Source organism: Tursiops truncatus, chromosome 1, assembly GCF_011762595.2.
Source record: "Tursiops truncatus isolate mTurTru1 chromosome 1, mTurTru1.mat.Y, whole genome shotgun sequence".
NCBI lineage: Eukaryota > Metazoa > Chordata > Mammalia > Artiodactyla > Delphinidae > Tursiops > Tursiops truncatus.
This window is the reverse complement of record NC_047034.1, coordinates 174,845,288-174,912,805: the sequence shown is the minus strand read 5'-3', so window position 1 is coordinate 174,912,805 and position 67,518 is coordinate 174,845,288. Positions and strand designations below refer to the sequence as shown.

General features: G+C 54.2%; 4 protein-coding genes and 1 non-coding gene across 15 annotated transcripts; 3 read left to right on the top strand and 2 right to left on the bottom strand.

Annotated features, from left to right (window-relative positions):
• Positions 1–19,656: 19,656 nt before the first annotated feature.
• On the bottom strand, positions 19,657–25,156 carry FBXO2 (F-box protein 2). The gene is made up of 6 exons (XM_004316720.4): positions 25,019–25,156; positions 21,646–22,020; positions 21,057–21,186; positions 20,889–20,984; positions 20,300–20,438; positions 19,657–20,084 (listed from the first exon to the last, which is right to left on the bottom strand). Exons 1-6 carry the CDS (start codon positions 25,038–25,040, stop codon positions 19,950–19,952), a joined length of 897 nt encoding a protein of 298 aa, XP_004316768.3. The 5' UTR covers positions 25,041–25,156; the 3' UTR covers positions 19,657–19,949.
• Positions 25,157–25,191: 35 nt separating this feature from the next.
• FBXO44 (F-box protein 44) lies at positions 25,192–31,193 on the top strand. Of its 5 annotated transcripts, none has more exons than XM_073796043.1 (6): positions 25,192–25,321; positions 26,672–26,943; positions 28,381–28,507; positions 28,655–28,750; positions 28,858–28,993; positions 30,062–31,193. In XM_073796043.1, exons 2-6 carry the CDS (start codon positions 26,679–26,681, stop codon positions 30,203–30,205), a joined length of 768 nt encoding a protein of 255 aa, XP_073652144.1. In that variant the 5' UTR covers positions 25,192–25,321; positions 26,672–26,678; the 3' UTR covers positions 30,206–31,193. The 5 variants fall into 5 exon arrangements, with proteins under 5 accessions (XP_073652144.1, XP_073652138.1, XP_073652128.1 ...); XM_073796027.1 differs by lacking the exon at positions 25,192–25,321 and adding an exon at positions 25,453–25,510; XM_033843314.2 differs by lacking the exon at positions 25,192–25,321 and adding an exon at positions 25,597–25,707.
• Positions 31,194–32,667: 1,474 nt separating this feature from the next.
• Positions 32,668–47,816, top strand: FBXO6 (F-box protein 6). Of its 4 annotated transcripts, XM_033843264.2 has the most exons (8): positions 32,740–32,876; positions 34,256–34,389; positions 39,972–40,224; positions 43,001–43,296; positions 45,415–45,541; positions 46,022–46,117; positions 47,001–47,136; positions 47,377–47,816. In XM_033843264.2, exons 4-8 carry the CDS (start codon positions 43,032–43,034, stop codon positions 47,548–47,550), a joined length of 798 nt encoding a protein of 265 aa, XP_033699155.1. In that variant the 5' UTR covers positions 32,740–32,876; positions 34,256–34,389; positions 39,972–40,224; positions 43,001–43,031; the 3' UTR covers positions 47,551–47,816. The 4 variants fall into 4 exon arrangements, with proteins under 4 accessions (XP_033699157.1, XP_033699156.1, XP_033699155.1 ...); XM_033843266.2 differs by lacking the exon at positions 39,972–40,224 and having other exon boundaries at positions 32,668–32,808; XM_033843265.2 differs by lacking the exon at positions 39,972–40,224 and having other exon boundaries at positions 32,736–32,861.
• An 82-nt stretch (positions 47,817–47,898) lies between these two features.
• Positions 47,899–53,381, bottom strand: MAD2L2 (mitotic arrest deficient 2 like 2). 4 transcript variants are annotated; one of them, XM_033843284.2, is made up of 10 exons: positions 53,196–53,381; positions 52,963–53,064; positions 52,778–52,829; positions 52,565–52,683; positions 51,055–51,126; positions 50,360–50,460; positions 49,458–49,552; positions 49,061–49,134; positions 48,471–48,563; positions 47,899–48,230 (listed from the first exon to the last, which is right to left on the bottom strand). In XM_033843284.2, exons 3-10 carry the CDS (start codon positions 52,815–52,817, stop codon positions 48,189–48,191), a joined length of 636 nt encoding a protein of 211 aa, XP_033699175.1. In that variant the 5' UTR covers positions 52,818–52,829; positions 52,963–53,064; positions 53,196–53,381; the 3' UTR covers positions 47,899–48,188. The 4 variants fall into 4 exon arrangements, with proteins under 4 accessions (XP_033699175.1, XP_073652157.1, XP_033699169.1 ...); XM_073796056.1 differs by having other exon boundaries at positions 52,778–53,064; XM_033843278.2 differs by lacking the exon at positions 52,963–53,064.
• A 3,659-nt stretch (positions 53,382–57,040) lies between these two features.
• On the top strand, positions 57,041–57,142 carry LOC117309749 (U6 spliceosomal RNA). The gene has a single exon (XR_004524054.1). It is a non-coding gene; the product is annotated as a U6 spliceosomal RNA (small nuclear RNA).
• Positions 57,143–67,518: the final 10,376 nt, after the last annotated feature.

Here is a 67,518-nt window from a genome sequence, read left to right as displayed (position 1 = left end):
GGGAGGGTTGGAGGGAGGGAGATGCAAGAGGGAAGAGATATGGGGACATATGTATATGTATAACTGATTCACTTTGTTATAAAGCAGAAACTAACACACCATTGTAAAGCAATTATACTCCAATAAAGATGTTAAAAAAAAAGAGAGAGGGGCAGTTTTAAGATTACTTATAATTGCTGGAGGAGGTGGGGTCTTGGGCTCAAGTGGGTGGGGCTAGTTCAGGAAAGGAAGGGAATAAAGCTGACACAATTCCCTTATCCAAAAGATGACTTTTCCTTTGTCTTAATATTCTGCATTTTCCAAATTTTCTCCAGTGGAACGCATATTTTTATCATATCAAAAGTAAAAAAGAAAAAGATTAAGGCAGGGAAGGTCTTAGAGTGTCTAGGAAAATTGTACCTGGGAGAATCAAGCCACAGAGTGCTGGGCTGGGGGCCAGAGGGCGGTGGGCTTCCGCTGCTCCCAGAGCTTCTGTTCCAGGCTGTCCTTTCCGTTCCTTCCCCATGAGCCCACAGCTAGTCAGCCCCAAAACCGGGGTGCAAAATCAAGGCTCTGCCACCAAGCCCAGGGGCCTAACGCGGATCCAAGCTAAGTTATGAAAACAGCTGGGAGCGATGTCCGCCCCAGATCAGGAATCAGGAGGCCACAGTGAGGAAATGCAGAATAAAAGCATCCAATACCGGGCTTCCCTGGTGGTGCAGTGGTTGAGAGTCCGCCTGCCGATGCAGGGGACACGGGTTCGTGTCCCGGTACGGGAAGATCCCACATGCCGCAGAGCGGCTGGGCCCGTGAGCCATGGCCGCTGAGCCTGCGCGTCCGGAACCTGTGCTCTGCAACGGGAGAGGCCACAACAGTGAGAGGCCCGCGTACCGCAAAAAAAAAAAAAAAAAGAAATAAAAAGCATCCAAAACCACTTGCCTCGGTTTCCCATCTTCACAGAGCTTGCATTCTAGTGAAAGAAACAAAGAAAGAAGTAAACAGAAAATAAACTAAAAGAGAAGATTGTGGAGGCAGAGAAACATACTGTAGGTAGGATGGTCGGGGTCTCCTTGAGGAGAGGCCATTTAAGATTCAATCAAAAGGATAAAAGGCGGGGGAAAACCCAGCCATTAAAAAGGGTCTTCTAGAGGATGTGTCTGTGTTTATCTCTGAGGAGGGTCCTCAGTGCACTCCCCCCACCAGATTCCTGCTTTGTCCTCAGAGCCCTGCAAAAAGCTATCACTCACACCAATAAAAGTACCAGTTAACCTTGAGTCAGACCTCAATTAGCCGCAAGGTCTTAACTCCATCAGTAGCCGGGGGGGTTGGAGGGGAAGGTAGCGGGAACCACATCTGATTCCCAAAACGACCTGTGATGTTGCAAAGCGGCCAGGGGCTGACAACTCCTTTCTCCTCAATGGGAACGCATTTTGCGCTCCCTCAGTTCTCCCAGGACGAAGCAGCCGCTTACCGGCAGGGGGAACATCCTTGTCTGCTCCAATATGACCCCCATCCTTTGCTGCTGCTGCAGAGGACAGTGTTGGGCAAAGCGCTTAGGTGCAGTGGTGTGCTTAACAACCAGCTCTCCAAGGGGGCTGGTTACCAACCAGCTCTCCAAGAGGGAAAAGCCCTGATTTGCAGCATCTGCCAGCTTCCATGCTATAAATACCCCCACCCTGGGCAACCTGACGCAAACTAGCAAACTAACGCAAACTAACCTGGGCAAACTAGCAACCTGACGTCACTGAAGGCTGAGTTGAGAAGAGATGCAGGCTGGAGTGAGTCTGCCCAGCACACCATTGCTTTAGGTGTGACCCTGTGCAAGTTTCCCCATCTGCACAGTGAAGATTAAATGAGATCAGGTAGGTAACATCACCATCGGGAAGGGCCTGACAGAGGTTAGTGCTGATAAAGTAAGGGTGTCCTGGGCTTCCCTGGTGGCGCAGTGGTTGAGAGTCCACCTGCCGATGCAGGGGACACGGGTTCGTGCCCCGGTCTGGGAGGATCCCACATGCCGCGGAGCGGCTGGGCCCGTGAGCCATGGCCGCTGAGCCTGCGCATCTGGAGCCTGTGCTCTTCAACGGGAGAGGCCACAGCAGTGAGAGGCCCATGTACCGCAAAAAAAAAAGGTAAGGGTGTCCTTCTCCCACCCAAGGAAAGCAGAGGAGTCCTGGCACAAAGCTGAGAAACGTTACTGGAGCATTTAGGGACCGAATATCTAGTTTAACCATCTGAGCAGAGATGAGGTGGGGTGGGTTTGAAGGGGAGGGGGCAGGAAAGAGAACGGATAATCAATTCCCAACCCCAGCCAGCCTCAGTACAGAGTCTTGCTTACTGGGTGGTAGCAGAGGGATGGAAAATATAGCACTACTTAGGGTCCCCAGGACAGGCACCAAGCTTGTCTGTTTCACCCTGTATGCCCAGCCCCCAGTCCAGGGCACAGCAGGAAACACAGATGTTCAATAAATGTTTGCCAAATGAGTGAATGAATGCATCACAGAGTCCTCTCCAAGTGGAGGATGGTAGACTCCTCCCTCTCTCCGTCCACGCATGAGCACAATAGGCAGTCTGAATCCTGGATGGGGCTCCGGAACGGATCACCGGGCAAGACCCCCCGGGACTCGAGGGCCTGCGGATGGGCCTGTGGTGCCGTATGAGAGGAGGTTAGAGACAACCCTCTGATTCCTTGCAGCAAATGCCCCAGAAATAAATATCATACTGCCCTAGCCTTCCCATTGCAGCCTCTAATATCCTTTCCGTGGGAAGAGGCCTTATTATTCAGTGCCCGTGGTGACAGCCAACGAGTAAATCAGCGGCCTGGAGATTGCTTCCTGGGGAAGCTGGATGTGGCTTCTGGTGATAACTGCTCTGCAGGTGCTTCGTGGGAGGAGGAGGGGTCACTCTGGGGCAGGACTGGGGGCAGGTGTTGGGAATGGAGAGAAACTCCCTGCCCATCTTCCTGCTTCCCATGAAGCTCACCTGATTGGGAATACCACCCCACCCCCATGCTGTCACTTCCCAGGTTCTCACTGGATTGGAAGTACCCCCAACCCACCCCCGCGCTGTCACTTGCCTTCCTGGGACAGAACCAGCTCACAGGAAATAGAGGCACAATTCAAAGAAGCATCATATGGTCTTCTGGGCACTAGTCCTTCCCAGAGCCTGCCCCCCCAGGCCCTAAATCCTATCCCGGTATCCACCCTTCTAGGCTGGAGTGGGTGGGAACCCAATCCACCAGGTACAGTGGTAAGAGATCACATCTGTTTTCCCAGCATTGACACCTAATTCTTTACTATTTGTCTGGTACATAATAGCCCCTCAATAAATATATGTTGAACGAATAGATGAATAAATGAAGGCGTGAAGAAATGGTTACAGAATAGAACAGGCACGTGTGTGCATTTTTCTTCTATTTCTCTGCCTCGTTATGTTCCTAATCTTTTCAAGGACGCACCACCACACTTCATCACGGCAGCCATATAATTCACTGAGTCACACTAATTTCTAGGCTCTGACCTTAAGCGCTGCTTAGTTTTTCTTCCTTTCTTCCAGCTGTCAAAATGACAGTGCCCTGAAGTCCTCTTCCCCCCTCCTGGCGGGCATCATAAGCAAACTGGCCCCTGTGTCCACTGACCTCCTGGCCAGCAGCATGTCTCTCTACATCTAAGCAGGCCCCCATGGGATAGCCTTCATGGTCAGTCAGGATTCCAGATGCTACGCCAGGCAAGGAGCTACTTTGATGGCAGAGGGCTTTCCTGTTGCCTTGAAACTTCATGGGGAAGTAAAGTTCTGGGTACAGTGCCCGTGGAGCCAGGAAGTTGGTGAGGATTAAAGGCCCAGTTCCAAACTCTCCCTGGGGTCAGCAGGATACAGTAGCACCAGCCCTGCTACCCGCCACTCTGGCAAGTCTTTCTCCTAATTATATCTGAATTATGCAAATCAATACCAATGTCGATATACGATTTCCTCTGACAAGTCAAGAACATGCAAGAAGTGAAGACCTGGGGAGACGGAAACGCATCGAATTAGGAGTGAGTTTCTCTGTTTTTCTCTCGGCTGAGGGAATAAATGGTCGCAAGACAACACCAGAGAAGAGGTCAGGGCATAGAGCAGGGCAGAGGGCAGACAGAATGTGAAGGTGGGGTGGGGGCCGGAGGGGATCGGGAGACTGGGGTCACGCTGAGAGCATGATGGAGGTAGCATCCGTCACAGAACAAAAATGTGATCTTGGAGACTCTCTTTCCACTAAGCAGCTTAAAATCCCCCAAAGCTGGAAGTTGGGGGCCCAGGAACACAGATCGGGCATTGTCTCTTACCCCTGGACATGGACTGAGAGAGAGAGGGAGGGAGGGAGGGAGGGAGGGAGGGAGGAAGGAAGGAAGGAAGGAAGGAAAGAAGGGAAAAAGATAGGGAGGGAGGGAGGGCTATCATACATTGGACCTCTGCTACCTGCCTCTGAGAAGCATTGTACCTCCAGGCTCTCATTTAATCCTCAACAATCTGAGTTAGGTACTGTTATGGCCCCATTTCACAGATGAAGACAGTGAGGTGAGAGACGTGAAATGTCCTGCCAATTTCTCTGGCTGTGAACAGAAGGCTGGGACATCAACTCTGGTTGTCACACGGCACTTACTGCTTTGTTAAATGCAACTGGGGGTCATAGGCAGAGCGTGGGCTGGCAGAGAGTTGCTTTTGGAGGGGTCGAAGAGGGGACAAGGACACCCACCTGGAAGCCATAAGAGCCTCAGGCCCAAGGACCCCTTCCTGCAGGTCCCTCCTGCACGGAGGAAGCACCAGGGCTTGAGCTTATCACAAGGGCTGGCTTAACTCCCTTTGCACTTCATGCTCAACCATTTTATTATGGCTTGTCCTCCCCAGGTAGACTGGAACATACCTGATGAGCAATTTATGTACCCCGTGATCAAACATGTTCCAAGCTGAGGGCCTGGCATGAGGCACCAGGGCATAGTGGCTAAAATCTTGGCCTCTGGAAGCAGACGGCCTCCATCCAAGTCCCAGCTCTGCCACTGGTAGCTGTCTGGCTTATAACAAATGACTCTCCATGCCTTAGTTTTGCCATCTGTAAAATGGGACCGATAACAGTGCTCGATACATGGTAGGAGCCGAATAATGTTGGCTGTTGTGATTGCTCAGGGCAGGGCACCAGGTCTCAAGATGAACAAGGCACCGTCTCTGTCCTTGAGGAGCTCATGGTACAAGGAGAATGGGGAAAAGACAGCACCGTGGTAAGTCTTTATTTTTTTTTTTGGCCGTGCCGCGTGGAATGCAGGATCTTAGTTCCCTGACCAGGGATCTAACCCGTGCCCCTGCAGTGGCAGCATGGAGTCCTAACCACTGGACTGCCAGAGAAGTCCCCATGGTAAGTTAGTTACAGAGGTGAGCAAAGGGGCCATGGGAGACCAGGAAGGAAGTCCTTAACCTTGACTGGCTTGGTGCTTTGGGGAAGCATGGTATAGTCGGGGAAGGCTTCCTGGGGGTGGTGACACTAGGGCTGAGTCATGCATGCTAAGTGGTGCTCACCAGGTAGACAAGGGAAGCCACGGTTTTGCAGGCAGAGGGCTCAGCTTGTGCAAAGGCCTGGAGGCATTCAGAATGTCTGCAGCAAGCACTGGTAGGAGCTAAAGCTGGAGAAGTGGGCAGGGCCTTGCCTTCCAGAGGCCATGAATGCCAGGCTAAGAGGTTGGGATTTCATCCAAAAGTGCCAGGGAGACCCTGAAGAGGGACAAGAAGAGTCTTGCACTTTGGAAATACCCTGCATTTGAGTGGAGGCTGGAGCAGAGGAGGCGAGGCAGGAGGTTGAGTCCTAGAGCCCAAGCCCCCAGTCCCCAGACCCCAACCCCAGCCCCCAGCCCCAAGCTCCCAGACCCCAACCCCAGCCCCCAGCTCCCAGCCCCCAGCCCCCAGCCCCAAGCTCCCAGACCCCAACCCCAGCCCCAAGCTCCCAGACCCCAACCCCCAGCCCCCAGCTCCCAGTCCCCAGCCCCCAGCCCCAAGCTCCCAGACCCCAACCCCAGCCCCCAGCTCCCAGCCCCCAGCCCCCAACCCCCAGCCCCCAGGTTCCAGCTCCCAGCCCCCAGTTTCCAGCTCCCAGCCCCCAGCCCCCAGCCCCCAGCTCCCAGCCCCCAGTTTCCAGCTCCCAGCCCCCAGCCCCCAGCTCCCAGCTCCCAGCTCCCAGCCCCCAGCCCCCAGCCCCCAGCTCCCAGCCCCCAGTTTTTCAGCTCCCAGCCCTCAGCCCCCAGCCCCCAGCTCCCAGCTCCCAGCCCCCAGTTCCCAGCCCCCAGCCCCCAGCTCCCAGCCCCCTGTTCCCAGTCCCCAGCTCCCAGCTCCCAGTCCCCAGCTCCCAGCCCCCAGTCCCCAGCTTCCAGCCCCCAGTCCCCAGCCCCCAGCTCCCAGCTCCCAGCCCCCAGTTCCCAGCCCCCAGCCCCCAGCTTCCAGCCCCCAGCCCCCAGCTCCCAGCCCCCTGTTCCCAGTCCCCAGCTCCCAGCCCCCAGCCCCCAGCCCCCAGTTCCCAGCTCCCAGCCCCCAGCCCCCAGTTCCCAGCCCCCAGCCCCCAGCTCCCAGCCCCCTGTTCCCAGTCCCCAGCTCCCAGCCCCCAGTCCCCAGCTTCCAGCCCCCAGTCCCCAGCCCCCAGCCCCCAGCTCCCAGCCCCCTGTTCCCAGTCCCCAGCTCCCAGCCCCCAGTCCCCAGCTTCCAGCCCCCAGTCCCCAGCCCCCAGCCCCCAGTCCCCAGCCCTCAGCCCCCAGCTCCCAGTTCCCAGCCCCCAGCCCCCAGCCCCCAGTTCCCAGCCTCCAGCCCCCAGCTCCCAGCCCCCAGCTCCCAGCCCCCAGTTCCCAGCCCCCAGCTCCCAGTTCCCACCTCCCAGCTCCCAGCCCCCAGCTCCCAGCTCCCAGCCCCCAGCCCCCAGCCCCCAGCCCCCAGCTCCCAGCCAGTTTTCCCTCTGTAGGGACCCCTGTGGGAGCCAGATCTCAGCGAGACTAGGGAAGCTATTAATCGCTCCAAGATGCCACAGGCCACGGTCCATTTGCTGCTTTTCTTGGTCTGTTTTGAAACTGTGAAATGAGCCCCAGTCTTCAAGGCGGCCATAACAACCATCCTGATTCTGACATTTCAATTACAGATGGCATTTTCAATTAAACAGGCACTCTCAGCAGGTTTAATTTAGCTATCAGTTCTGGTCTGTTCTTTAAGTGCTTTAAAAAAAAAAAAAAAAAAAAGCCCGCAGTGAATTCTAGGTCTCCTTCCCAGGAGGAGGGAGTGTCTCTGAAATATGACACAACTCTCATCTTCTAGCTCCCATGGGGACTCATGCAGCCTCCTGCAAACAGTCACACCCCACTGAATAATTCACCCTCATGTACTCCCACAGGCACTCACAAAGCTACACGTACATACACAGACCCAGACTCCCAGCTACAAATCCAGTGGCTTTGGGGTCATCATTGCCACAAGTGTGCAGAAGCCTGTGGCCTCTCCCACCTGATCAAAGAAACAGTAAGAGATCCTGGAACCATACAGGCTTGGACTGAGGTCTGTGTTCTACGACTAACTCACTATGTGACCTGGAGCATCTTACTTAACTTTGCTGAGTCTCAGTTTTCTCAGCTGTAAAATGAGAATAAAGATGAGACCAAGCTGGAATTAGGTATTAAAGCGTCCAGCACTGGTGCTGGCTGATATAAGTGCCCAATAATCCTTGTGCCTCCCCTCTCTCCTTCCCTTACTTAGACTGTCACCCGTCAACTTGGAGCTCTCCCGAGTCAGTTCCTTGGGTCTCCAGGCCTAGATGGTGGTGAGGCGCTGTCCACGGTGCTGAACCACACCTAACACTTCCTTTCAGTTCCAGGTGAGTTACCTCCTTCCTCCAGCCTGGTCGGCTTGCTCTGAGAATCTCCCCCCACCCAAGGTCGCTACCACAAGTGACCTGAGTGGCAAAGGTCCACATCTTCTCCTAAGGTTCTGCCTCCCCATATCCCAAAGTGGCTAAAATCCAGGTTGGGGAGCAGAGGCTCTCAAAGGAACAACATGTCTGGTCCCTGCCCTCCAGCCCCCATTGACGCAGAAAATCTTCAACTTCAGCCAAGAAAAAGTCCAGCTGCTGGGCTCCATCACGTTGTAGCTGAGGCTTTCATGGTCCCAGGTTGACCCCTGCTCTCCTTTTGGGTTCCGGACAGGGTGTAGACAGGCTGCCTTCTCTGGCCACAATGTGTGCCGGTTCCAGTATCGGGGGAAGCTGGCTTTGGAGAAGCTGCAAGTGGCCGATCACTGTGTATTTGCATGCACTGCCTGTTCCCTCGCCCTAGAACAGCTTCTGATCAGGTGGAATTAGGGCCGAGGGGAGGATAAAACAGAGAGTATCACCCCTACTGTACAGTCCAGCTAACACAGGCCCAGAGAAAACCAGAAATCTACCCACTGTGTCAGGTCAGGTCTAATTCCCCAGTCAACACCAGGCCAGCAGAGCAGGTGAATGTTCTCCCAAAGAATGAGAGATTGGGCGGGGAGGAGGGGGCTCATGAGGCTGCAGCCTAGAATCTGCTTAAAACAGTGTCCCCAAGGCTATGTGTTTGGGGCGTGGCTGGATCTCCAAGGGAAGGTTTTATAAGAGAGAAAACTTTTTGGCCCTGGCAGGAATTTGTTTGCAGAGCAGTTAAAGTTCACAAAGCACTTTCTCAACCACTCACCTCCTTAGCTCTGGCAGCAGGCCCATGTGCCAAGGACTATTCTCCCATTTCACAGGGAAGGAAGCTGAGGTTCAGTGAGGTGAAGTAACTTGCCCAAGGCCACCCTGGGAGAAAGCAGCAGCAGATGAACTTGAACTCTGGATATGGGAAGCCCCATTCTCCTTATTCTCATGCCCCAGGCCACCTTACTCAGAAGGGGAGGGGAGCTGGCAGAAGACAGGGGGGCCAGAGGCCCTCTCGGTGCAAAAATGTGGGGGCCTGAGACTGAAGCTATAGGGATTCAGGGCCAGACTCAAAGAAGGGAGATGGGTGTGTATACCCACACGCACACACCCCTAAGCCCTGCACACCTGCAATCGGTACTTTCAAGACTGGCATATCTGGCCTTAGGTAAGGCAGCAGCACCATCTTCGCAGGCAGTGCACCAACTCTTACCCTCTTGCTGTCCTTTCTACCATTTCTAACCGAAGCCTCTGCCCTCTGTCCTCCAAGCCTTCAGGGGCAGCTGTGACCAGCAAGGCCCCATATACAGGGAGACACCTATCTACTATATGCTGAATCCAGTAGGGAATTTGAATCCTTCCCTGTGCACCTCAAAACCACATCAATACGTGGGGTACTGAGTACCTGTGGTGTGTCCGGTGCCTGACACAGAATAAACTTAACTCTATGGAGTGGGCATTATTATGTCAATTTAAGGAAAAAAAATTTTATCAAGATTCAGAGAGGTAAATAACTTGCCCAAGGCCACTCAGCTTGCCAGTGGTAGAAACAGGTTTAAACTCAGATTCTGCCTGTACTTTTTCCAACCATGCCCACTGCTCCAGGCTGGTAGCTGTGAGATGGGGGTGGCCAGAGAGGACTGAAGGGATTCTGGAAAGGTACCCTGGAGGCAGAGCACTTCTGAATTGCCCTGGACCCAGCCTCTGCTCTGCCTCAGTTACCCCACCCTTCCTTAGGTCCATAAGCCCTGCAGGTGCTCCCAACTCCCACATGCCTGCTGCCCCTTCCCCAAACCCCTGTGAGCCTCTCACCCTGACCCCTCTTCCAGAGGCCTGGAGTACCTTTTATGTATCAGGGGAAAATACTAATAAAATCTAATATTTCTTTTGAGTACTAACTGCCCAGAGCTGCACTGAGCGCTTTACATACAGCAACCGATTTCATTCTCATGACTGCCCAACACGCTGGCCCAGAGTTTCTTCCTATTTGACAAATGAGGCAACAAGTTCAATGAGGTCTGGAGCCTGGCTCAGCATCATAGAGCAAAGAAGGGATGGAGCTGGTCACTCTGTACCCAGGCCTGAGCTGCAGACCTTGGTGCTCTGCTGTCTCTCAGAACCCAACTCCAAGTCCATTGCTCTGTGTCTATCATCACCTCTCCTTCTGACTCCTGAGATCCCATGTCCCTGGTGGACAGGGGCCAGGCAGTCCAATCAGGCACTTGAGGACCCCTAGAACCCAGGTCTCTGTCAGCTCTGCCCACTTCCTACCTCATTTCCTTCCTGGCTCCAGAGCCTTCCCACTGTTTCCACACTCCCTTCCCGGCCTAGGCCCTCTCCTTTCAGCCCTTCCTTTCCACCCAAAGGCAACAGGGCGGGGATGCTGACGTCCCTTCCCACACCTGTGCACACAGCTGATCCCAGAACCGAGGTGGCAGGACCCAGGAGGCTGACCCTCGAGAGAAGCACATCATCCCCTCCCCCAACATGGCCTCAGTTTCCTCATCTGTAACTGGAAAATTGTGAAGTGTGGGGGCGGGGGTGACCTGAGTGCAAATCCCTAAGACAGAACGAGCCAACACTGAGGGGGGTGTGAAACAGGACTCTCCTCCTCTCCCTCCTCTACCTCCTCCTTTCTTGATCCCCAGGGCTGATGTTTGGTTGACAGAGTAGATCTCTCTGGATGAGCTTGGGGGTGGGGTTGTAATATAAAAAGGCAGCTGCAATATTATAACATGACTTTACATTGGGGGGAAATAAAACAGATACCCAGTGTTCTCACAACACAGGCTAGAGAGAATCGAGCTTGGCAAAATTGTCTCGGCCATTGGTGGATCAGACTGTGGTGGGGCATGAGGCGGGTAGGGTTACCCGGGGAGTGGGCAGAGCTACTGTGGGGTGAGAGCCCCCATCGGCCCCCTCCCCAGGGCCCCACTTCCCTCTCCCCGGCCAGGCCTCCAGCCCCTGCAGAACCGCAGCCTGGACCAGACATGGCCCCATCCTGGCAGCTCCCCTGGCCCCAGCTCATTAGCCCTGAAAAACCTGCTCAAATCCAGGGGGAGGGTTTTTCAGCTAAAATAGCTCCATCTCAGCTGGCTTTTCCCTCCCTTCCCCACATCATTAGCGAAAGTGCAGCCTCTGCAGCTCCCGAGCTGTGTGGGGTAAGGAATGATCCCTCCACTGCTCCCTGGGGACCCCTGGCCGGGCTGAGGACTAAAGGCTGGGATCTGGCCTGGGGGTGGGCTGGAAGAGCAGACAGAGCTGAAGACCATGAGGAAGCCAGAGAGAGTCCCTGCAGGGCCCCTCCTATCCTGCCCCAAAGGACACTGGGTCCCCCTCAATGAAAATTGGAAGCAATTGCTGTCAGCAGGGCCGTGGTCAGCTGAGAGCTTGCCCTGCACCAGACACTGAGCCAGACACCCACTTGTCCCTGCCCGAGGCTGTTCGGGGTGGGACTCCAAGCTAGACTTTCATCCCAGCGCCCAGGCCCCCTTCTTCGAGCCCCACAGCATCTGCCCCCTCCTCTCGGCCCTGTGGTTCTCAATGGGTGACTCCACTCCAGGCCTTTCCCATCAGGATGCCATGGTAACTAGCTCAGAGGCGGACATGTGAACCCACTGGACTTAATGCTGGAAATACATAGGCCTGGCAGGTGCCCAGCCCCTTTCGGGGTGAGCCTGCCTGGGATGAAGCCACATACAGCTGAGAGACAGAGAGAACAACCGAGTTCTGAATATACTGGTGGAGCTTCTGCATCCAGCTTTACCTGAAAGAAACCTATCCTGGGCTTTTCTGTTAGGTGAGCCCCCAAGTCTGCTTTTTAATTAACCACTTTGAGTTGCATTTCTGTGATTTATAGCTGAGAGAGTAGCAACAAGCGCACGGATTTTAGCACGCCTCATTTTTTGGATCAGGAAACTAGGCCCAGAGAGGTTAAGCTACTTGCCCCAGGTCACACAGCTATGGATGGGCCAAACCAGTACTCCAGAGTGAAAAGCTCCCAACCGGAACTTGATCCCCCTGAAGTTCCTGGAGGAAGGGGACTGGGGGAGTCTCTGAAGCCATTTTCAGCAGGACAAGGTACAGAAAGGTAACAGGTTGCCATGGTTACCAGCTCACTGTGTGATCCCAGACAAGCAACCTCACCTCTCTGAGCCTCAGACTGGGAACAAAATGTCTCAACCCTGCAGACCGCAGGTGGCCCTCAGGCAGGCAGGATGGCTGCCTCTTGCCCCCAACCCCAGAGGTCTGTAAGCAGGGGGCTTCCCCAGCCAGGCAACAGAGGCCTCCCACAGCTGTCGGACACTCCCCACCACACACACTCCACCTGGTTTTAAATGTCTCTCAAATACCAAATTCAATTTCGTGTATCCCGCAGCTCTGCAGTGCAGAATTCATCAGATGAGGAGCCTGCTTTTCGGGGAATAATTCATTTTTCCGGTGTTGGAGAGGAGAGTAATTGACCCACGGGGCTGATGCCTCCCTCCCTTTCTCCTTCCTCAGGACCATCTGATTCCAAATGCAGCCCTGAGACTGTTAGGTCAAAGTCACAGCAATAAATAGGACGGAGGGCTTCTGCTTTAATATATTGGATTATTCCACTCGGTGGTGACGAAAAACAAGATTTAATTCCCCGAGAAACGCCAGCGGAGAAAATCATTTCCCTGCCTGCTTCTCCCCTCCTTTCTTTTTTTCCTTTTTATTTTTTTCAGGAACAAAATCTTTGTCTTTGTGCAGGTTTTCAGCCTCGCCACACCCTAGGCGACCAGAGACTTCCCCGCACCTGCCCACCCCATCTAGGATCCCTTCTCCCTCGCTGCCCAACTCCCCCTCAATCATGGGTCCCTGAGGACAGAGGTTTCTCTTTGAATTTAGATGACATTATGGTGCTTAGCACATTGATCAATTACAACAATAAGCCCGGGGAAAAGACCAGTTAGTACCACAGCTCCAACTGATGGGACAGGAAGCTAAGCGCTGGCTAAGAAAGTAATTTACCTTCCTACTACTCCTCAGATCAAGAGTCCACTCACTGCTTCCTCCAGGAAGCCTCCCCTGATTAAGGTCCAAGTTAGCCGCCCCTCCTCTGGGTTCCCAAAATACAGTGGGCTTCCCCCTCACAGACCTTTTATTATTAGATGGTAGTCGACAGACCTGTGCATTTTATTTATTTAACAAACTTGTCATAGCACTTGCTATGTGCAGGCCCTGATCCAAGTGCTTTCCAAATATTAATTCATTTGATCCTCATAACAACCCTATGGTAGAAACCCTATGACTGGCCCCATTTTACATGCAAAGAAACTGAAGCACTGACTGGTTATGTGATTGGCCAAGGTCACACGGGTAGGGATGGCCAGAACTTGGAATCCAGGTGTCTCGTCCTTTAGTCTGTGAGCTCCCAAGGGACAAGGACCCCATTGGTTCACTAAACCCAGAGGCCCCAAACCCTCCAACAATCCCACCACTTACAGGACTGAAATCCCCGTGAAAGTCACGTGGGAAAGCCCCTGGGTGTGGAGAGAATTCCAGCTCTGGAGTGAGACAGATGTCAGCTGGATTCCAGCTGTGTGACCTTGGGCGAGACTGCGCTGCTCTGAGCCCCAATTCTGTCACCGTCTCTCAAATAGGAATGAAAATAGTACACAGGCGTGCTAGGAGGATTAAATAAAGCCATGCACCAACGGCGCTTTGAACACATAGTGAACACTCAGTAGGTGTGAAAGATCATGGACTATCAAATGAGGGCTTTGGGGATACTTTTGCCACACTCAGAAAAAGAACAAATCCTTATCAATCCAAGTAAATGAAGCAAGCTCTGAGATCTGGATGGAAGGGTGGATTTTTCTTAATAGTAGTAGTAAGATGGGTGAGTTGCCAAGAATTACCGAGAAGAATTTTGCAAAGCACACGCAATCCATTTGCTTCTGGGAGTTACCGAGATGTGGGAGAGTCTGAAACAGGGACTTACTGCACCTGAAACAGCACGTGATGGGTGTTTCAGTCATTCAGCAAGTGTGTATCGAACGCCTTTCAAGTGCGTTGAAGGCTCATGGTGGGGGGAGGGGCACGAGCCTTGGGGGCCCTTGGACCCAGGCTTCATCTCAGCTAGCTCTGCAGCTTACAGCTTTGTGACCTTGACCATGAGCTCCACCTCTCAGAGCCTTGGCTTCCTCGTCTATAAATTGGGATGACAAAATGGAGCTTTGCTGGGGGAGCCAATAACGTAGCCAGTGTAGGAGATGCAGAGGGAGCTGTTCCCTCCTGCTTCTCAATAACAGCAGCCCCAGCCGCAGCAGTCAGCCTCATCCCATCGGCCTCCCACCCTGTGCAGGCAACCTCGGCAGCACCGGGAGCTGGGCCTGGAACCTAGCTCCTTGGAGCAGCAAAGCAGGTAGGCAGGTGTGGTTGCAAGTCCCACTTTGCAGATAAGGATTAGGGGCAAAGTCAGGTGAAATCCAAATGTTTCTGCCTCCAAATCCATGCTCTTAACTGTGGACAAGCAGCCTCCCTGATTCCTGGGAGAGGAAGGGAGGAAGGAAAGCAGGGTGGGAAGGAGGCTGGAGACCCCTGCATGCAGGTTCATTTATCAAAGGCGACCCCAGAATGGAGCCCACACGGCTGAGACAGGTCACAGAGAGATCCCCTGTGGGAGGAAAAGTAGGGGAGGGTGCCAGGCGGCCTGGGATGGAGATGGGGGAGTGATGAGAGAGCACTGGGACCTCAGGGAGCAAATGCCTGGTGTGTGTAGGGGGTCAGGAATTCCCGGAGCCTCCCTCTGTGTCTTACAAACATCACCTGGGTGGGTGGGTCCATGCTCTTCATCTCCACTTCTTTGCCTCCAGCCCCCTCCCTAATCCAGGCAGTTCTTCCTTACATCTAACAGAAATCTTTCCCGCTGCATCACCAACAGACCCTGGCTGAAGCACTAGGAGATGCCCCCGGCACTGCCCACCCCATCTGCAGAGCTGGTGGCGGCTCCTGGCTTAGGGCGGTAATCCTGCTGACAATTAATTGGCTTTTGTTGGAGGAGAATGAATACCATCTCATCTTTTTTTTTTTTTTTTTTTTTTTTTTTTGCGGTACGAGGGCCTCTCACTGTTGTGGCCTCTCCCGCTGTGGAGCACAGGCTCCGGACACGCAGGCTCAGTGGCCATGGCTCACGGGCCCAGCCGCTCCGCGGCATGTGGGATCTTCCCGGACCGGGGCACGAACCCGTGTCCCCTGCATCGGCATGCGGCCTCTCAACCACTGCGCCACCAGGGAAGCCCCCATCTCATCTTAATCTTCATTATTCTCCTTGTTCAGCAGAGTCAACACAAGATTAGGTTTAATTTATGGGGAAAAAAATAGCAAAGTCATTACTCACCAGATCAGGATTGGATCTGCCTGGGTGTTCTGTGTTCACTGCAGGCAAGGGGCCACGAGGAAGGCCCAGAGTTCTGCTGAGGTGGGGACAGACTCGCGGGGGGAGGTGAGGCCCCCAGACCCCTTTGAGGCTGGATCCCTGGAGACCACCAGCCCTTTCCAGTCTTAGAGGACTCCGGCCTCGGAGGACTTAGCCTCCTAAATGTTTCTCAGGAGCCTCTGGCATAGAGCAGCCCCAAAGCAGGGCAGGGGGCTCAGCTTCTGTGGACCGAGACCTAGCCCCAGTCAATGGAAAGCAATCAGGATTTGGATTCAAATCCTGACTTCTGAGGCCCCTTCCTCTGCAGAGAACTGGGCCTAACCAGCCCCGCCAGGGGACTCCCTTGACAATGCTGACACCTAGTGGTGCTTAGAGGAACTGGTCCTTCCCTCCCTCCTCCTTCTAAGTCCCCAGATAAGCTATACCATGTATACAAAAACCCAGATTTACAAAGTAAACAAATCAGAAAGGGAAAGAGGGACTTTTATCCATTTCAGAATGGTTAAATAGATTTCCACCAAGAAGTCTAAAAGAAAAGTCGGGAATTCCCTGGCGGTCCAGTGGTTAGGATTCTGGCCTTTCACTTCTGTGGTTCAGGTTCAATCCCTGGTGGGGGAACTACCTGCAAGCCACACGGCAATCAATCAATCAATAAAAGGAAAATCATTTTACCTTCCCTGATCCCTTAATCAAAATAGCTCCTCCTTCTGTCTGGGGCAATGATATGCAGAGAAGCCCTGGAGCCCCACAGTCCTTGTCATTTCCAACTCTTTCCATTCCTCCTGCCCTAGCTCTGTCCTCTGGCACGTGCCCATCTTTGACCCTGTACCACAGAGAAGTGGCTAGGGACAGCTCAACTACTTACTCATCATATGACCCTGGGCAAGTTATCCAACATCCAAGTCTGAGCTCTTTCATTTATAAAATGGGAATATCGCTATCTACCAGAGAGGGCCGTTGAGCAGATTAAATAAGCCTGTGTGTGTAGCACAGGAATCGGCACAGTAAGGCCTCAGCAAACGCCTGTCGTCCTCACTACCATCATCATTATCATCCTGTTCATCCTGCTACTCATGGGAAATTTGGTTTCATCAAGTAAACTGTAAGCTTCTGAAATCTAACTCCCCAACCCAGCTCCTGCTAGATAAAGGTTTTTCCTTAAAGGACACTGATATCGCATCTGCTTCTTGTAGTGTTTATATCTTATAAGACAGAGCACACAGTTGGTGCTCAGGAAACCCTCAGGATTGCCTGCCTACATCTCCAACCTCATGTCAAACCACTTCCCCACTTGCTCACTGAGCTCCAGCCATGCTGGCTGCCTTTCTGATCCGTAAGTAAGTTCATTCCCACCTCACGGCCTTTGCACTTACTGCTCCTTCAGTGTTCTTCCGCCAGATATCTGGTTTCTCATCATCATTCAAATGTCACGTCCTCAGAGAGATCCTCCCTGATCACCTTGACCAAAGTAGCACTCCCACCCTCACTCTCTACTTCGTTTACTGTACTATAGAGGTCAAGTGCCTAAGTGGCTGGGTAGAATTCCAGTTCCACCACTACCTAGCTGTGTGGCCTCAGATAACTTGCTTTATCTCTCTGTGCTTCAGTTCTCTCATCTGTAAAAATGGAAATAATAATGGTTCCCACTTCAGAAGGTTATCATGATGAATCAATATATATACAAAGGTCTTGGAGTAGTGCCAGGCATGTCTATTAAGTGCTATATCATGTTGGTAATTATCCTATTTATTTAACTGCATGTGTTTATGTTTCTCCATCTAGACTGTATATTCCAGGAGGACAGAGGCCTCGTCTGTTTTATCCCTGCCTGGCAGAGAGTAGGTGCTCAAAAACATCGGTTGATTAGAAAGGATCTTAGGGGCCATGCAGGCCTCTCTCTCCTTAATCACGTTCTGGTGCCTTTGAGCCGTGTGGCCGACCTCTCTGCCATCTCTGGCTTCCACACTCCTCGGGGCCCTGAGGCGCCTCCTGCTGGACAGCGTGTAGGTTTTTCCTCGAGGGAAGGTGATAGCTGCCTCCTGTAACTGTCAAGTTTCCACGCCTGCCTGGCTCTGCCTCTAGAGTAGGGACAGTAAACTGAAGGGTTTGGAGCACGCTCTCTGGAGCCAGACGCACCTGGATCAGAGCTTGCGCTTCTCCAGTTACTCTGGGTGTCACATGCCAGGAAAGTCTCTCGTCCTCAGTCTCCTCGTGTGTAGAAGGGGGTAGCCATACCCTTGTCCCCTTCCCCGTATTCAACTGGGTGACAGGACATACCCCGTGCACAGTGAGCCTTGCGGGCCCCCCTTCCCCCAGCGTCAGCCCTCGGATGACCCACAAGAAGCTGTCTCGTCTTCCCAAGCTAAACATCACCAGCGGATCCAGCGGTGCCTCCAGTGACAGACACGCAGGGACGGTCGGCACCACCCCCTTATCCAAGCCCCTCAGGTCTCCTCTGTGGGCCCCATGCCCTCGGGGGAGAGTCTGGCCCCTGGCCTCCTGGCTCTTTCCTCTGAGAGCCGGCAGCTGGCTGGAGGCGGCCTTGCTGGGCTTGCATCCTCCTACACACTTGCCCCCCACCTCCCTGGCTGCTGCGTCTCCCCCGTCGTGACCCCAGAAGCTGAGGTTTCCCTGGGCCTTCTCCTGACTCACTCCACACTTGTTCCCAGCTCTCACCAGTGCCTTTGGCTTTGACTGCTGGCCACAGACACTGCAACTCCTCTATCTCCAGCCCAGAGCCGCAGATTCCTTATGGCCCTCTTTCCTGAATGCCTCCTGGGGAGAGCTCCCCCCACCTACAGCACCTTTCATGCCTCCCATATTCCCGCCCTGACATCCAGTCCTCTGGACACCTGGACCCAGACTCCTGGCCTCTCACATCCACCGCACCTCTCCATCCAGCCTCCTCCTTCAGCCCAGGCGTGGGCTCTGATCCTCTCCTGACTCATCCCCACCTGTTTCCCAACACGCTTATCCTAGGCCCTCCTCACCCGAAAGCGTTGCTTTGCCTGTCACTCCTGCACATAAACCTGGGAGCTCATGGGGGTGACCCACTTCCTTCATGGCTCCTCATCAAACTGGGCTCCCAGGGCGAAGCATCGCTTCTCCTGTCTGATCGGCCACTCAGGTGGGTGTGGAGGATGCCCCTCCCACTGGACTGTGAAAACCCCTAAAAGGACCAATGGTGCTCATGGAACAAGGGGCTGTGCCTCCACCTTCAGACCGGGAGTCCTCAGGGATTTGTCTTTCCTTGTCTGACAGGATGCTCCCAGGGCAGGGGCTATGCCTCCACCATTAGACTGGAGGCCCCCGTGACACTGGATATATCCCTTCCCCAGAGGCCCCATCCTCGATGTGGCCAAGCTGGTGACTCTTCCTGGGACAAGGAGTGTCTGACTTACCCCTGCAACTTTAGGACCCTGTGCTGGGCCTGGCCCCTGGTTGGGGCGTCAGGAATCATGAGTGAATGAATGAGCCAATGAGCAAATGCAGGCAGGCTCCAGCTTAAACTCTGCAAGCCCACCTGACCAGCAGGTGGCATCAGGGCTCAGAATCAAAGGAAAGCTGGAGGGGCATGGAGATCTTATTGGTCATCCTTTAGGAGAGGAGAGAAGATGTTTCAGACCCTCACCCACCCCCAAGACCAGCAGCTGAGAGTCCTGGGGAGGGGGCTGGGTTTGAGAGCTGCTGGGGAGGCCAGAAAGGGAGTTCCTGGTCCAGAGCCTAGCACCACACCCTTCCCTCCACCCCTCCCCTCAAACCAGTACCAGGGGCCAGCCTCTGGGCAGGGCTTGGAAAATGACCAATGAGACCAGATGCTAATGACTCTTGTCCGATCCAATACCAAGCCAAGGAGGACAGCGTGAAGTGGGCATGAACTGAAGAGGGACACCAAGCTGATCCTTCCTGTGCCCCCCAGCCTGTCACCCCCCCATCCCCCACCTCAAGCCACTGGCATCCATCCCTGGGCCCAGGAGAATTGGTACCCTAGATGAGATGCTGCCAACACCCACCATCCTGCCTTCAGGAAAAAAAAAAAAAACGGGGAGAGGGATCAAGAGAGGCCAGGAGGGGGGGCCCACACACACACTCGGTTCTGGCTTCTGGGCAGCTTGGGTGTCAGTCGGGCGCCAGGCCCAGCTCCCCGCTCCCTGGCCTCACAATCCCAGCCTTTGTCCAGCGGGACCAGGCCCGGCTGGCTCTGCACCCGCCCAAGGGCCCCTGGAAACCAGAGCAGCTGGAACCCCACCAAGTATTTTTCCAGGCTGGGCCAGGGGCCCTCAAGAGACAGAGACTGAACAAAGGGAGGGGAGTTCATTCATCCCTGTGTTCATTCATTCCTTCCTCCGACAAATAATATTTATTGAGCGCCCATTTTCGTGGCAGGCACAGTGTTAGGTGCAGGGGATTCAGCAGCGGCAGGCCCAGTGTAGGCCCACGCCCTCACCCATCTTATTTTCTAGATGCAAATATATACCAACAAAACCCATCTTTCCCTCTGAGGGGGCTGGTCTTCGAGCATGGGACGGGAGAGGAGTGCGCCGGGTGCGGAAGGTCAGGATGCTACCGACTAAGCCCTATCTACCCCCGCGCCTCTGGCCCTCCAAGGCAGCTGGGGGAGGCTGGAGGAGGGGTCACTCAGGGCTCCACCCACACGCTGCTGTTGGTCACCCGGGCCCCGAACCAGCCCTTCCAGTAGACGCAGTCCTGTCCGCCGTGCTCGAAGCGGACGAAGCGGACGCCCGGCCCATAGTCGGTGAAGGTGTGGGAGATCTGTGGGTGGGGAGTCAGGGGGAAGGGGGAGGGAGGGTCAGGCTCGGAGTCCCGAGGCCTCCCCCAGCCACCCCACCCCGGCGCTCTGACCCTCATCTAGCCCCCTGGATTTCTCAGCACAGCCTCTCGGCCAGTCCAACCCTGCCCCGCCCACACGGGCCGTGGGCGGGCTATTCACGAGCCCGGCCCCACCGCCCCCGGGCCTCCAAGCTCACCTCAATCCAGCCACCGTCGTCGCTGTCTTGTGGCACTGCCACCTGCCCGCTGTTGAACTCGGCCAGCACGTCCTCGTTCTCTGACAGCAGCTTCACCGTGAGCTCGTACAGGCAGCCGGCGTCTCTGCGGCCCGAGTACCTGCGCCGAGGGAGGGAGGGAGGAAGCGCCCGGGGAAGGCTTCAGCCCTGCTGAGCGGGTACTCTGGGCCCAATCCTCTACAGGAGTTAACCCTGCTGACCGGAAATACCAATGTTCCCATTTTACAGATAAGGAAACCGAGGCCGGAGAGAGAAAGTGACTTGCCCAAACCCAAGGACTAAACCCCAGATGGGCCAGACCCAGTGTTGGGACCAAAGCCAACCCACAGGGACACTTTTTGTTGGGACAGCAGGTGGATATTAAAAAACAAAAACAAAGAAAATTGCCAACATTTAAAACTCAGGAGGGGAGATGGATTTTCACCTTCTCCTGAAAACCCATGGTCACGTGACTGCAAGCTCTAGAGTAGGGAGGCAGCAGTCTCTCAAGCAGAGTAGCCGGTTCCAGTTCGCCCCTGAACCCCGCTCCCCTTCCCCCACGGCCGCTCACCAGTCCTTCACCACGATGGCCGGCTGAGTGGTGTCCAGCAGCTCCTCCCAGTAGCCCTCAGCCTGCAGGTCAATGACCTGCGCTTTGCGACACCACCTGGGAGACTGGGGGTTAGGACTGAGTGGAGGTCCCCTCCCCCCCCTTCTCATCCATCCCCCTTCTCCTTACTCGAAGGAGGAGGCGAAGTACTTCTTGACACTCTCGTCGTGGATGAATTCCACCCCGCAGTCTCCGGGCAGCTCCTCCACCCTCCAGCCGTCCCCACCGTGCTCCACGTCGCACCAGCCCTCCAAGTCCTCTGTAGGAACACCACAGCCCCACGCTGGTCACCCAGCCCCTGCGAGGGTGTGGCAGGGTGGCTCTTGCCCCTATCGTGGGGGGGAGGATGAACGTGGTCCTTGAATGGTGTCGCGGTGGGCAGACGATGGTGGGCGTGAATGGTGAGCACTTCCTGTTTGTCCCCAGCTTCTCTCTCCCTCCCAGGAGGGTCCTCCGCGGGGACTGTCTTGCCCCAGCTCCCTGGGGGGTGGAAGGATCTGGGAGAGAGACAACTCCCGCCCGCCTCCCCGACTTCCCCCGCCCCGGAGCAGGACAGGAGGATAATACTACAGTCTGTACTGGGGCTACTCTGTGCTGGGCACTGCGCCAAGCGCCTTATCTCATCCACCCCTCAAAGCAGGCTGGCCTTGTTACTGCCCATGGTACAGAAGGGGAAGCTGAGCTCCCCAGGCCGGGCTGACGGGGCGCGACCCCTCACCTTCCCCGCACGGGTTGCGTAGCAGGTTGCGCCGCCTCTTGCTCAGGAAGTAGAACTGCTGCCAGTGGTCGCGCTCTTCCTCGGGGCCGCCCTCGGGTACCAGACCCTCTTGCTGACACTTGAGCAGCCACAGGGGAGAGCCGTCGACCAGCTCCTTCCAGCGCAGGCACACCAGGCGGCAGGCCTGCACCAGCTCGGCGGCGGGCAGCTCGGCCAGCACGCGAAGCAGCAGCGGCTCGGGCAGCTCGTCCAGGTACGCGGCCTCCTCCTCCTCCCCCTCGTCCTCGGGCCGCTCCTCCCCGCCGCTCGCCTCCTCCGCGCCGGCCTCCTCCTGCTGCTCCTCCGGGCTCGCCTCCTCCGGCTGGCCCACGCTCTCTGCGGGCGGGCGGGCGGGGCGCGGCTGAGACTCCCCCCAGACTGCCCCCGCCGCGCGCCACGGCCGCGATGTGAAAGGCGTCCGCCCCCACCCGCGCTCGGACAGTCCTCAGCGGGCGCCGGAGTTTCCGTGACCAGAGCCTGGGACCCTGTGGAGGAGGCCCAGGAGCCCGGGGCCACAGATCAGCTCCAAGTCTGAAGAGTGGCCTCAGAGGCCTCAGTTTCCCCTGCAGTGCCAGTAAACCCCATACCTGAGCCGACAGCAGGAACTGATGATACTCCTGACACAGTGAAGCCCTCTCAACGGCCCTCTAAGATCCCTGCTCCGGTCCCCTCCTCAGGGGAGCCCTCCCCAACTTCCCCTACTACAGCATCCTCTCACCTCACCGCTGGGAGTTCCGTCCTTCCTAGCTTTTGTCCAAGGGTTTGACGGTTTATAAACACCTTTCCCGGGGACTAGACTGAGGGAATGAGGGCAGGAACCGGGACTGGGAAACTCACTGCTTCATCCCCCATGCTTGGCATCTGGCGCCCTGCCTGGCTCCCTGTCACTTAGCAAGTGTTAGGCACCATTCTGAGCGTTTTAATTTTTACTCTTTAAATCCTCACAGCATCTCTTCTAGGTTGTCCCTATCACCATCCCTATTTCCCTGATGAGGAAACAGGGACAGAGAGGTAAAAACACCCAGGATCACGCAGCAAGTGAGTGGTCGGAGCCTGGATTCGAACCCAGGCAGTCTGGCTCCAGAGCCACCTTTAACCATCACAGCCCTGAGAAAATGATTCGTTGAGTTGAGGGTTATGATTTTGATTTCACAGATGAAAATGCTCAGGTTCAAAGATGGGGAGCGACCTGCCAAAGGTCACACTGCTGGTATTCAGGCAGGGGATGCGGGGATCTGAGGCCTGAAGGGAAGGGAGAACAGGGGCTTGGGGATGGGGGAAGGAAGCTCGTTAAAAGAGAACATGTATATCAAATAGGGAGATGTAGTAAGTGCTCGGGAAAGAAGGTTTCTTCACTCCTTTTCCTATTCCTGGCCCTCAGCTTCCTCGTCTGTAAAATGGGGGTAATCCCAGGCCAATCAGACAGTCATCTGATGTTCAACTCTTCTGAGGAGGGGGCAAGGGCATTCCAAATTATGAGAAGAGGGACTGATATCAGGAGCTGTGGGCTGAACTGTCTCCTGGATCCTGGCTGGCCTCAGCTGGGCCATTGAAGTCTTGAATAAGTGGATACTGAGTGGAGGAGGGAAAGACAGTGTGGAGGTGACAGAGCCACTCTGGGTGATGGGGGAGGCCACTGCTCTCAGACCTAGGACAGTGGGGGTGGGGGAGTCCTAAGTGCTGGGCCCTGGAAAGCCAAGGTGGTGGTGGAAACAGGCCAGGCACCAGGGGAGGAACGAGCAGGGCCTAGACCCAAGACTGGGTGTTGCCAGAACCTGGGCGGCCAGCCCTTCACCTCCTCATATGCAGCATTTCCCCACTGCGCACACTCTCAGCCCCCTGAGAGCCCAATCAGGGTTTACGTCTTTGGAGCCCAGAGCACACAGTGAGTCCTCAGTAGATCTTATTTAGTGAATCTTATTATTCAGCACAGTCCCTTCATTGTTAGTTTTTTGTTTTGTTTTGTTTTTTTTGCCACATCTTTATGATGTGGGGCTTCACACTTCCCTTTTGGCAAGGAGGAAACTGAGGCCCAGAGAGTCTTACTGACTTCTCCCAAGTCACACCACAGAACTGTGGGATGGCGGAGAGGAAAATGCCTGCCCTGAAGCCATGTCACCTGCCCATCTTGCTGCCCACAGCTCTCTGGGGAGCTGGGCCCAGTGCCCTCACCTCTCCACCCCTCCCCCTGCCCTGCCCTGCCCTGGCCCTGGTGGACACCTGATGCTCCCCCGAAAGGTGCACCTCGCCCAGTCCCCTCTCCTGGCCCCAGGCCTGGCACTCAAGGCCCCAGATCTGATTACAGGCCCCCCCACCCCCTCTTGAGCACACACAACTCCCCACATTGTTGCCTTCGGAAAGTTATCTGGCCCCTGGAAGCTGCCTCCGAGGCTTATTCACTCACCTGGATTGGGCCCCTGAGTCCAGGGAATAGCTGGGCCCTGGGAAGAAGCAGGAACCCATTCTGGGGCCCTATAAAGGGTGGGGCAAGGGGGCCACGGATTGGGGGCAAGAGCGGAAGGAGGTAGGATTTTCAGGGCTGGAGGGATGGGGTGGGGAACTCGGCTGCCTGAGTGAGCATCAGTCTGTTTCCCATTGTCTCCCCAAGCAACTGGCCACTCTCAGATGGGCCTGGTGAGGAAGGGGTGGGGGCAGGTCTTGTGCCCACCCCGACTCAGCAGGCAACCCCTACAGGCCCAGCGGAGAGTTCTAGAGATGGGGAGCGGGGGACCTTTGGTGCCAGACAAGATGACTGGGCAGTCTCAAAGGGCCCTGAGCATCGGCTAGAGCTGATGTCCCAACTCTCCCTCACCACCAGCCTGGTTCCCACTGGGCATCCAGCCACCCAAAGGAAGGACAGCCCCTCCAGACAAGGGATCCCAGGAGGAAGGCTGGGATGGGGTGAGGAGAAGCCAGTAACCCCAAGAAATTCATGGAGATTCAGGCATCTCACGGCCCAGAGTTGGCAAATGGAAGAAGCTGATGGAATAAAAAGGCTTGTGGCCTCTTCCATCCCAGATAGGTCCCAGACCCGGGTCCAATAGACCCTCAGGAGGTGGGAACGTGGGATTACTCATACGCTATTTCCCGGGTAAATGGGACCCGGGAGTCCTCCCTCTCTGCCTGTCATCTCTCAAGGCCTCCAGCAGATCAAGACACCAGACAGAGGACTGTGCTCCTTTGAGACTGTCTCAAGGGCTTTGCTTGGGTGAAAGTGTGTCGCTCTGTGTATCGGGGCCCCCTCGCTCTCTGATGCCCCCTCTCCGTAGCACTCGCCCGCCTGCCCCGGTCACCCCTCCAGGGCTGAGCGAGTGGATCCGGCGGCGGCGGCTACCTGGGTCACCGTCTCCGTCCATCGCTGCAGAGCGCTGTCGCGAGAGGAGGAGGACCCGGAGCGCTGCGGGCGGGCTGTCCGAGTCCCGCGGCGGCGGCGGCGGCGGCGGCGGCGGCGGCGGCGGCGGCGAGTCCAGGCGCTGCTCACGTCTGGGTCGGGTCCCGGCCGGACGCGCCTCTTAAAGGCCCCCGCCTCCGCCCCCGCCCCGCCTTTGGCCCCGCGCCGGGACGCCCCACAGTCCGGAGCGATCGGCCCGAGGCCTGAGGCTCCCGGTTCCTTGGCGGACCCAGGAGGCCAAGAAAGGTCGGGAGTCGTGTGTTTTGTGTTTTTTTTTTTTTTTTTTATGGGGGCGGGTGGGAGTCCGATTCGGGGCGTCTCCCAGCACCCTCCTGGGGTGGCTGCTGGGAGGAGGCTGGGAGAGTCTGGGAGAGTCTGGGTCATGCGGAGGGTGTGGGCAGAGGCTCCTCCCGGCACGACACCGCCCCGCCCCAGGTAATTTTCCTACATCCGTGGGGGGCGCACCCCAAGCCGGGTGCTCCCCGCGGGCCGGGGACCGGAGCGGGCCGTGGAGGCGGGGCCGGGGCGGGGCTCGGCGGACTGGGGCGGGGTTGTATCCACCGGCGACCGCAGGCGGAGGCTGGCTCAGCCCCTGCTACGGAGCGGGATCGCGCAGCGGTGGCAGAGGGCAGGTGACCGGCGGGAGTGGGCGCGGGGAGCGCCGGGGCGGGGACGCGGGGTGCGGGGGCCGGGCGGGCGGGCGGGCTCGGCGGTTCCGGGCCCAGCAGCAGTGCACCGAGGGAGGCCCGCGCGGACAAGGCCCAGGCGACGGGGTTGCGCGGCGCGGCCTCGAGAGGCGGCGCGAGCAAGAACCAGAGCTGGGGTCGCCATCGATGCGCAGGGGTCCAAGCCTAGACTTTGGGAAACATTTGAAAGCCACGAGGAGGGATGGGAAGTCGAAGGCGCGCGGGGACACCCGGGGCTGGAGCCCAGCCACGGGGATGGGGGTGGGGGTATAGGAAAGCCCGCTCCCCATCGCCCACCTCTTCTCCAGTCCCAGCCAGGCAGAGCATTTACTCCGTGGTCTCGAAAAAGTGGCTAGGGCCCTTGGGACCTCGGTCGGAGACAATGATAATTATCCCTGCCCCCCCCCCCCCCCCATATCTCCGCTCCTCCGTTTTGAGGATGGGAGAGAGAATGCGGAAGGTACCAGACAGGCTGCGGGGCTGCGAATTGTGATTTCCATGCTAAAGACCGTCCGACCTATTGAAAAAAGCTGGCTCTAGATTCAGAGAAGGCTCAGGCTCCTTTCCCCTCTGTTCCTGTCTGTGTGACCTTGGGCAGATCCTGATACCTCTTCTGCCTCCTTAGCCTCCCTTAGAGGCTATTGTGAGCTGCCAGTAAAAACAACCAGAGCTCTGAGCTTCTTTACTGAGCTTCTGCTGTGTCCCAAGCTCCTTGTACCCCCTCTAGGAGGTAAGTATTGTTCCTGGCCCCATTTTACAGAGGAGGAAACTGAGGCTCAGAGAGGCCCAGTGACTTTCCTGAGATAGTCAATGGCAGTGCCGGGAGGGAACCTCCACCACCACGGGGTGCTGCGAATATTGGGTCCTGGGGAGAGGATCAGGTCTGTAGTGTAGCTTTCAACAACCACAGGAGAGCCATGGCGGTGGGGAACATCAACGAGCTGCCCGAGAACATCCTGTTGGAGTTGTTCACGCACGTGCCTGCCCGCCAGCTGCTGCTGCGTTGCCGCCTGGTCTGCAGCCTCTGGCGAGACCTCATCGACCTCGTGACCCTCTGGAAGCGCAAATGCCTGCGTGAGGGCTTCATTACCAAAGACTGGGACCAGCCCGTGGCCGACTGGAAGGTCTTCTACTTCCTCCGCAGCCTCCACAAGAACCTCCTGCATAACCCGTGCGCCGAAGGTGGGGTGCAGACTGGGTATGATGTGCCCCCAAACACACAGACTGTCGTGATACCAGCTAACATTCATTAGGCACTTACTATGAGCCAGCCAGGCACTTTGGGGGGTTTAATTCCTTTCTCACAATAATCCTAAGAGGTAGGTACTATTAGGCACCCATTTTTCAGATGGGAAAACTGAGGCCAAGAGTGGCATTGTTCCACTCTTATTCCACTCTGAAGGTTATTTCCCCAGTGACCTTTCCTAGGAGAGGGAATGTTGGCCAGTTGGAATGAATTGTGCCCAAGACACAAGACCAGGAAGTCAGAGCCATATTTTCTTGGCCTGGCTCCCAGACTCCAGGACTAGGCCTACTAGGACTGCCCAGAAGACAAAGGGGGCTTTGCTTATGAGAGAATGAGAGATCCGGTCTTCTTCCCAGCACATTCCAACAAAAGGTAAAACAAAACTTCTGCGGTCATCCAGAGCCCCCTCTTTTCCCTTGCTGTGCTGTAAATGACTAAGTAGACACTTTGACGGCATGAGAACCTCAATCTCTATTATGTGGCCAAATTCTGGAGCAAAATGATAGTAAAACAACCCCAAGTTGTCCACAGCTTTCAGATGCCTGCCTCACTTGACTCCCCAACGGGCATGTTCTTCACCAGCATGTTGACAAACTATGGTCCATAAGCCAAATCTGGCCTAGGAGCTACGAATAGTTTTTATGGTTTTAAAGGGTTATTTAAAAAACAAACAAAAAGGGCTTCCCTGGTGGTGCAGTGGTTGAGAGTCCGCCTGCCGATGCAGGGGACACGGGTTCGTGCCCCGGTCCAGGAGGATCCCACATGCTGCGGAGCAGCTGGGCCCGTGAGCCATGGCCGCTGAGCCTGCGCATCGGAGCCTGTGCTCCGCAACGGGAGAGGCCACAACAGTGAGAGGCCCGCGTACCGCAAAAAAAAAAAAAAAAAAAAAAAAAAAAAATCTTAAACAAACAAACAAAACAAGACACTATGTGATAGAGTCAGCATGTAGCCCACAAAACCTGAAGTATTCTGACCCTTTATGGAAAAAGTTTGCCGGCCCCTGTTCTTGACCCCGGTTTACAGAGGACAAAACCAAGTCTCAGAGAGAGAAAGTAGCTTGCCTAAGGTCACAGAGCCCAGTATTGGTGGAGCCGGGACTAGACCCAGATCTGTCTGACTGGCACCAGAGCATTCCATCCCAGAAGTAGTCTGGTTGTTCCCATCATCAGGATTCCCAGTAGAAATCAGTTACCATGGTGCCTGGCACACAGGCAGCACCTAGTACAAGGCAGGCACTGTTGATGTGCAGGGTTCCCCAGCGCGGGGCTTGAGGGCAGCTGCTGAAATCCAGGGAGAGGTGCCAGGAGCAAGGGGCACTTGGGAGGCGGCCACTGAGGGGCTTCCCTTTGATACGAACTCTGCTTTCCCACCAGAGGGGTTTGAGTTCTGGAGCCTGGACGTGAATGGAGGCGATGAGTGGAAGGTGGAGGAGCTCTCTGGAGACCAGAGGCAGGAATTCCCCAATGACCAGGTCAAGAAATACTTCGTGACTTCTTATTAGTAAGATCCGAGGGGTCTCGGGGCGGGGTGGGGGGAAGCCCAAGTCACTGCACCTTGGGGTCTCTCCTGCTCTGGGAGGGGCAGTCCTAGCCCCCCAGTGCCCTAGTGGCGAGCCCCAGCCCCTCCCACCCCTCCACCCACCCCCAGCACCTGCCTCAAGTCCCAGGTGGTGGACCTCAAGGCTGAAGGGTATTGGGAGGAGCTGATGGACACCACACGGCCAGACATCGAGGTGAAGGACTGGTGAGTGCTTGGGGCGAGGGTTTGGGGGGGCCCTGCCACTCAGGTGCCCCACCCGCACCCTGCCCCCCCATCTCCAAGGCCCTGAAGGGCCCTTCCTCCGCCTGCAGGTTCGCAGCCAGGCCAGACTGCGGGTCCAAGTACCAGCTGTGTGTTCAGCTCCTGTCGTCAGCGCATGCGCCTCTGGGGACCTTCCAGCCAGACCCAGCAACCATCCAGCAGAAGAGCGATGCCAAGTGGAGGGAGGTGTGTGAGCCGGGAAGGGGACAGGGGGCACATTGTCCAAGGCTGAGACTGCAGTCAGACAGGCCCAAGTTGAGATCCCAGTTCTGCTGCTTCTTACCTGGGCTTTGGCTGCTCTGAGCTCTCAAAGATTATCAGTGAGATGATGCCGGTAAAGCCATGTTCAAAAAGATTGACTATTATTAATTACTAATATCAGTTATTACTATTATCTAGGTTAGGGTTCAGTGAACTTTTTCTTAAAAGGCCAGATGCAAATAGTTTAAGCTTTGCAGGTTTTACTGTATCACAACTACTCAGCTCATCAGCTCTGCCGTTGTGTTGTGAAAGCAGCTTTAGCAAATGGGCATGACTGTGTTCCAATAAAACTTTATTTACAAAAACTGGCAGTGGGCCCCTAGACCATAGTTTGCCAACTTCTGATCCAGACCAGTGCTCTCCAGTAGACCTTTCTGCAGTGACAGAAATGGTCTGTCTGGGACTTCCCTGGTCTGGACTTGGCGCTTTCACTGCCATGGCCCCAGGTTCAGTCCCTGGTCAGAGAACTAAGATCCTGCAAGCGGTGTAGCACAGCCAAAAAAAAAAAAAAGAGAGAGAAAGAAAGAAATGGTCTGTCTGCCCTGTCCAGTTTGGTAGCCAAGAGCCACATGTGACAATTGAAAACTTAGTAAGAGCCAGTTCATAGTACGACTAGGAACTGAATTTTTAATTTTATCCAACTTTAATTAATTTTAACTTAAATAGCCACGTGTGCTCAGTGATGAGTGTATTGGACATCCTTCGGCAGCTTGCAAAATTTCCTTCAGTTCATTTGATCTGCACTTAGATAATCCCGTGGAGTGGACCCAGCAGGATTTTGCTCCATTTTACAGATGAGGAAACTGAGGAGACACAGACAGGGGAGGTGGTCTGCCCCAAATCAGACTGAGGACTAGAATTCCATTCTGCTGACTCTGGGTTGAGCACTGAGACCTCAGCCCATCCCGGTCCCCTCACCCCCTCAGGCAGTACCCCGCTCAGGGTCAACTCCCCTGACCGCTCTCCTTCCCTCCGCCTGCCCCCGCCCCCCAGGTCTCCCACACGTTCTCCAACTATCCACCCGGCGTCCGCTACATCTGGTTTCAACACGGCGGCGTGGACACTCACTACTGGGCCGGCTGGTACGGCCCGAGGGTCACCAACAGCAGCATCACCATCGGGCCCCCACTGCCATGACGCCCCCGAGCCCCCAGCCACCTAACCCCAACTGATAAACTGCTGTCAGAGATGGGCTGGGCTTGGGAAGGGGAGGTAGAGGCCAGGCTCTCCCAGACTTCCTAGTTCATCCTTGCCCCCCCCAGTTGCCTCTTCATGGAGCCTCTTCGTTTGTACAGCCTTCATATGTTATGGGTAGCTAGCTCTCTGCCCGGGGGTCTCAACCTGAATGAGGGGGCCCCTGAGGTTGGGGGGGTGCATGGTGTTCCCCCAGATGCCTCTGAGGGAGGGTCTCCAAGCTCTGCTGGTAACCTAGATCTATGTGTCTACCTTCCCTTGCTGGGTCATTTCTCACTGTCTTCTTTGAGGGCCCTCAGACCTGGGACAGTCAGGACATCTGGCAAGCCTGTGGCTGCCCTGCATAATGCAGATGCTGAGCGATGATGTAGCTCAGACAGGTCTGGGAGTGGAAGGATGGCTCTGCTGGCCCATCCTCTGCCCCATTCTCTGCCACTCCCAGGCTTTCTCACTCTGTCCGCCTGCTTAGGGAGGTGGCTTTGGTCCAGAGGCTCAGGCCTGGTCTGAGATAGGCAGGCCCAGGGTGGGGTGGGGTCCCGGCCAAGTCTGGACTCTCTTCACTGTCAGTGAAGCCCCAGAAGCCACATGTGTATTAAGTGAGGGCAGGGCTCTCCAAAAGATCCCCCTGGAATCCTGCACACGGCAACCCAGGGCAGGTGAGGGGCAGGGTCGGGCCCTGAGAGCTGGGATGTGTGAGCCCTGGATGAGTGGGATGGGGGGGGCGGTTCAAGGACCACCTGTCCACCTCCATGCCTAGGCCAGGCACTCTGGCTTGGAGAGCATTCCAAGCGCCTACCCTACCCTTGGAACTGCCATTCCCAGGACCTCCCCACCCTGTCGGACCACATTTCTGCCTCTCCTTCCTGCTGGAAAGAGAGCAGTTCTCCTACCCCTGATGCATGTGGCCAAATAAAAGGTGTTCCCAGCCCAACGTGTGCCCTGTGCTTTCTGGGGGAAAAGGCAAACTTCATGGGAGGTCTTGCCCCTTGCCTTAGAAGCTGCAACTTATATGGCTCTGTCCAAGGTACAGAGAGGGGTTGACATTTCAGGAGCCAGACTTCGAAGAATGAGGGTCCTGGGACAGACCCCTGGACAAGCTGCAGACATCTCGCACGCAGCAGCCCTCCAGTACTGCCACCTTCCTCTGGAGGCCTGGCCGCAGGCTGGCAGTGGAGTGTGCAGATATCTTGGGCAACTCTTGCCATCCCAGGCACTACTTACTGTTGTTTTTTTCACTGCCCAGAGCTTTACTGATAATAGACAAAGCCAAAGAATTTATAATGGTGTCTGGCACACAGTAGGTGCTCAATAACTACTGTTAAATTGCATTATCTGACTCAACAGTGCGCTAGATTAGGGCCTCAACCAGGGCAAGGACTGTTACGGACCAGGGTTCTTGGCCTCCTTAATCAATAGAAATTGATAAGAGGCCAGACAAGAGTTTCAGATAAGGCTTTCCTGGGACCCCTGCTGCCGCAAGAGGGAGTGAAATCAAGCAACAGTTTCCCTTGCTGGATCCCTCGCTCACTCTGGGGGAGTGGAGGAGCTGGTTCCTTGTATAGGGTGAGGGGAGGGGTGGCTTAGGTGGTCTGCCCACCCCTTTGGTGGTGGTGTGTGCAGCGGGCATGTGCAGTACCCTGCTTTTGCTCCCAATGCTCTGTTTTGGGGCTCTTCAGAAGTGGCAGTTGGGTTTTTGGTCTTTTTGTATCTTGTTGTCCATAATTTGCCCCAACTGCACATGCACACAGTTATTTTTAGTCCCTTATAGTTTCTTTGTAGCTTGTCAGCTCAAGGAGATTGTCCAGGTGTGAGCACTGCAGCAAAGGGTCCCAGGTCCCAGCCTGTCTCAGGACCACCACCCACTAACTGTATGGCAAGTTAGCAAAACACACTCTTCCTCGGAGAATATGCAGCCCTGAGTTAACAACCTGGCCTGGATCAGGCACCCTTGGGCAGTGCACACCCTGCATGATCCCTTGTGGTTGGCTGAAGTAGGTGCTTGATAATTATTTGTGGAATGAAGAAAGGAATTAATGAACTTAATCCCAGCAAAAACGCAGAGCGGTTTTTACCTCTGAGTAAGTCCTAGGGACGGTAGGAACCAGGCTCAAGGCCAGAGTTTCAGCAGTCACCCTCCAGGCAGGGGCCCACCTCCCTCCCTGCATGGAACCGGAATAGAGGTCTAAGGAGTGGCCCCCAGAGGGGAAGGGCTAGGTCAGAAGGAGGCTCCGGCCTACCGGAGGGAAGTGGGAGCAGAGAGAAATTGGGTCCCCACTGCTGAGCCGCCCACCGCCTGGAAGGAAAGACTGAGCTTCAGGAAACGAGGTCTGGAGCTCCCCTGACGCCGCCCCGACCCTGCGGACACCAGATTTCTTTGCTCGCGCCTGGGAAAGTGGTCCCGGCGTGGGGCGGGGCGAAGTCGCAGGAGCAGCAGGCTGGGGCCGCGAGGGAGGCGGCCTGAGCGCGGCGCGTGACGCAGGCGCCGGGCGGGGCGAGAGCTGACGGCGCCGCCAAGGCCGTAGGCTCCAGGCAGACCCCGAGCTCAGGTCGCGCCGAGCGCTCCGACCCGCGCCCAGATCTCGGCCCGGGCAGGGGACGGGTAGGGGGGCGACAGGTGCGGGAGAGGGCTTGGATGTTCGGCGCTGGGGGGTCGTCGGGACGTTAACCGAGCCCGAAGACGCTGTCTCCGGCCGGCCGGGAAGCCGGCAGCCGCGGGAAGGGTGCCGGGGGGAGCCGCTTCCGGGCGGGGCGGGGCGCGGGGCGGGGCCAGTCTCTAGGGTCTGATAGCTCGGCGCGGAACGCTTCGCTTCCCGGCGTGGCCGTCCCGGAGTATCCTCGGCGTCCGCGGCCACTCCGGCTTAACCTCGCGTGCAGCGCCCCGACCAGGGGACAGTCTAGGAACTCGGCACCGTCACGGCCGCAGGACCTGGGACGGGGGCCTAACTTCCCCAAGCCGCAGTTTCCGTTTTCTGAAATGGGCTTAGTAACAGTGTCTCGAGTGGTTGTAGGGAGGGTCTATGGAGAAGAGGCCAGCGTGTGGCCCTGGGCCTAGTACGTGGGAAGCCCAATCGATGCGAGGTGGCTTCTTAGGGCTGATGTGGACGTTTCCACCCCAGAATGCCCCAGGATGACCTTCACCCCCTCCGCCCTTCTGCATTCAGGCTTTGGGGATGGAGTCTAGTGATGACATGCGACCAGAGCGAAAGACCAGACTTTGGACGATAGGTCGAGCAGGTGTTTGTACCTAAGACGCCTCTAACTTGGAGCCCAGGGACTTTTATTTGGCCTAGACAATGCTTTTAGAAGTTGCCAACATTTAAAATTTGACAGATTTCATATATTTTAAAAATGTTTAAAATTCCAGAAAAATGGGAAGACCTGGCCGCATGGAGTATTTTTCCATCATAGCATTTTGCACAAGCTGCAAGTACCTTATTTATCTGTTTTTGGGGGTTTTTTTCTCTGATAATGGAAAAATACTTCTCCCTGGGCAGGTGCCAGAGTGTGTGCCCACCCTCATTTTTTTAATGGGATGAAAGCTTTGAGAAGACTGTGAGCTGTGTGAAAATTAAAAAAGGGAAACCTCACTAAAATGGAGTCAGGAAATGAGGAAGAGGAACACTTGACAGTCAGTACAATCCCAACATCAAGAGGCATACTTAACATACCTGGCAGGAAGTGAGACTACTACTGCCAGCAGGAGGAAAAAATGATTTTCTCTTTGCCTGGCAACAGCTCAGCCAATGAGAGACTGTCACAACTCAACCAATGAAAAGCCACTATACTTCCAACTCCCCGTGTCTTCCAATGGGCTTTTTGTTTATAACGGCCCCACCCAATTTTCCCTTCTCCTCTGTAAAAGAGTCTCTTCTCCTTTGCTTAAGAGGACTTGTAAGTGGTTCGCCATAGTTGCATATCCTGCCTTGCAGTTATTTGCTGCTCCCAAATAAACCTGTTTTGCAAGTAAAATAAGCGGCTATTTTATTGTTTTAGGTTAACATTACACGGAGGTTTCACTGACATCCGGAGAAGACCCCCAACAACTCCGAGGCTGGTGAGCAAACAGGTGCTGGTACCCACAGATCCCACAGAACTCACTGCTTTCTCACCAACTTTGCAGTTTGAGGGTAAGTTTTTCTCCTGGATCTGAGCTCCGCGCTTTTTGCGTTTTGAAGCTCTCCAGGTTTTCTTTGGGATCTGTGTGAAGGCTTCGTCCTTTTTCGTTAAGGCCTTGTTTGTCTGTGAGTACTTGGTTGACACTTTAGCCTCACTCTTGAAATCACGCTGTTCCAACTGGAACTGTGCTAGCTTTCAGTCCGACTACTTTTGGAACTAGGCTGTTCCTCCTGAAACTGTGCTGGTATTTGGCTTGTGGGCTGTTTAAGAATGATTCTTTTGCTCTAGAGAAAAACCCCTGAAAAACGGGATCCCAGTTATCTAAATGTTTTGAGGGTGCCCCCCACGCACCTTTTCAGGGACCCTGGGCAATTTTATGTTTAAAAACTGCTGTCTCGCCTTATATACATTTTTAACTAAATGGACCAATTGAAACAGACGTAATTTAGAACATCAGTGACCAGCATGGGGAACTTCTGAACTCCCCAAACTTCCTTTCTTAAAATTGTGTTAGACAGCCCCAGGTCTGCAGTTGTCAAAACTGAATTGGACACCAATTTTGATTGGTATTTTAAGGCTTCCAAAACGTATCAGGAGTCTAAAATTGCCTCTTTGCAATATACAATTTTTAAAATAACTGAGGCAAATAAAATATTAAAATAAGACAAAATGGTTTCTGAGGTCTCTTTTTCCCCTACCCCGTCTTCTTTGTCTCTGGATACTGGCAGTCGTCTTGTGCTCAAGCCCATCCCAGGCGCCATCTTCCTTTCCTTCTGCACCTCCCCAGTCTAGTTCTCTCGCTGAACTTGCCTTTTTCCCTACAGCTCCGCTGACTCTCCCTGCTCCCTCCTCTGAGCCTATCAGAACCTCCTCCTTAAAGTTAATCTTCTGAGGATTGAAATAAACCCCAAATTACTTATGTTCCCTGGACTAAGCCAAATTGTGAGCCATAGTTCAAGAGGTTCCTAAAGTGACTGAGGACCCCCTTAGGTTTGCTGAAGATGTTAATACTTGTTCAAACCTACCAGTCTGGTTTCTCAGATTTATATCCGTTAGTCCACGTGCTTGTTGGTGAGAGTCAAGCAAACACTGGATGAAACTAGCCCATGGGAACATTCTGGAGGGGATTTAGAAGGGCAATCCCCTAACTTTTGGCAAGAGGCTAGAACACTCAGTGAAAACCTCCACCGAGCAATTGTAGTAGCCTCTCCTAAGCCTGTTGATCAGAACAAAGGTCAGACTTGCATACAAAAATCTGATGAACCTGTTCATGGCTATTCTCATCGACTTCAGGTTCTTTTTAAAGAAAACTCTGGTCTTCCTTCAGATGTTGAGTCCACTAGGGTAACTGTCACCTCCATGTTTATTAATGGGCTGAACCAGGATCTTCTTCTTTTATTTAAAAGAACCAGGATGGAATGGGAAACTGTGTCCACTCTAGATTCATTTGACAGATCAGCTCACTTGCACCCTAGATGAGTTACCAAAAAGAAAAACCACTAAATTCTTTTGTTTGTTTGTTTGTTTTTTTGCGGTACAAGGGCCTCTCACTGCTGTGGCCTCTCCCATTACGGAGCACAGGCTCCGGACTTGCAGGCTCAGCGGCCATGGCTCACGGGCCCAGCTGCTCCGCGGCATGTGGGATCTTCCCGGACCGGGGCACGAACCCGTGTCCCCTGCATCGGCAGGCAGACTCTCAACCACTGCGCCACCAGGGAAGCCCAAACCACTAAATTCTTAATCTTCAACTCCAGCAAATGAAGGTCCCTAAACAAAACCAAAAACCTAATTTCTGCTATTGCAAAAAGCCAGGGCATCGGAAAAAAGACTTACAAATTGAAGCGTTCCAGGAGTTTTCAGCCCTCTCAGCCTTTCCAGTGTCCTCCTAATGCCCATTGAGGGGGCCCTGAGGAACTACAGGGGCTCTTCCCAATCCTCCCTGTTAATCAGCTCGAAGAAACAACTCTCCGGATTGGGAAGGAATCTCTGTCCTTACTGACAGCGGGGCCACACTCTCGGTGCTCAGCCCCACTGCAGAGCCCTAATACAGTTCCAATAGTGGCGATCTCTGATAATCCTCAACAGGCTCCTGTCTCTGAACCTTTTCCCTCTTGTTTAGGCCCTTTGAGAGAGACACACTTTCTCTCCTTAGCTCGTCTCCCTCCATTCACTTATTAGGCCAAAACTTCTTGGAAGAGTATTATGCCGAATTTCTTTCTCCCAAAAGGGGGAAATAATTCTAGAATTTGACAGTAGCCATCTAAATAGCCAACCAGGTAAATTAAAAGACCCTTCAACATCTTTTATTTGTTCTGTTTCCAGCACTGCTGGGGCCGATTCTTGAAGCACTGATCATTTGTCCCTATTGAGTCAGCCACCACCCTCCTTATAGGCAAAAATCTCCAACTGATATTGGCAAAATTCACAGTGTACCTCCCATTAAGATCCAAATAGATCCCTCTAAACTCTCTTCAGAATTAATCAGTACCCTGTAAGTAAAGAAGCCCTTCAGATAGAAAACCCATGATAGAAGCTTTCAAGGCTCAGGGCCTCACTATCCCTTGCACTAGTCCCTGTAATACACCTGTTATACCTGTGAGAAAACCCAAGGGCTGAGGATGGAGGTTTATCCAGGACCTCTGAGCAATAAACATTGTTATCTCTCAACACCCAGTTGTTCCTAACCACTGCATGCTACTGACATCCATTCCCACTTGAAGCAAGTTTTTCACTGTGACTGATCTATGCAGTGTATTTTTCAACTCATTCTAGTTGATAAGGCTAGCCAATATCTTTTTGCCTTCACCTGGGACGGACAACAATATACTCGTATAGCAGTGACCCAGGGTTTCACAGAAAGTCCTTCTTACTTTTCACAACTCATGAAAGCTGATGTGGATGATGTAAAGTTTTCTGCAGGTTCTACTTTGTTACATTATATAGATGATTTGCGCCTATGCTGTCCTTCTCAAACCTCCTCACAGGAAGACAGCATCCACCAGCTAAAATTTTTGGCCTTAAAGGGACATAAAGTCTCCAAAGAAAAATGGCACTTTGCTCAAACTCAGGTTCAGTATTTAGAGCACAGGATCTCAGAACAGGGACTACTGGATCTAGATAGACTCCATGACATCCTGAACTGCCCAGAATCGAACACTAAGCTCCGAAGGTTTTCTTGGGCTATCTGGCTACTGTTGAAATCGGAGTCCAATTTTCTCTCTTCTTGCTCAGCCCCTACGTGCTTTATTAAAAACCAGCAAATCTGACCCCATTAATTGGGGAAATCAAGATGACACAGCTTTTGAAGACTTAAGGAAAAGCTTAATGAGACTACCTGCCCTTGGGCATCGTAATTACCAGCTTCCCTTTTCCCTCTTTGTATGTGAGAAGGCAGGGAGTGTCCTCGGAGCCCAAAAACGGGGGCCTTGTAGGAACTGTGCTGGTATTTGGCCTGTGGGCTGTTTGAGAATGATTCTTTTGCTCTAGAGAAAAACCCCTGAAAAATGGGATCCCGGTTATCTAAATGTTTTGAGGGTATTGTAGCCAACAGGGTATGGCAGGGTACTGTAGGGTATTGTAGCCAACAGCTGGACCCTGTGGCACAGGTATATCCCCCTTGCTTCAAAGCCATTCCTTCTACTGTCCTTCTGGTTAAGGCCACCAAAGAGACAATCATGGGATCCCCTTTAACCATCTTCGTACCCCATCTTCGTACTGCATGCTTCCATGCAGTGGAAGCCCTCCTAAATTCTCGTCCACTCACCATTTTTCAGTCAGTTGCCTCACCTCTGATGAAATCCTTTTGCTAACTGCTCCTCACGTAGCTCTTTCACATTGCACCAACCTCAACCCTGCTACTCTTCTCCTCTCCTTCACTGACGAATCCCCTCACCACTGCCTGACCCTTACTGGTCACCCTTTGACTCCGTGTAATAATTTAGAGGAGACTCCTCTAACCAATGCAGATTTTTCATGGTTTACTGATGGTTCTTATTTAAAGGGAGAAGGTGGTAAAGATTCTGCTGGGTATGCCATTGCAACTCCTTTTGATATTGTTGAAGCAGCGCCTTTACCTACGGCTTAATTATGCAACAGGCTGAATTATATGCCCTCACTGAGGTTTGTAGTTTAGCCAAGGGCAAAACTGCAAACATTTATACTGATAGTCAGTATTCCTTTGGAGCAACCCATGACTTTGGAATAACATGGAAACAAGGTTTCCCTACCTCTAATGGGGAAAAGATTAAAAATGGCTCTTATATGCAAAATCAGTTAGGCGCTATACTCTTGACAGCTGCCTTGACTATTATTAAGATCCCTGGGCATTCCAAGCTTGAGTCCCTATAGGCTGAAAGAAACCACCTTGCTGCTATTTCTGCCCCAAATGCTGCTCTCGAAGGAACCAATGACCAAACTTCCGGTATGATCCAAAAGGATGCTCCCCAAGATAACCATCTAGAAATGCCCAATGCCCCAGAAAAGGAAAAACAGTATTGGGGATTTAGGAACTGCTGGTTCAGTAGAAAGAGAAAACTCTGGTTTGGGCCAAATAACAAACTGGTCCTCCCAGAAATTCTGATTCCCACACCTCAGCACTGTACATGCATTGAACTCTTGGTCCAGTGACAAAATGATAGCATTCATGAATGAATGTTGGTGGGGAAATATTAATAAGGCCACAAAAAGTACCTCCCTTCTTGTCCCACCTGTCCAAAATACAATCCAGGGAAACCTGTTTGCACTGTTCCCAGACACTTTGAATTGCGTAATGGGCCATTCGAAGTTTGGTAGATGTAGAGGGGAAAGTGGGGGAGGGATAAATCAGTAGATTGGGATTGACATACATATACTACTCTGTATAAAGTAGATAACTAATAAGGACCTATTGTACAGCACAGCGAACTCCACTCAATACTCTGTAATGACCTATATGGGAAAGAATCTAAAAAAGAGTGGATATACATGTATGTATAATTGATTCACTTTGCTGTACACCTGATACTAACGCAACATCGTAAATCAACTATATTCCAATTAAAATAAAAGTTTGGTAGATGGATTTCACATAGCTGTCCCCATCTCATGGATATAAATATATTTTATTACATGGTCTGTACGTTTTCTCATTGGATTGAAGCCCTCCCTTGCAGACAGGCCACTGCTTCTTCTGTGGCTACAATTTTGATAGCAAAGATTATCCCTACCTGGGCAACCCCTCTTGAACTTCACAGTGATCAAGGAACCCATTTTACTGGTCAGGTGCTTCGACAAGTTTGTGCTCTTTAACTGGTTTTACAACATTTTCACTGTACTTTCTATCCTCAATCCTCAGTTAGTGGAACGTTCTAATGGCAATATTAAGGCCTAGTGGGCAAAATTCATAGAGACCCTCCCCCAAAAAAAGCATTGCCATCGGTCCTTCTAAATCTCAGATCCACCCCTTTCAGAAGTCAAACTCTCACCCTTTGAGGCAGTCACAGGACACCCAATGTTCCTTGCCCCACCCACTTTTGACCCAGAGCTGATGAAAGGAGATATATTTCAATATTGTAAAGGCCTGATTGCATCTATTAAAAATAACAATGCTTGGTAGAGCGATCTTCTTCATAGTGCGCTCTTGGGAGACGAAGACCTTAAGCATCACACCTTTCAACCTGGAGATTTCATGTACTGGAAAAGACACCTCGAGAAGGACTCTCTTCAACCTCGCTGGAAAGGCCCCATCAGGTACTGCTAACCTACCCTTGTGCCTCCAAACTTCAGAGAACAGACTCTTGGATTCACGTGACACATCTAAGAAAGCACCAGACCCTAACTGGACCTGCACACCATCTGGTGACCTGAAGGTAAAGATTTCCTGGATTTGAAGCAGACGACATCTGATGAGACAGCTTGCCCAAGATGTCTAGACCAGGCCTGTTAGAAGGTTTAGAATTCACAGAAGTGTCTTTCTTTCATCTAGACTATAAAACTGACTCTGGATTCTTATCCAAATTCAGTTTCTTGAATTTTCAACCTACAGTCTGTATCATTGATAAAACATCTGATTCCAAACAGTTTCTTTTGAGATAACAATACTGTTTAATTACTTCATGTTTATTCCTACACTGTGTCATTCCAAAATTCTTTTTTTAATTTAATTTTTTTTTATACAGGAGGTTCTTATTATCTATTTTATACATATTAGTTTATATATGTCAATCCCAATCTCCCAATTCATCCCACCACCACCACCACCACCCCCGCTTTCCCCCCTTGGTGTCCATACGTTTGTTCTCTACATCTGTGTCACTATCTCTGCCTCGCAAGCTGGTTCATCTGTACTGTTTTTCTAGATTCCACATATATGTGTTAATATACGATATTTGTTTGTCTCTTTCTGACTTACTTCACTGTGTATGAGTCTCTAGGTCCATCCACATCTCTACAAATGACCCAGTTTCGTTCCTTTTTATAGCTGAGTAATATTCCATTGTATATATGTACCACATCTTCTTTACAAAATCCTTGTTTAATTCCTTCAGTTTTGAGTGTGCCCTTGCTGTATTCACTATTCTAAGATACAGACTTTTGGATGGGAAATTCCTGAGAGATCTCCCTCCTACCCCTCCTTGTTACTCAAATGTGACCACAATAGGTTTCCAATCTGTGCACTTTCCCTCTGACATGGGACAGGACACCCAGAAAAGATCCTTCCTGGCATCACGGGACAAAAGGCCACTGAATGCTGATTTAAAAAACAGACAAAAACCCTGACTCTTGATCAGTGATGCTTTTGGAGAAAGATCTTGATCAAAAGGGGGAAATGTGAAAATTAATGAAGCAAAACCTCACTGAAATGGAGTCGGGAGGCCAGACGGGGGGAGTACTTGACAGTCAATACAGGAAGAATCAATACAGATCTCTGGCAGGAAGTAACACTACTAGTGGCAACAGGAGGAAGAAAGATTTTCTCTTTTCCTGGCAACAGCTTAGCTAATGGTATACTGTCACAACTCAGCCATTGAAAAGTCACTATATTTGGAACTCCCAGTTTCCTCTAGCAGACTTTTTGTTTATAACAGTCCCTCCCAACTTCCCCATCTCTTCTATAAAAGAATTCCTTCTGCTTTGCTTAACAGGACTTACAAGTGGTTCACCAGTTGCACGTCCCAAATTTCAATTCTTTGCTGCTCCCAAATAAATCTGTTTTGCTGGTAAAATATCTGGCTGTTTTATTGTTTTAAGTTAACAACTGCTTCTTTGGCCAAGTCGCAATGAAAAATGAAGTCTCCCCAGTGTCCCTACCTGTCCCAGGAGAATATTCCCTTCCCCACCCATAAGCAGATAAGGCCTATCTGCTCCAGCCATCTTGAGTGACAGTGGCTACAGGCCCACTCCCACCCAACTGAGGGAATCCCCTTAGACAGCTGGATAACCAGGATCCCCCCCAGGCAAGATTCAGGCCAAGGTGGTGGCACTGTAATTTTCCCAAAACCCTGTGCAATTCAGATGTAGGAGGGAGGAATGTGTTCTTGGGGGCGGGTACCTCTGCAACTACTGGAGAGTCGTTTGGCTCTGAGGCTAGGAGTGTGGTTAATGATGCTGTGGAGCACTTCTCAACCAGCCCTGTGCTAAACGCTTTCCTGGTACTAACTCAGTCCTCCCAGCCCTTCTGAGGTCGGGACAGTTACCACCTTTTTTGGGGGGGACTACCTTCCCAGCGAGTCACTCCAGGCCAGGATTCAAACCCAAGCGATCTTGCTGCTTCACCCTCAACGTGCTTTTCCGTTTCTGGGCATTTCAGAGTGGCCTGACGCCCAACCCAGAACTGTGTGGGGAGCCTCCTCATTGGGATGTTTTATCACAGCTAAAGTGGGCAATTTGGGGAGAGAAAGTTTGTTTCTCAGCCCATCACTTAAATTGTGAGCTAGTCTGTGGATGTAATAAAGATTTTACGTTTTTTTTAATATGTATATTCTTTCCCTCACACTTTTTTAAATTATTATATTTTTATTTTTGGCTGCATTGGGTCTTCGTTGCTGTGTGTGGACTTTCTCTAGTTGCAGCGAGCAGGGGCTACTTTTCCTTGTGGTGTGTGGGCTTCTCATTGCAGTGGCTTCTCTTGTTGTGGAGATTGGGCTCTAGGTGTGCAGGGTTCAGTAGTTGTGGCGCACGGGCTTAGTTGCCCCACGGCATGTGGGATCTTCCAGGACCAGGGATCAAACCCATGTCCCCTGCATTGTCAGGCGGATTCTTAACCACTGTGCCACCGGGGAGTCCCAAGATTTTGTGTTCTAACGGTGAATTCATAGTATTAAAATAACATCACTGAAAACCTTTGCAGAGCTTACAGACAACAGCATGGCCTTGGCAAATCTTACAGTTCTCCAGGCCCACCAACTGAAAATTAAGCAATTAATTTTTTAATGGGGGGTGGGGTCTCTTAAAAACTGAGTCCCTGAAGACTTTATCAATATTTTTATTGCACTCTTTCAAATGTGCATAACATGTGGCCACTCTTTATTTTGAGGGTCTACCATGTACTGGAAAGGGGCTCCAGTGTTCCCTGGCCCAGGTCCCTGGGGGTCTAAGGGGTCCACCTCCTTGGTCAGAGCTCATGAGCACTGTTGCTCCCCACAGGCCTGTGCATGCTTCTCACCCCGCCACGGCCATGGCCCTGGTCAGCATCAACCAGCTGCCCGAGAGCATCCTGCTGGAGGTGTTCACGCACCTGCCCGCTCGCCAGCTGCTGCTGAACTGCCGCCCTGTCTGCAGCCTCTGGCGCGACCTCATCGACCTTGTGACCCTCTGGAAGCGCAAATGCCTGCATGAGGGCTACGTCACTGAGGACTGGGACCAGTCCGTGGCTGACTGGAAGGTCTTCTACTTTCTGTGCAACCTCCGCAGGAACCTCCTGCGCAACCCGTGTGCCGAAGGTGGGCCGGGGCCTGCTGCTGGGCTGGTTCTGTCCCTTTCCTGAACCTCAGGGCCTTTGTACTTGCTGTTCCCACACTACCTGGAATGTTCCCTCATCACCACCACTCCCCCCAACACCTGTCATGCTCCCTTGGTCCCTCTCCTCATTCTTCAGGTCTCCGTTCAGAGATGTGCCCTGATCCCCCGTCTGCAAACAGTGCTCCCCACGTCTGTCACATCACCCCATTTCCTTCCTTCATAGCACTGGTCATAACCTATAATAACGGAATCTTTTTTTTTTTTTCTCTGCCACAAATTTCAAGTTCCTGGGGCCTGACAGATCTTGCCACTCTGCACCCTGTGTCCACATAGCATGTGCTCAGGAAACGTTTGTTGAATGAATAAGCACACTGCAGACCCCCTCCCCTGTAGTTCAGTCTGTGCTGCCTAATGTTGAGGGAGGGCTTCCTGTGTGCCAGGCACTAGTCTGAGGTCTTAGAAATGTCATCATCCTCCCGTCACCCCATGATACGAGGAAGGAAATGAACTGCAGAGGCAACTACGATCACATGGTTTGAGGCTCCTGTTGGGCTTATGTTCTCATATATTTGCCAGGCTTTTTTTTCCCTTCATTTAGCATCTTCATTTAGTACCAGGCATCATGCTTCCTGTTTAGGTATAGCAGCAGTTGATGAAGAGGCATAGTTTGTACACTTAGAATCCCTTCCTCTCTTTATCCTCATGAAGATCCTGAGAGTTAGCCAGATAAGAAGGGTTTGGCTCCATTTTATAGATGGGGAGCATGAGGCCCCCCAGATGAGCGTCTTGCTCAAAGATCTAGAACTGCCCAGCTTCTGGGGTCCAGTCCTGACTGCTGAAGGCCCTTAGGCCCCTCTTCGAGGCCCCACAGACAGTGCCCCAGACACTCAGTCTCCTGGCCTGCCCCAAATCCTGCTCAGAAGCTGCCCAGCCGGGCCGGGCCATCAGCGCAGCTCACACAGCCCTGCAGAGCCGGCCACCCAGCCTTGCGCAGCTCTCCCCCTGCGCCTGCCCTGGGTACTGTCCCGCTCTGGATTTCTGAATTCCTCTTCTGGTTCTCTACTGGGGGGCTCCCGGGGCACCTGGGGGATAGATGTGGGCTCCTAGTAGAGGGAGCAAAGGAATAATTTGGAAAAGCTCTCCTGGTGATTGTTCTGGAAAGCCTGGGTAGAGAAGCACTGTTTCCTGAGGTCCTCTCAGCTCAGTCTGAAGGGGGAGATGGGAGGGACAGCCTTACGCCTACAGACCTGCCAAGGCAACCTGGTGGGGACCCTTCCACCAATACAGGGTTACTACACATCACCAACCCAGAGGATGCCCAGGCCCCCAGTCCTCCCTCCTGCCCTGGGCAGAGGGGGTCCGAGTGGGCACAGCAGGTTCCCATGACCCACCAGCAAAGCCCCCCAGATCCCAGTATGTAGTTAACCTCCTGGACGTCGACGTCAGGGGAATGCCAGTCGTCTAGTAAGTGGTCTGAGTTGGGACAAACTCACATTAGCCATTAAGAACAGAATTACCGGGCTTCCCTGGTGGCTCAGTGGTTGAGAGTAGAGCCTGCCGATGCAGGGGACACGGGTTCGTGCCCCGGTCTGGGAAGATCCCATATGCCGTGGAGCGGCTGGGCCCGTGAGCCATGGCCGCTGAGCCCACGCGTCCGGAGCCTGTGCTCCGCAACGGGAGAGGCCACGACAGTGAGAGGCCCACGTACCACCAAAAAAAAAAACCAGAATTCCCCACACAGGCCCTTCATAATTTAATGGTTCGAGAACTGAAACTTGGGTATTTCCAGAGCCCCTGGGCAATGTGGAAGTGAGGAAAGGTTCATTTAGAATTTCTGGTCATACTCTTTTCTTTTTTCCAGCTTCACGTTAAGTGTTGACCCGCTCAGGGACAAAGTGGGAGGCAGAGGGCCCAGATCAGGATTGCTGTGGTGGGCACAGGTGGGAAGGCGGGGAGGGGGGCTTGTAGGGCGGCTCCAAGGTGCCGTGGGGTGCATGCCTTGAGATCTGAGCCTTACCCGCTCCCTCCCAGGACCAGGTGGAGAGGGCCAGGCTGAACATTCACCCAGAGGGTCTCACTGCAGCTTCTGTTTTCCCTAGAGGATATGAGATCCTGGAAAATCGACTCCAACGGAGGGGACCAGTGGAAGGTGGAGAGCCTCCCCGGGGCGCACGGCACAGACTTCCCTGACCCCAAAGTCAAGAAGTACTTTGCCACGTCCTATGAGTAAGACGAACTGAATTGAGAAGCTGTGTGGAGGGAAAAGGGTCCGGACAACCTTTTGCCAAATCCCAGGCCTAAGTGAGGGCCTGTGTGTGAAGCTCCAGAAAGGGGGTTCCAAAGCCAGCTCAGCACCTACCTCTTCCTGGGGCAGGAGGCAACTCAGTGGCTGTGTTGAGGCAAGTGGGGGAGGCGAGCAGTTTGAGGAGGCTGGGAGCCCGTTAAGTGGTTGGGGTAAGTCAGGGATGGTACAGGTTGTCCCCAGTCTAGGGGCCTGAGTTCACGGAAGCGCCCTCCTTGGGTGCCCGGGACACTGGGCCTAAGGACTGGGATGATCGCCACCCAGGCACCAGTGGGTCAAACTCCCTGCACGTTCCCCGCGGGCCTGCATGGAGGCAGGAGCCAGAGTCCTGTCCTGCAGCCCCTGCACCAGCTCCCTGGGTCCGGGCCACGCCTGGGGACGCACGCCTCGCCTCTGCTCCGCAGGATGTGTCTCAAGTCGCAGCTGATAGACCTCAAAGCCGAGGGCTACTGGGAGGAGCTACTGGACAAGTTCCGGCCGGACATCGTGGTTAAGGACTGGTGAGTGGGGCCTGCGCCCGAGTCCCACACTCTGCATCCCTCCCTCTGCTCTTCCTGAGAACCCCTCTCGGGAGTGCCCACTGAGCCCGGCGGAGTCCTGGGGCGAGGGCTGCCCCCCTCCCTACCGACAGGCCCAGCACTTATTCAACACTGCCCCCTGCCCCAACCCTGCATCAGCAGATGTTAGCCCCAGTTTACAGATGGGGAGACTGAGGCCTACAGATGAGTTATCACTAACAGGCCCTGGAGCAAGAGACACCAGGACCCAGCCTCCCTGGACCTCGCAGATACTCACATGCCTGTCTGCCTCCCCTACCCCTTTCACTGTTCATCCCACGACTCTATCCCAAGCTCCTACTCTGTGCCCAGAACTTTGTCTGGCCTGGCCCAGGGCAGAAGCAGGACCCTAATGCCCGCCAGGCCCCAGGGCCACTACTCTGAGGGTGGGGGGTTGGGGCTTGAGAGGTGTGCAGGGCTGCAGTAGGGCTGACCAGAGGGGGAGCCCTGTGCAGCCCCCATCACACAGGCCACCCCTCCCGAACCTCCATTGTAATGTACCGGCGGCGACACAGATCCTACAGCCCAGGACTTTATCTCTGTAGAGAGCCTTTGCTTTTTACGGTGACATCTTCACTGGAACACCCAGGAGGGTCGCCTCTTTTCTCAGATGGGATTATTGAGGCCCAGCGCAGACAGACTGCTTGCCCCAGGGCACAGTGGGGCACAGGGAGCCCTGGAGCCGGCTGGGCCTCGTGGGCAGAGCAGGGAAATGAGACTCGGGGCTCCGATTTGTGGGCCTGCTGCCTGCCCGCCTCCAGAGATGGTGGCCTCCAGGGCCCCCTCTGTACTGGGGTGCACAGTCCCAAGCCCTCCCCTCCCCCAGGTTCGCCGCCAGAGCGGACTGTGGCTGCACCTACCACCTCCGAGTGCAGCTGGCCTCGGCCGACTACATCGTCCTGGCCTCCTTCGAGCCCCCGCCCATGACCGTCCATCAGTGGAACGATGCCAGGTGGACAGAGGTGAGGCCTCACCTGCTTGCCCCTCGCCGTCCACTTCTCCCAAGGCCAGGATGGCAGGAAATCTGGGGCAGCCCCAGGGCCCAGAATGCACCAGTCCTCTGTCTGGAGTTCCTGCCTTCTGGCCGGGAGGCTCTCCCCTGCAGGACCTGACTCCAGCCGTCCCCTCTCCAGCTCAGTGGTCATCCTGTCTCATCCCCTCTTCAGTCCTGGTGGTCACTTCCTTTCCCCTCCTCCCCCCAGGTCTCCCACACCTTCTCGGATTACCCTCCAGGTGTCCGCCACATCCTCTTCCAGCACGGGGGCAAGGACACCCAGTTCTGGGCAGGCTGGTACGGTCCCCGCGTCACCAACAGCAGCATCGTCATCAGCCACAGGGTGACCAGGAGCCCGGCCCCCTCCGTGGCTCCGCGCTAGACCATGCAGGGGCCAGAAGAGGTGGCCCGCCTGCCCTCCCCCCTCCCCCTCCACAGGCCCTCCTGACAGCCTGTCCTCCGACAGCCATTCATCCGTCTTCCATCTGGGCCAGCCGATTGCCAAAGGTCCCCTCCAGGCAAGGCATGAGCCTGTAGGGGGCAGCGAGGCCCCCTGCCCCAGTTCCCACCTGGGGCAAACCCACCATTCTGTGAACTTAATTATCACGTAGCTCTGACATTTTGTTGTAATAAATGTTTTCAGTAAAACCAGCCTGGGGTCGGGGTACAAGGTCCTCGGCACTTTGGTAGAGAAGCAGCCTCCCTCCCCTCCAGGGAGTGACAGCCCAGCTCAGCCCTGGGGGCTCTTTATTGAAACAACTCACAGCACAGTATTTGAGGCAGCGCTGGCCAGCGGAATCCCAGGAGGCTGAGAAATTGAGGTCCCAGCACCTGTCCCTGCCCTCCTGGGGAGGATTCCTCCATGAAGGCAACCAAGCCTGAGCAGCCCCGGGCTGGAGGGTGGGTGGTCCATACACAGAGGCAATAAGAGCACTTGGAATCAGAGTGACCCTGCAGCACTGCCCTAGGCTGGGCCCCAAAGTCCGACAGTTGTGGCATCCACGGTGGGCAGGCACACCCTCAGCTGCTTTTATGAGCTCGCTCTTCCACGTAGAGCTGCATCTAATGGGCAGGAACGAACACCATGGTCAGGTGGACAGCCAGGGCAGCTACTCTGGAGAACCCACGGGGTCTCCGACAAGGGTGGGCTCTGTGGCCCCAGCCAGGGTTTAAGGGAAAGAGGGAGTTGGGAGCATAAAGCCAGGCATGCCCTGGTCATCTCCCCCGAGCCTTGATCCAGAAGCCGCCTGACAGGGCCTCAGCACACCCTAAATAAAGCACACTCAGGCCCAAGCAGCTTACCTTTAAGATGTCTGATGTCATGGTTTTCAGGGGTATCAGTCGGGGGTCATGCATGTGGACGTCCTGCTCATCTGCCAGGATCCAGGGGAAGTCCTAGGGAGGGGACAAGGGAAGGGTGGCAGGGGGCTGGTCCATGGCCCGCCCTCACTTTGCTGCCCTCTCCCCTTCCGGAGCTGGCATCCTCAGACTTCGGGGAGCATCAGAGTCACCAGGGAATGGCTGGCCGTGCAGATTCCTAGGTTCCCCCACCGGAGAGAGGCTGAGTCTGTAGATCTGAGCTGGGCTGGGAGCCCCAGTGATTTAACAAGCCCCAAACACCAGTTCTGAAACTGGATCAAGGATCCCCTCCCTTGAGAACCCCCAATGAGCTGGTGGCTCTCCCTGCTCTCAGCGCCAAGTGCCCAGGTGGGGCGATGACAAGCGGCTGGCCACAGAGCCAGCGCACAGTGAGAGCCTACCGATGCCAGGCGCTGCCGTAAGAAGTGTAATGAATGCCCTGCCGTAGGCAGCGCCCTCGCTCTCATGGAACTCCGGTTTTCAGACCTCCCAGCGGTCTCCCTGCCCACCCTCCCACACCAGTCTCATCTCACCTTGATGACCTGGATCTTCTCCATGTTGCGAGTGGCAGCTTCTCTCGTGTGCACTAAGACTGTGAAGGTACAGCCTAAAGAGGCCAGAGTTTGGTCAAGCCTGGGCCACCCCATGCCTGCCGCGTGGCACAGCCTCTTCCCACCTCCCTAGCTGGCTCAGCAGCCCCGCAAAGCAGAGTGTAAACCCAGTGTCCAGAAAAGTCACAGTCAACAGGGAGACTAAAGCCCAGGTGGAGTCATCAGGGAAGCTTCCTGGAGGAGGTGGGCTTTCAGAAGAGTTCTAAAAGGCAGGAAGGAAGAGAGGGAGCTTGGTGCAGCCAAGTAGGGATCTGAGGACACAGACCAACACAGGTAGCCATGGAAATGCCCAGGGAAGAGGGGGTGGGAGTGAGCACACCTGGGGGGTTGTGGTCCAGGACAGCATCACATACACTGATCTTCAGGATGAAGGCTCGGAGCAGCTGCTCCACGTGAGACAGCAGGGAGTCTGAGCTGGGAAGCAGAGAAGAGGAGGGTCTCCCAGCACATAGGTGTCCCCCTCCCACCAGCAGGCAAGCAACTCTGGGAGCAGCCCTGGCAGTGCAGAGTCCCCCTAGTGCTTCTGAGTGTATTGACTTCTGAGGCCCTGGCTACCTGTCTCTACACAGCTGACATCATCTGGGGAGTTTAAAACCAAAGCCGAGTCCCATCCCAGGCTAATTAAGTCAGAATGCGGCGGGGGGAAGGGGCACAGGGAACCCCAGTAGGTGGTTCTAATATGCAGCCCAGTCTGAGAACCGGACACAAAGCCAGGAAGGGACAGGGTTTGCCCGAGGCCACATAGCAAGTAGGGACAGATTCTAGTGCCCTGACCTCACCACACGAAGCTGGCAGCTGACCAGCCCAACACGCCCATCCAAGGTCAACATCTGGTTGACTAGGGACTGGATGGATGCTTGACTGGGAAGTCAGGAAACTGGGTCTGTGTCCTGGCTCTGGGTGACCAGGTCAAGATCATCTCTCGGGACCCTGGTTTCTCCATCTATAAAATGAGGTTGGGACTAGCCATTCACCAACGTTGTGATTTTCCAGGTGTGATACTGGAGGGTCTCCGTGTAACCTGTGTGATGTCCACAGAGACCACTGGGCGGCCGGCTGTGACTCAGACACTAACAGGCCTCGTTGGGTCAGCACACCTTGCCATGTCTCCTCTCAGGCCTTTAGCAAGGCATTCAGGGGCTGCCTTAAAGGGGTGAGGGTGGCCGTGTTACTAGGGACCTCACACCAGTGAGCACGTGGATGGGGGACGAGGCAGCGCACCTGATGGACAGCAGCGGAGGCTGCGTGATTTCGAAGACGAATTTCTCCACTGGGCGGTGCTCCTTGTCCAAGATGACTACCACCACTTTCTCCACATCGTTCTGCAAGGACAGGAAGCCCCGATTCCAGAACTGGACACCCGCCTCCCCCTTACCCCACCCCCCAGCCCCTGCCCCCTGCTCCCTGCCCAGGGAAGAATGGGAAAGGTGCACTCACGGCCCTGCTCAGCTTCTAGGCCCAGAGTCCCTGAGAGCCCAGAAAGAGGTTTGAGAAGTTGAAGTAGGCGCCCCCAGACATGAGTGGTACCCGCGGAGAGGAGAGGATGCCTGGGCCCCACAGGGGTCCCAGCGTGTCCCAGGGAGCAGAACAAGGTAGAATAAGGAAGCCCTGAGGGGCCAAGCTCAGACAGAGCTTGGGGGCAGAGGGGGAGAAAAGAACAGGTGAGAAGGACCCAAAACCCTCTGGGCAGGCCCCAGTCAGCCAACTCCACTAACCAGGGCTCCCGGGCCCGGCACGCCCTGAACGTGCCCACATACCCTGGGGCCTGTCCCTGGGCAGGGGTGGTCTCCAGAGCGCAGGACACAGGCTTCTGGGTGTTAAGAGTCATGGGGACCCGGTATGGTCCCAGCATCACCCCATCCTGGAGCATGGAGGAGCACTGGGGGTGGGGTGGGCTAGGGGCCTGGTGCCCTCACCTTCTCCAGCAGCGGCTTGACGCAGTGCAACGTGTCCTGGATATACTGGTTCAGCTCCGGGTGACAGGACATCTGCACACAACCCCATGATGGCTGGTGAGGCTGCAGCACTGATGGGGGAGCCATTGCAGACCCCCTCCAGCAGCCCAAGGGCCTGTCTGCCTTCGGAGAGAGGCGCAGCAGTTCCCTAGGGCTCCCCACCCAAGAGACAGACTTCCCATCACGAGGCTAAGAACTGAATTATCCACAGAGGGAGAGAAGTTAGAAGATGCTAAGAATTCAGTCTCAACATTAGCATTTAATATAGCATTAGGAGTTCCTAACGCGGGGTCACTGAGCTCCTCCAGAGTCTGAGAAGTCTTTAAATTGTGAGTGTTTGAGCATACAGGCATTTTTCCAGAGAGGGGATCCAGAAATTTAATCCATTTTCGAACATTAAGAATCTGGAACAGACTTCCCTTGGTGCGCAGTGGTTAAGAATCCGCCTGCCAATGCAGGGGAGAGCCCTGGTCTGGGAAGATCCCACATGCTGCGGAGCAACTAAGCCCGTGCGCCACAACTATCGAGCCTGCGCTCTAGAGCCCGCGAGCCACAACTACTGAAGCCCGCGTGCCTTCAGAGCCGGTGCTCCGCAACAAGGGAAGCCACCGCAATGAGAAGCCTGCGCACCGCAACTAAGAGCAGCCCCTGCTCACCGCCAACTAGAGAAAGCCCGCGCGCAGCAGCGAAGACCCAATGCAGCCATAAATAAATAAATAAATAAACTTATTAAAAAAAAGAATCTGGAACTAAGGAGTTGTGTGGCCTCAGGCTTAACTTCTCTGTGCTTTAGTTACTTCATCTGTGGAAGATCTCATTTAAAAAAGTGAGGATTAAGTGAGATAAGTACCTAGTACACGGTGGGTGCTCAGTAAGTGCTGATTCTTTTTTCCTTTTCCTTGTATATCTTTTTGTTTGTTTGTTTTTTGGGATTTTTCCCCCCTATATATCTTTTAAGCTTCCACCACCTTCCAGTATTCGGTCATTTATTCTAATATTTACTGAGTGCTTTCTAAGGGACAGGTACTTCTTGAGGCTGGGGATAGAGTAGCATATATTTACTGCTTTGTCTGCCTTTTAACCTAAAGCAACCGTTACAATTAGGGTAAATGAGGGGAGAGGGGAGTGCCTGAGGTTTATAGGAATCCCCTCCCCAAACCAACCATTCACCAGCTTCAGGAGACCTTTAAAATACAAAGATGGGGGGCTGGGGGGCTCTAATCGGAGGGCCTGGTCCCTAACTTCTAGCAAGGGGAACTCCCAGTTCAGAGGGGACAGAAGGAAACGCCACTGCGGCGAGGGGTGGGAGGTTGTCGGGCTAGCAGCAGCTGCCGGGAACTAGAAGGCAAGGCCAGGCCGCTGGGAACTGAGAGGGCTGAGCCTGAAGAAGGAAGAAAGTTAAAAATGTCCTCTCTACCCACTCTGTGATACGGGGGTGACCCAGTGCACCCAGTCTGGATGTGGGGCTCACCTGGACAGGCACGTTGTACTTCTTACGCTTCTGGAAGATGCCCACCGGGTAAACCTCACGCACGTAGAGGATCAGGTGCACCGCCACCTCCAGGAACTCGCAGAGCACGTCGGCCACCACTGCGAGGGGGCAGAACCCAGTGCGCTCGGGGAAGTCCGCCAGCCCAGGCCCTCCCTCGCCCCCCGCCAGGGTGCGCAGGTCCAGCCTCTCTACCTTGACCAAAGTTGAGGTCCTGTCGCGTGAGCGTGGTCATCCTTCCCGATACCTAGGGGGTGGGGCAGGAGCGGGAGCTAGTTTCTAAGGCCCCTATAGCCGCAGGGCCCGCCCACCTCCACTGCCCCTCCCCTCCTCCGTCTGGGGGGAATCTGGGCAGGACCGCCCCTCCCTTCACACAGAACCGGAGCAGCTGGGAAGGACCCCCCACGCTGGCGTCAGAGCTCGGAGGCATCAGCTGCGGCGCGATCAGCCTCTGCGCACTAGCCGCCTCGCCCTGCAGTCTCCTGGGAGTAGATAAGGCCAGAGCTGTGCCCGCATAAAGGGCACCGCCGCAGAGGGTACAGCTGGATGCGCAGGGCCGGTAGCGTGAAGCCGGACACGCGGAAAGCGAAACTAGGCTGGAATAAGACTTCACCTCCTGCCAGGCTGGATTCTTCCCCTGAGGGAATCCCGCCCTTCTCCTCTTCCCCGGTACCGGCTCCGGCCTCGATTCCGGACTCGGGGCCAGGCCCCCGCGAGGGAATCCACCGACCGATCACTCGCGCCTCGCGCTCAACCAGAGGCCCAGGCGCCGCTCCATGACGTCCGCGGCGCTCCGGCGGGTCCTAGCGCCGGTTTCCAGCCACGCCCACCCCCTGCTCAGCCAACCACGGGTGCAGGAGGGAGAGACGGCCAGAGGGGCGGGGCTTGGGAGGGGCGGGGCCCTGCCTGGGCGCCGGTGTGATCCCAGGGCCGATGCTGCACCACGCCTCTTCCTTTCAATTTTAGGTGGGCGCGAAAAGAGACAACTTTGGTCTCCACATCGGATCGCAACGTATTTTCCCCCCAGGGCATTTCTCTCGCTTTAGGAGGCGCGGGAAGAGGTAGCGTACGTGTTGCTGGTGAGAGCCAGCTCGAGATCACAGCTGGGCACTATGGACAGCGACATCTACCGCTAGCTCCGCAGTCACCATCCCCGGAACCTCAGCTGCCCAACCGAAAGCGAATCCGCCGGCTCCGGGGCGGGGACAGGGAAGGGCCGGCGAGCACCGGGGACGTCCCCGTCCCCACCCCCACCCGGAGCCTAAATGCAGCCAGTCTTTACCTCCCAAGAAGGTAAAAACTTCCCGGGCCGTGCATCATAACAATAGCTGACATTTATAGAGGTCCAGCCATGTGCCAGGGACTGGGCTAAGTGTGTTCGTGGATCAGCTCACTAAATCCTCAAAACAATTCCACGCGACAGTTGCCATGATTGTCCCCGTTTTACGTATGAGCCAAGTGAAGTTCAGAGGGGTGAAGTAACCTGCCCGAGTTACCCAGCTATTGGGGGAGGCGGTGGGCATAGTTGTGTTCTGCCACTACACTTTGTAGCTCGGAAGTCCCCCAGAGGCATGGACTCTGGAAGGGCTGAGAGGACCCTGGGAAATAATAATATTAATATTAAAATAATTACTAACATGCATTGAGCACTTAATATGTTTCAAGCACTGATTTCTTTAATTCTCTCATTAACCCTAAGAGCTAAGCCTTCATTTTACAGTCCCACTTTATAGATGGTAAAACAGGCTCAGAGATGTTCCCTAATTTGCCAAAACCACACAGTTGGAATACAAACCCAGTTCTGACTCCTACTCGAACTCCAGGGCTTCACCTTATTTTCAGCCCCTTTATTTTACAGATGGAAAAACTAAGTTCAGAAAAGTGGCTGAGGAGTTATGGCAACAAATCAGGGCCAGAAGTCCGGGGATCTTGTCTCTGACCTCCAGGGACACAAAAGCTGGTTAGGAGTCATGCCCATCTGCTGGTACACAGATATAGCTATAGGAATGTTTACCGTTTACTGCTTAGTATTGGAGACCTGCACCTCCTTCACCCCAGATGCTTTCAAACCTGCATTTACACACTTCTGATGGGGTGGGGGCAGGGGAGAGAATAACTAACCTAGCCCATTAAGCCAAGAATGCCCGCAGAGCATTTCTCAAAAGCAGTCCTAGGAAATCTGCATCAGGATCCCCAGGGAGCCCATTAAACGTCAGGAACCTGGGCTTCCCGGACCTACCAGATCAGTTGGGGTGCACAGCAGGGCACTAGCCCTTTAACAAGCTCCCAGGGGCCCTGATGCCCAAGAAAGTGTGGGAATTGCAACCACAGTGGTTTGGGCTTTTCCAGGGAAAGTCTGCATTTCATAAAATTGCAGTGCTTAACCCAATGGAATGGATGATTTATTTCAGAAATGGATGCACCTGGCAGCACATTTGGGGCACAGCAATCCTTTCCAAGACCTGGGGACCCTGCCCATGTCATATAGAAGAGGACCATTTCCATATGGAAAGAGCTGAGCAGCTCACTTGCTTGTAGACAGGTGTCCCCTGGCTCCTTGAGATTTAATCACTGAGGATGCTTTGGAAACTGGAGAGATTTGAGGGTCCCTCTTTGCCCGTCCCTGGAACCCGCTCAAGCAGCATTTTCACTGGTAACAGAAAGTGGCAGTCTTAAGGGGGCAATTCTTTGTAAAGGGTCCCTTAGGATTGGGGTCTAGGGTGGAGAAACTCAGAGCCCAGCTACTCCTGTGGCCTCCGAGGCACAGTGTGAGCAACCTGGGGGCTCATGCCAGGCATTCCTTCATGGGCCCTAAGCCCCAGCCCCCCACCCCACCCCCGCCCTGAGACGACACAGTGCAAGTCACCCATAGGTCTCCTGCCACACAGAGCTAAAGAACTTCAGAGAAACCTTGGTGGACATACACCCCAAAACTCTCATTTTTCCAGTGAGGACACTGAGGTCCCAACACCTTTGTTTGACACTGGGGCACCCACCCTGTCAACTGTAACCTGGATAAAAACACCTACATTCGGGGCTTTGGATTCGGAGCCAGCCATAAACAGAGGAAGGGGGGCTAGGAGACAGATGAGGAGGGATCAAACTGATCGACCTCAGCCCCCAAAAGGCCTCCATCTCATTTGTGAAATGCACAGGCTGGACAGATGTTCCCTAAACCTCTGATGGCCTCGGGTTCCACGGGGGCCAAGAAGCTGGGCATGGGACAGGGGTAGGGGGCCGAATCAGCATGGGGCCATGGGGGAGCTCTGTGAAAAGTCATCTGTTACTTCCATCCATTCGGCATCTGGTTTTTCATATCTTAATCGCATCAGCATGATGGATGGTCACGGATTACAGATTACAGATTACAACCCCAGATTACATCATGGGGTTAATTTATTACATTTTTGAATACCCACTTGCTGGGAGACTGTTTTTCAAAGGTATTTGCATATCTTTCACCATAACAACAATGTGTAGGAGGGCATCTGGGAGGGAAGGATGGATGTTTAGGAGGGGAGAGAGCTTATTTGCCAACTGAAGCAGGTTCCTGAGGGTCTGCAATGGGAACGGAGAGCAAATCACTCCCTAGAGACATTTAAATTGAAACTAAGAGAAGGTGAGATGCAAGAAAGTTTTGCAAAGACTGCACGGGTGAAGGAAGATTCCTGGGGTTCACTGAACAGCACACAGTGAGTGAATGGGGTATAATAACAAGCAAGGAAGTGTCCAGACCCCTAAGATGCTTCCAGAGTCCCTCCCATTCTCACCATCCTGATCACAGGACACATTATCCATCCCATCCCTGCCTAAGGTTCCCAGGACACCAAACACGGAGGTGGGAGGAGCCACAGAGTCAGCACGTATAGCCCGGTGACGATCCCACTGATACCACAATATTCAGGAACCCAGCCAGCTGGGATGCCCCCTGAGCAGAGGCCCAGCCTCATTCATTCTCTTAGTCCAGCACCTCACCAGTGCCTGGCCAAATCCAGGTTCTGAATGAATGTGTGTCCAATGAGCGAATGAAAGAATGAAGGCATGAAATGATGGTGGGCAGTGTCTCATTGCCACTTGCCTGACATGAATCCTCATTTAGTCTGGATGAGGGGCAAAGACCTCTGATTTCAGTGCTTGGGCTCTAGGTGGTGGTGTGCAGAGAAAAGCTGCTTTCACAAATGAAGCAAGAGCTGCGGATTACTCACTACGGTGCCCCTCACACCCGCTGGCCTGCTGCTTCTCTCCCCACCACTGCCCCTTGACCTGCTGTGAGGCCTTCCCTCTCTGATTCTCAGTTTCCTCATCTGTAAAATGGGATCATGGCAGCACCAATTCCATAGAGTTGAGTAAGAAGTAAGTGAGATAATGTTTGTAAAACTATAACGTGCACAATACCTGGCACATAAATGCCTAATTACTGGCTGTTATGACAATGATATTCAGATTGACACACACCTTGCCAGCTTCGGCAGCACATGTACAAAAATTGGGACGATACAGAGGTTAGTGTGGCCCCTGTGCAAGGACGACACGCAAATTTGTGAAGCGTTCCACGTTTTTCTAAAAAAAGAGTGGATATATGTGTACGTATAACTGATTCACCTTGCTGTACACCTGAAACTATCACAACCTTGTAAATCAACTATACTCCAATAAAAATTCTAAAAAAAGATCGACACACACTATCTAAGCCCCTACAGCAAACACTCTGAACCAGCCATCATGCCTTTCAAAACCCCATCCAAAACATCCAGAGCTGTGCCCCTCTTGCCAGTTCCATTCCCCAAGGCAGCAGGCAGCCCCCAAGATGCCCTTAAGGTGGGCATGCATCCTCATGGCCCGAGATGCCTAAAGACAAGTGGCTGCGGCTGAAGACAGCTCCTCTCCCCGCTCATCTAGTCTTCTGGTGTGAGGCCCGACCTGCCCAGCTGCCCCAGATCCTGGGGTCCACTGCTGACCTCAGACCCAGGTCAGAGCCCTGACCTTAGGCCAGTAACACTGGGCGGCTTCCAATAGTTCAACCAGGGCAAAGCCCCCACGCCATTCCGTCCCTGAAGTTCTGCTGACTCCGCAGTGTCATTGACACCTTGTTGGTCAGGGGGACCTGACAGGTCATCTCTTTTTAAACTTTGAACTTTTATCCACAGAAATGCACAGAGACACTAAATGTTTTCCACAATTTTAGGGGTTGCCGGGACCTCTGAAGTCATCCTCAACCACAGGGTAAGAACCCTTGATCCAACTCAACTGCCACTTTTTAAAAATAACTGCTTTATTGAGAAATAATTCACAAACCATAAAGTTCATCCTTTTAACGCATGCAATTCAGTGGTTTTTAATATCGTCGCAAAGTTGTGCGTCAATCACCACTATCTAATTCCAGAACATTTCCATCATCCCAGAAAGAAAACCCCCCGCATACATTGGCAGCCACTTCCCCAGTCTCGCCTTCTGCCAGCCCCTGGCAACCAACCACTCGTCTACTTTCTGTCTCTATGGACTTGCCTATTCTGAACATTTCATGTAAGTCATACAATATGTGGCCTTTTACGTCCGGTTTGTTTCACGTAGCATTCATGTTTTCAAGGTTCACCAAAATTGCGGCATGTACTGGTACTTCATCCTTTTTGTGGCCGAATAATATTCTGCTGTATGAATATACCATGTTTTGTTTATCCACTCATCAGGTGATGGATATTTGACTTGTTTCCACTTAGGCCATTCAAACATGGGGAAACTGAGACCCAGAGTCACCATAACCTAGATGGGACAGGAGTCCAGGCCTCTCTCCTAACATCCACCTTTTCTTGCAGCATTGCTCTGGGAGGACCCAGAGAACAGAGAGTCCAAGCGTGGCGAAAGATCGCCCCACTGGCGAATAGCCATCGCAACAGCATGTGAACCAGAGGATCCAATAACTTGCTTCCGGTTCAGTAAATGCTGGGCCACAGCTTCATCCTTGACAGAGAGGATCATACCCACTGTCCCCCTCCCAGGCCCAAGCCACCATCACCTCTTCTCTGCCACTGTTCCTAGCTGGTCTCCCTGCTTTTGTCCTTGCCAAATGCAGTCTATTCTCAACTTTGGGAATCAGAGTGAATTTGTTAAAACCTAAGTCAGATGATGTCTCTGCTCTGCTCACAACCCAATCCATCCTCGTGCTTGCCCATCAGGCTGATAATATTACGATAACAATAGCAGATAATTTTTCTAGAGCATATCCTGTGGGGTCAGGACCTTAGGAACATTATCTCCTTACACAGGCCACTGCACTTAATCCTCGAGCCCTGAGAGTTACGGCTAACGGTGAGCTCAGAGAGGTTAGGCCCCTTGACCAAGCATACGGGGAATGAATGACAGCAGAAGAGGGGCCCAGGCATCTTACCCGACTACAGAGCGGAGCTCTTAAAACTCTGAACCATAATTTGCCACGCTGGAGAAAGAAGAAAACAGTCGAAATGGAAGCCGCTGGGCCAGCTCTGGGCGCCAGGCAAGACTGCTGCTTCCCGCGAACGCGGGCCCGCCCCACCGCTCTCTGATCTTTGCAGCGCTTGCGGCCCCCCTGACCCCGCGGTGAGTTATGGGGGCCGCGGGACCCATAACACAGCATTCCGGGACTCCCAGGGTCGGCAGGACGCGGCACCCTGCTCTGTGATGGATAAGCCACCCCTAGCGCTGGCTTTGTCCTGCCTGGGCCGGGTTGGGGACCTACTTTGGACGGGGCGTGGCGAGAGGCGGACCGCGTGCGCGTGTGTGTGTGTGTGTGTGTGTGTGTGTGTGTGTGTGTGTGTTGGGTAGGGGTATTGTCTTTTTCCCTTCCCTCCCAGGGTGTTTGAGTGGGGAGCGGACACTAGCGCAGCCGTCAGTGCTCCCCAGTCTCACTTGGTAGCGCTTTGAAGACCCCCCTGGACCCCCACGTCGAAGACCGACCCCTCCCTGAACCTCGCCCCCAACTCTGCGCACTTTCGGAGGCTACTGAGGCCCCGCGGTGCCCCGTTCCTCCTCCCTCGCACAGGGCATTTCTTCCGTCCCATTTGACAGCCTAGGCGGAATAATCCTTTTGGGGAACCGCCGGCCTCTGCGCGGCCAGACGCTGCCGCAGCTGAGCGCTCAGCTCCGATCCATTGTTGGGGTCCGCCAGGGACCCCCTGCCGCGGCCCTTTGTCGCCCGCTCCCTGCTGGGCCGCTCCAGATGCGCCACCGCTGCCCGCGCCCCGCCCGTCCCACGCGCCCCGGGCCGCGCCGAGGCGGCTCTTCCGCACCGGGAGGAGTGGGCCCGCCTCTCCCGGTGCCTGCACGGCCGCCCGGCTGCGCCCGCCTTTGTCTACCTTCTTTGTCTGCCCCGCGCCTTCGCGGCGGCGGCAGCTAGGCCTCTGGGGAGGGGGCCCGGAACGCCGAGCGCAGCTGGCGAGGGCGCGCTGGCTGGGAGCGCGCGGGGCCCGGCCCGGCCCGGGGCTGCCCCTCGGCTGGGGGCAGTGGAGCCCGCTCGCCGCCGCCCCTCCCCCGTCCCCTCCGCGTGCTCCCGCCCCCTTCCCTCACGCCCGCCCCCTCCCCCTTCCCTCCAGCCCAGCTCAGCCTCGGCACATCCTCCTGCCGCCCGCGCACCTCTCCGCGCGGTCCCGGCTTCGCGGCTCGGCCTTCTGCTGCGCTCGACTCCCGCAGGCGCTCGGCCCCGCGCCCCTCGGCCCCTGCCCCGCCGGTTGGACAGGTAAGGCTTGGCCTTGGCCCGCCCCTGGCTCCACCCTCCCGCCTCACCTGGCTGCGCGCCGGGACAAAGGTGGGCTACCTGGAGCGCTCAGGGGCGGGGCGCGCTGGAGACTGAGGATGGAGGTGAGGATGTTGCTTTCCTCCCTGCCCTCCCGGCCCTCGGACCCGTCGGTCAGTGGGTCCACCGCCTCCGCTCCTCGCCGCGTCTCCCCTCGGCTCCTGGCTCTGCTCCTGGGCCCCTCATCCGCCCGCCTTCCGCCGGACACTCACTTTTCCACGTTCTGACACTGCCTAGCGTGCGCCCTTGCCGCCCTCTTCCGGACGCGGCTCTCGCCCACTCTCCTCCTCGGCACTAGCCTTCTCCCTCTGGGACCCGGTCTCTCTTTGTCTCTCTGTCTCTGAGTCTCCCGGTGGTCTCTCAGGCTGGGGACCCCAATCTGACATCGTTTGAAGAAGATTGGAAGATTCCCTAAGCTCCGGACAGAGCTGGCAGGAGTGCCCTCTGCTTCTTTCGAGGCTGCCTACGGGGCTGGGGTGTGTTGCAGGTAGAGGGAGGTTCCGGCTGCGTCCCCCGCCAGCACTGCCCAGTTCCTCGCGCTAGCAACCCCGACAGCGCTGGCCTCGCTCTTCTGGCCCCGGCTCAGGCTCCCTCCCTCTCCACTGCTGGCTTTTCTCCAACCGCACGCCGGGGTCTCAGGCTCCTTCGGGACCCGAGGTTTGAGTGGTGAGACTTCTTGGGTTTCCCGCCAAGTCTTGCCTTACTGCACTGCGTGCTCCCTCTGCCCTCGCCTCTGTCTGGTCTCTCTTGCATGGAGCCGTCTTCCATGCTGCCCACCTCCCAGCCTGGTGGCATGCGAGAAGTGTCCCAGTACTGGTTCAGTACCACCCCCCTGGGGTCAGGCAGACGGAGGCTGAGGGAGTGACCTTGGACAAAGGGACGCACTTCTCTGAGCCTCAGTGCCCCCTTCATAAAACGGGGATAATAGCACCTACCTATAGGGATCTATGTGAAAGCAGTGAAAAAAACATATCGGATGCCAGCGAGGCACACACTCGGTGGCCACGGGGGATTCTACAGTCCCAGTCCCTGGGTGGGGTGGGGTGGGGTTAGGGGGTCCACAGAAAGGGGGAAGTGGATCAAAAATTCAGGCTTAGAGACACTGCAGAGAAACCTGACTGTGGCCCCTCCCGTATCATGGTCACCTCCCCCTACACACTGTTACTGGCACTCTTCTCTCTTTCTCTCCCTCCTCCTCTCTGCTTGTCCTAAAATCGGAGCTTAAAAATCAGAAAGAAAAGAGTGTCTGCTTTCAAAATGAGATCAATGTGGCTGTGTCGCTGTTGCCAACAGCTGGTCATTGATCATGAGGCATCCGTGTGGCTCGTTCCCAATTCTGAATCTCTGTCTTGCACCCATTTCTTTTTTAATGGCTCTCGCTCACGAGCCATTTCCTTTCCTCTGGGGGGGATTGTATTTTGGACCCTGCACCTGTTGTGTAATCACCCAAACCCTCTGACCATCGTCTGTGTCATCGCGACAGGTGACACACCACCCCAGGAGTCGGGCAGTGATGTGGGCTTAGGGCCATAATGAGGGCAACTTTGGAAGAGGGACATCTTCTCCCGGCTGGAAAGTTCTGGGTTCCCCTAGCTGAGATTTTTTTTCAGCCACAGCCAGAGCTAGCAACTAGTGCCTTTCTCTTTAGAGAGGCAAGAATGGGACTGGAAACACCCACAGACACACACACACACACAGACACACACACACACCCCATCCAGACTCCTGCTCACAATCCTTTCTGCCACTTTCTCTGCCTCCCTTCCCACCGTTCAATTCACCGTGCTTCGCATCCCTACATCCCTCCATAGCTCCCTGTTTCCACTAAATTAACTGCTGCCTGCCTCCCATCACACCCCCTGTCGGCATCTTGGGTTTCAGCCACGACGGAGGGCCGATCATCTCCACGCCCTGACTGCCTCCGAGCTTTTGCTAGGCTCTCCCCTCTAACTAAAATGTCTCCCCTTGCAGGCCAAGGTCAGATGTCCCCTCCTGTGGGGAGCCCTCCTGCCCCCCTTGCCTCCCTGTCTCTCCTGTGGTCTGTACTTCCCTGGGCGGGGCTGGGTCCTGTTCCACTTGGGGTCCCAGTGCCTGAGACACAGCTGGCACACAGCAGCACAGCACGTGCTCTGTCCGTATTTGTTCTAATATATGGAATCCTTGGCCAAGGAGATAGGAATGAACTGACAATTGCAAGCCACAGGTTATCCGTGGGTTCCACTGGGTCCCGCTGGCCAGGCCAGGGGCAGAGTTGGCCCTAGGGCAGACTGGTGAGGTTGTGGAGCGGGGAGCAAGCCTCCTGGAAAGTCCCTGTGGTACTGGGGGCTCTGCACGCCTCCAGAAGATGAGGAGGATTTCTGTGCCTGATGCGAACAGAGGAAATCGGCTAGACAGGGAACTGACTGCCCAAGTTCAGCAGACTAGCTTAGCAGCTACGTGACCTGGACCTTCACTTGCCTCGGCCAGAAATGTGGCAGAGCAGCGGTTTGCATCCTGGCCTCCCTGACTCCACAGCCTGGGAAGAGCACGAGCTGGGCATGTTCCCGGGGTGGGGAGGTGTCATACTAACATCTCTCCACTGGCCCATTCAGGTGCCACCCACCTCTCCTGCTGTTCCAGGCCCTCTGCTTGTCCTACCCCAGCCCTTCCTCTCACGTGGGCCACCGTAGCCAATGGAACACAGGCCTCCCCAGGAAGGACCCTGCCACTAGAGGCCCTGCCCCCCTCATACCAGTTCCCAGCTTTGGCAGCCTCGCACCCCGCAACACCATGGCCTGGCATTGACCGTCTGGGACACGTCCCTGAGTGAGTGTAGGGGTACTGGTGCTGGAATCCAGAGCAGTTGGGATAAAGTAATTGCACACCTCAAGTTTTTAGGGGCCCCCTCTGTGCCAGGCTCTGGGTTAAGGCCCCCACCACGTGTCATCCCTGAAAGTCACAGCGTCAGTACTCGTACTAGTTACCGAGTTAGCATGAGGCGTGGTCAAAGAGCCTGCCTTTGGAGTCAGGTGGCCACAGGTTCAAATCCCAGCTCTACCACTCACTCTACTGTGTAACCTTGAGCAAATCCTTCAAATCTTTGTCCCAATGTTGAACCATTGTTACTATTGTTATTACCTGAAAAGTATTGTCCACTTCAATGGGCTGAATTATAAACTAGATAATATATAAAGCTCTAAGCCTAGAGTAGTTGATACCCTATAAATGACACCCAAGCAAACATTCATTTTTCAGATGTGGGATTGAAGCCCAGAGAGGTTAATTGACTTGCCCAGGGTCACACAGCTATTGAATGCTGGAGCCAGGATTCACACCCAGGCTTGTCTGACTCCAGGTGTCTTTCTACTCCACACTGACCTCTGCCGGAACTGACAGTGGGCATTTTGTCACTCGATTAAGTGATGGGTGCGACCAAATTGTCTGGGAACCAAGATAATGACATTTGGAGAATAGGGGGCCAGGAGGATGGCTTAGGAGAGGAGGAGGGGTGTCGAGTACCTGTAATGTAGCAGGAGGTAGGACTCCACTCCCTCCCCCCAAAACAATAGCCCTACATCAGTTTTTTTGAGGTGTGAGGCCTCAGGGGGGTGGGAATTCCCGAGGCTGCTGTTGGAAATAATAAAAGCAGATGGTGCTGCCCCTGCGGAAAGGCAAACCTCATTTGCTAAGACAATGGTCCCCTCCAGGCTGGCCTGGGCCTGTGTTGACCTGCCCCACCGAAGCCATCCATCACCCCACCGAGCACTGAGGACGTGGCCACCTGTGCCTGCCCCCATGCACACGCAGGCACAGATGCACAAACACTTCCAGGAACCCACCCCCAAGCCCCACTCCCGCTCTTTCCCCTCCTCATAATAACAACAGCTACTGTTTATCGCACTCTTACTGGGTACCACTCACTCTGTATACCTTTGCCTCCCCTCATTCTCCAGCATTTTACAGGAGAGGAAACCGAGGCTCAGAGAGGTCAAATGACTTGCCCAAGGTCACACAGCTCTTTCTGCTCTGGTCAGGGGGTGCTCTCCCATGGCTCAGCTTAATGGATTTGGGCTGACATTTTTGTGTTTGAATCAATAATAATTACATCTGTGCCTCAATCTTTCATTAGGTCTGTGGCCTCCCTGCCAGGTCAGAGTGGGGACACCTGGAGGGCAAGGACTGTGTCTTTGCCCACAGAATAGAAGCTCCCTCCAGCGAAGTGTATGTTTTCCCCATGTTCTGGGAATGTCCAAGGCCAGAGCTGTGTCTCCCCTATCAGACTGGGAAATCCCTAAGGGCAGCAACAGGGTCTCCCCTGTTACACTGGAGGCTTCCTGGGGCAGGGGCTGCTTTTCTTGCTCAGACTGAGAGCTCCCTGAGGACAGGAGCCACGTCTCATCAGTCTAAGAGTCCTCCAAGGCAAGACCTAGATCTTCCCTGTTACAGTGGGAGCTCCCCAGGGCCAGGGCTATTGTCCCCAATCAGACTGGCAATTTCCAGAAGCAGGGACAAGGTCTTCAGACTAGAGCAGTTTCCCTTGCATGGCATCCAGGTCCTGTACCCAGAGGAGCTCAGCAAGTGGTGACTACCTGGTTCACTGTCCCTGGCAGTCTCCACCCTGGGGCTCCACGGGTCAAGAGGCAGAGTTCTCTGTGTGAGGCCAGGTTGGCACAAAGGCATGTGGAGCGGTAGGTGGGGCTCTGGCTGTTCTGAGGCCTAGGGGGGGCTGAGAGGCCCCTTCCTATTGGCCAGGTGGCACTTTGGGGGCACAGAGCCTCAGGGCGGCAGGGGAGATGGCTAGGGACTAGCTCAGGACTGTCAAGGCCAATCCACTGATGAGTACCCCACAGGGCGGATGTTTCAACTCTTATCTCCCCTCCCCCCTTCCAGGAAGCTCATCTTTGCTGCCTGCCATCCCACCTCCACTGCCTGAGTTCCTTCCATACCTGGAAACCTCCCCTTCCCCAACCACACAGAAGTCCTCGTTTCCTAAACAGTCAAATCTCATGACAGGCTCATAATCCCATTTCACAGACAGGGAAATTATGACTCATGATGAGGTGTGATGGCGGGAGGATCGTGGGAGGGGCTCGGGAGACAGAATCTAGTCCCAAATTGACTTGGGAAGAGCCCAGCCCAAGAATTTAGGATCCCCCTCCTCTCCCCCACTGTCATTGAGGACATAACCATTTTTGTTTTTTGTTTTTTTGAACATCTTTATTGGAATATAATTGCTTTACAATGGTGTGTTCGTTTCTGCTGTATAACAAAGTGAATCAGCTATATGCATACGTATATCCCCATATCTCCTCCCTCTTGCGTCTCCCTCCCACCCTCCCTATCCCACCCCTCTAAGTGGTCACAGAGCACTGAGCTAATCTCCCTGTGCTATGCGGCTGCTTCCCACTAGCTATCTGTTTTACATTTGGTAGTGTATATATGTCCATGCCACTCTCTCACTTCGTCCCAGCTTACCCTTCCCCCTCCCTGTGTCCTCAAGTCCATTCTTTACGTCTGTGTCTTTATTCCTGTCCTGCCACTAGGTTCTTCAGAACCTTTTTTTCTTTTTTTAGATTCCATATATATGCGTTAGCATACGGGATTTGTTTTTCTCTTTCTGACTTACTTCATTCTGTATGACAGTCTCTAGGTCCATCCACCTCACTACAAATAACTCAATCTCGTTTCTTTTTATGGCTGAGTAATATTCCATTGTATATATGTGCCACATCTTCTTTATCCATCCATCTATCGATGGACACTTAGGTTGCTTCCATGCCCTGGCTATTGTAAATAGAGCTGCAATGAACATTGTGGTACATGACTCTTTTTGAATTATGGGACATAACTATTTTGATTGAACAATTACAACTACTCATTTTCCAGCCCTGGGGGAATCCACTCCCCCTAAAGAAGACAGGAACCTGCTGTCTTAGATGCTCTAAGACCCCAACTGGAGTTCCAGGTTTGTGGAGCTGACTACCAGGTGGCCCCACTGTCCACTGTTCTAAGAGCAGAAGAGGGTACCTGGGGATGGCCACCTCCATTGTCTGATTCCAGCCATTCCAGGAAGTGTCCAGTCAAGTCATGAGGGGGTGCCAGAGGGCAGAGTCAGGCAGATCATTCCAAGTTAGAGCATTCCTAAAATCTTCACGGTATGGAAACAAAATCAGAGAGAATTCCTGCATCTCACAAAATCTGTCCTAAGCACTACTGACCTGGGGTTCTGGGCATACAAACACTGCCCCCAGGGCTCCCGGGGATGAGAGTGGAGTGAGAGTTCTTTATATATTAAGGAGTTAATCTCTTGTCTGCTGTATGAGTTGCAGAAATGTCCACTGAAGAGTTTTAAGCAGGAAAGCTAGTGTCCGATTTGTTCTTCTGACCACAAAGTAGAGGATGTTTGGATGATGAGCTGGGGCCTGGGCAGACAGCAGCACCGAAGGATGTTTGTGTTACTGGAAACATGGCAGGGAATGTGGCAAGAGTTCTGTGATAAGGGGGCACCTACACAGAGCCCAGTCTGGCCTGAGGCAGCTACTGTGAAGGACAGAATTCAGCCCTTAGTGTCAGGGTCCCCAGAGATGCCCAGCAGGCCACAAAACTCCAGACCCACTTCCCCCATGAGCCGGGAGAGCTCATCACTTGTGGCTAAGAATACTGGCTCCCAGATTGCCCCAGAGGAAGGCTGGGTTCTCTTAAGGGAGCAAGATCCCCTTGGAGATGTTTCTTGGCCCCTCAGGTGTGGAAGTCCCTTCTGGTCCAGGTTTAGCAGAAGGCAGCTACCTTCCAGTTTCTTATGAGCTAAAGAGGGTTAGGATGTTTCCATGTGGAGGGTCCTTTCAAGACCTGAGCTGTGGCCAGGGGAGTGGCAGGAATCAGGGCCCCTTCCTGTTCAGATCCCTGACCCCCAGCACTGTGCACCCCTTTCTGAAGAGCCCTTGAAAGATAGAAGTGTGCCAGTCATCCCAGAGACCCCTGTACTGGCCTCAGGATGCCCATCCCAGCGGCTCGGTGGGTTAGGGTTTCATCTGGGAGCTGGGGGTCAGTCACAGTTAGAGAGGTGACCAAAGCAAGGCAGAGCTCCTCCAAAAGCGAGAGAGAGGGAGGGACGGCCCAGGAATGGGCTTGTTATCATCATGCATGGCTGTGTTTTGTCTTTTTTTTTTTTGGCCGAGCTGCTTGCGGGATC

What these genes read in the sequence shown, in the direction of transcription:
- FBXO2 (XM_004316720.4), bottom strand. Translation starts at nt 25,040, where the DNA reads ATGGACGGAGACGGTGACCCAG. An exon ending in TACTTCGCCTCCTCCTTCGA is followed by an intron (nt 20,985 to 21,056) that starts GTAAGGAGAAGG and finishes CCAGTCTCCCAG; the next exon opens with GTGGTGTCGCAAAGCGCAGG. An exon ending in GCCATCGTGGTGAAGGACTG is followed by an intron (nt 20,439 to 20,888) that starts GTGAGCGGCCGT and finishes CCCTCGGCGCAG; the next exon opens with GTACTCGGGCCGCAGAGACG.
- FBXO44 (XM_073796027.1), top strand. Translation starts at nt 25,458, where the DNA reads ATGCGGAGGGTGTGGGCAGAGGCTCCTCCCGGCACGACACCGCCCCGC. An exon ending in GACATCGAGGTGAAGGACTG is followed by an intron (nt 28,751 to 28,857) that starts GTGAGTGCTTGG and finishes CTCCGCCTGCAG; the next exon opens with GTTCGCAGCCAGGCCAGACT. An exon ending in GCGATGCCAAGTGGAGGGAG is followed by an intron (nt 28,994 to 30,061) that starts GTGTGTGAGCCG and finishes CCCGCCCCCCAG; the next exon opens with GTCTCCCACACGTTCTCCAA.
- FBXO6 (XM_033843266.2), top strand. Translation starts at nt 43,032, where the DNA reads ATGGCCCTGGTCAGCATCAACCAGCTGCCCGAGAGCATCCTGCTGGAG. An exon ending in TACTTTGCCACGTCCTATGA is followed by an intron (nt 45,542 to 46,021) that starts GTAAGACGAACT and finishes TCTGCTCCGCAG; the next exon opens with GATGTGTCTCAAGTCGCAGC. An exon ending in GACATCGTGGTTAAGGACTG is followed by an intron (nt 46,118 to 47,000) that starts GTGAGTGGGGCC and finishes CCCCTCCCCCAG; the next exon opens with GTTCGCCGCCAGAGCGGACT.
- MAD2L2 (XM_073796056.1), bottom strand. Translation starts at nt 52,817, where the DNA reads ATGACCACGCTCACGCGACAGGACCTCAACTTTGGTCAAG. An exon ending in AGTACAACGTGCCTGTCCAG is followed by an intron (nt 51,127 to 52,564) that starts GTGAGCCCCACA and finishes GGTTGTGTGCAG; the next exon opens with ATGTCCTGTCACCCGGAGCT. An exon ending in CCTCCGCTGCTGTCCATCAG is followed by an intron (nt 49,553 to 50,359) that starts GTGCGCTGCCTC and finishes TCTGCTTCCCAG; the next exon opens with CTCAGACTCCCTGCTGTCTC.